The following is a 61,541-nucleotide window of genomic DNA, read 5'->3' as shown; positions in this document are numbered from 1 at the left end:
CGGAACTGTAATTCTTTGTCGCAGTTATTTTATTTTGGATAGGCTAGCGTTGTCAGTTTAAGTTATGTCAAGTAACACTAAAAAGAGAAGATTTAGCACAAAAAAAAACAAACTATATTGTAACAATAAAAATAACAGTACACAACGTATGGAAATACCTAAGTTACCGAACCTGGCCAGGTGCTTTAAAACTAGTTAAAAACCTTACTGCAGGTCTGGTGAACTTATTCTAAGCAATGAGGAAATTATAATTAAAGCTACATTCACTTGCTTTGATAACAAAACTTATCACTCGCACACTGAAGTAAACTCGGGTAAAACAGATTGATAACCAAATGGGCCAATTCGCGCACTGAATGTCTTTGACTAGTTGGTTATCAGCAAAGGTAAATTAAATCTATGTACATTTATTTACAACAACAATCCTGAGTGGCGCAGTATGAGCTTAGGCATGAATATGACATTTACTTAGTCAACAGTAAAAATTATAATAATATTTCTGGTGCGAATAAATGAGCTTTATCACGCAGACACCATAAGCTAAATATCACGAGTGTTTGTACAAAAAAAAACACGATGAGAAAAAACACAATTGATCCGTCTTTTTAGACTGATTGCCTGAAAACTGGCCAAACACGGGACTGGCAGTCAGTTTTCTCACATTAAAATAGTATTTACACTGGCTTTAGTCCGATAAAAATCTCTGACAAGGGTTTGTAATATTTGTAAATAGTACACACAGTAACTTCAAGGGCAAGAACCACTCTTGTTTAGTTTTTTCTGTCCAAAAAGAGTACTTAGACTCACGAAAGTCGAACGAATTTCATAGACTTAACGCCAGCTTCCCACAGTCCTCCAAAATGAGGAGAAGCTGGGGGAATGAAGTGCCATTGGGTTCCACCTGCAACTAAGGTATCTTGGATCTCTGACTTCTGTATTGTATTGTAAATTTCGTCATGGAGTATCTTACTGGCTCCTATGAAGTTGGTGCCGTTGTCACTATAGAGATGCGCACATCGTCCTCGTCTGGAGGTAAATCGCCGGAATGCTGCCAGAAACATGTCTGATGACATATCACTGACAACTTCTATGTGAATTGCCTTTGTAGCAAGACAGACAAAAATCGAGATATATCCTTTATAAGATCTGTATCCTCTGCCTTCTGTAGTTTTGATCTGAATAGGTCCTGCGTAATCGACGCCGGAATGCAGAAATGGGTGTGACGGTGTAATCCTGGGAACTGGAAGATTTCCCATCTGTTGCTCGATTGTTTGACCTTTGAATCGCATGCATCTTACACAGTGGCCAATAATCGTCTTCACTCGGCGTTTTCCATTTATTATCCAAAAACGGCTTCTTGTATAAGATAATGTCAGCTTATTTCCTCCATGTAGTGTATTGGCGTGAGCGTTCAGTATTACTAACTTTGTCAGGTGACTCGCATATGGTAAGATCATTGGATGTTTGCTATCGTAGCTTAACATTGAGTTTTGTAATCTTCCTCCAACTCGTAAGACTCCATTGTCGTCCAGCCATGGAGTAAGATTGAGTATTTTGCTACTAGTGTCTAGTTGAGAGTTCTTTTTTAGTTTTTGTATTTCTGGTTGGAAATTTTGGATCTGATCAATCTTGACTAGGTGTGTTAGGGTATCTCCCAATTCATCAACTGTGAGTAGTGTATGCGAATTCGTTTGTTTCCTGCATTTTTGAATAAATCGTCTGCAGTATGCTATAACTCGAGTCATGTGGTTTAATGAAGAAAATCGCTCTATAAGTTCATTTTTTGTTTTACCGTTTTGAGTTGCGATTGTAACATGGTGACACATTCTGGCCTCCTCTGTGGTGACTTCTATTTGGTTCGTCGGCGTTACGATGGTCGATTTTAACCACGATGGACCAGACCACCACATTGCATGGTTTTTTAATAGAGTTGGGCTTATTCCTCTTGATATAATATCAGCTGGATTGTCGTCAGTTCGTACATGGTGCCAATGTTGGTTTGGAACTAGTTTGGTGATTTCTGCTACTCGGTTGGCTACAAAATTCTTCCACCTGGACGGGTCCCCTTTTATCCACGATAGTGCTATTGTTGAGTCTGTCCAAGCGTGTACGGGGGTATCTTCTAGTGATAGGGTTGTAGCAGTCTTTTCTATTAGATGTGAAAGAAGCACGGCAGCACATAATTCTAGTCTTGGTAACGTAACTTTCATTCTTGCCGGTGCAACTTTGGATTTGGCAATTAGCAGAATTATTTCTGCTTTATCCTGAGAATTCTTTACTTTCATGTAGACTACGGCTCCATATGCCTTTTCGGAAGCATCACAGAACCCATGTAGTTCCACCTGACTGCTTTTGACTTGGTGGGTCCACCTGGATATAGTAATTTTTTCGACATTTTTTAACTCTGTTCGAAACATTTCCCATTTGCTTTTAATGACGAGTGGCACAGGATCATCCCAATTCAGTTTCTGCAGCCATAATTCTTGGATAAGGAGCTTCGCTCGGATGATTATTGGAGCTAACCATCCTAGGGGGTCGAATAACTTGGCAACTTCTGAGAGGATGCTTCTCTTAGTGATGGTATCACTGGTCGATATTTCGGTTTTGAATCTAAATGTGTCATCATACGGAGCCCAGTGTATACCTAGCGATTTCCTTATGTCATCTTCAGTTATTTCCAACGCTGAATGATCCTTAAGTTCATCCGGAAGATTTTGTAGTAACTCTGGTTTGTTGCTGGACCATTTCCGCAACGTAAATCCTCCTCGTTGAAACATTTTGATAAGTTCATCTTGTAGTGACAGAGCTTCCTTTATGGTATCAGCACCTGATAACAAGTCGTCGACATAAAAATCTCTCATTGCTGCTTTGGATGCATTTGGAAAATTGTGTCTCTCATCGTGGGCAAGCTTTTGTAACGTTTTAATAGCTAAGTACGGTGCTGCTGTTGTCCCATAAGTTACAGTCGTTAAGCAATATTCATTTATTGGTGTGTCACTATCAAATCTCCATAGGATTTTCTGATATTTCAGGTCGTCGGCGTGAATCTTTATCTGCCTGTACATTTTTTCAATGTCAGCTGTGATCACTACTTTCTGTGATCTCCAGCGTAGTACTATGTCTGATAGTTCTGGTTGTAATCTGGGACCTGCATACATGGTATTGTTGAGGCTCAATCCTGATGAAGTTTTACTGGAAGCATCAAAAACCACCCTTAATTTTGTTGTAGTGCTGGATTCCTTGAATACCGGTTGATGTGGGATAATATATCGATGCTGCAGCTCTGTATGTGGAAGCATTTTCATGTGACCAAGATTTAGATATTCCTGCATGAATTGCTTATAGGCGATTTCCAGTTCTTTGTTACTGCTCATTCTTTTTTCTAACTGGAACAGTCGTGCAGTAGCTCGTGATTTTGACATTCCTAATAGACTCTCTTTTCCGTTAAATGGGATTCTAACGGTGTATGTTCCATCGCTATTTCTTGTAGTGTTGGCTTCGTAATGTTGTTCGCAATAGTCATCATCTTCTGATAACGGACGTGTTTGTGAGACCTCTTCGACTTCCCAAAATTTGGTTAATTGTCTATCTTCATCAATGCATGTTATCATGCTAAGAACTTGTAATTTGTTGTCTGAATTTGTTGGCAAGTTTCCGGAAAGAATCCATCCTAATTCTGTTTGTTGGCCAAGGAGACCATCTTCAGTCTTTCGTATGCCTTCCAAGATTAACTGGGCATATTCTCGGGCTCCAAGAAGTATATCTACTGGGCCAGGTTTGTAGAATGTTGGATCAGCAAGGATGTCGTTCTTCCATTGTAATATGTCTACGTCAAGGTCTACTCCAGGAAGCGTTCGTGTTAGTTTAGGCAGAACAATTCCAACAACATCAAGCTGGAAACTGCTGGAAAATCTCGGCTTAATTAGTAGCTGTAACTGGGATTTTGACACTTGTGGTTCTCCTGCGCCAAGTCCTGTAACTTGTGCTTGAATTTTCTGTCTGGGCAGGCCGAGTAGGCTTGCAGCCTCTTCGGTTATGAATGCTGATTGGGAGCCAGGGTCGATGAGAACTCTTAGATTTTCATAGCTTCCATAAACATTTCTAACTCTAATGAGTGCTGTTGCCAAAAAAACCATCTCATCTTGTCGGCTAACATGGCTTGTTGTTTCGTTTTTGAACGCTGGTCTTCTGTTCTGTGGTGGTTTCCATGAATCGATGTGTAAGTATGTATGATGGTGATTGTTGCAAATGCGGCATTTCATTGATGAATTGCATTTGGATTTGTAGTCATGGTTTAAACAGTTCAAACATAGCTTTTTGTCCTTGGCAGCTTTTAGTCGAAGTTCTGATGATAAGGCTTTGAATTTTGTGCAGTGGTAAATCAAGTGGGCTTCATTGCAGTACTTGCAGGCATCAGTACTTCTGGGTTTGTTATTGTCATTATTGTTGTTTGAGTTGTATGGATTTTTCCTTTGTGCATCTGACATTGCTTCTAATGATTGGAATCTTGCTTGAAGAAATCTTCTAATCTCAACAAAGTCCTGTATTTCATGGGGCTTGCTTAGCGATTGTTCATAAAGCTTGTTGGTTTCATGATCCCATTTTCGGCAGATGATGCGACTGATAATAGGTCCCCAATTAGAAGTATCAATTTTTAGATTATTGATGGCTTCAAGACATTCCACAACTGTATCGTAAAGCTGCTTTATCTTGGATGGTGACTCATGTTGAATTACTGGAAGATCTAAGATCCTATCTATTAGTTTGGAGACTATGAGTCTATCATTGCTGTATCTGTCATTCAGAATATTCCAAGCAGGATTATAGTTGGTTTCTGCTATGGACAAGTGCTGGATCAGTCCTCCAGCTTCCCCTCTGACATGCGTTTTAAGATACTGCATTTTCTCTATTGTTGTAATTGTTGGATTTTCATGAACCACTTTGATGAAAATATCTCGAAATGTGACCCATTCTTCGTATAGGCCATCAAAATTTGGCAATTTGATTTGAGGTAAGACTATATTGCATTGTCTCACAGTTTGTTGTACTCCTTGAATCTTGTCTTGTAGGTTTTGTACTGTTTCTTCGTACTGCTTTTCAAGGTCTTGTATGGGATTCTTGATGGTATGGTCAATTTCCTGAACTTGAAGCTCGATGTATATTTCAGAAATAACGTCCCATTGCTTGGCTAACTTCTCTAGTAGGAACTGATATCGGCTTCGAGACTGCTCATTGATTAGTTCCGTTGATATGTCTCTTAAGGTTTGACTCATCTGGTGTACTCGGACCTCTTCTTGACTACTATATGAGATATCATCAGACCGAGTAATTCTCCGTGGTCCTCACCTATTTGGGTAGTACCAAAAAAGTTAGACGCTTCGGGAACACAAAAATGGAGAGTTGTTGTTGATTACCGCGGTTTAAATCAGAAAACCATTGATGATAAGTATCCCCTACCTAACATCAATGATCTTCTCGATAAGCTCGGAAAATGTCAATATTTTTCGACACTTGATTTGGCGAGTGGTTTTCACCAAATCGAGATGGATCAAGACGATATTGAAAAAACAGCCTTCAGCACTGATCAAGGTCATTATGAATATACGCGCATGCCATTTGGTTTGAAGAATGCCCCCGCTACCTTCCAGCGAGTAATGGACAACATACTTCGTGGTCTCCAGAATGAAAAATGTGCCGTATATCTAGATGATATAATTATTTATTCTACATCCTTACAAGAACACATCGAAAAATTAAAATCAGTTTTCGATCGTTTACGCGAATCCAATTTTAAAATCCAACTAGACAAATCAGAGTTTCTGAAAAAGGAAGTCGCCTATCTAGGACACATCGTTACCCCAGAAGGAGTGAAACCTAACCCAAACAAAGTAGAAGCTATCAAAAAATATCCCATACCAAAAACTACAAAACAAATAAAAGCATTTCTCGGACTTTTAGGATATTACAGACGTTTTATAAATAATTTTGCTAAATTAACAAAGCCTTTGACAAAGTGTTTAAAAAAGGGTGCAAAAATCGAGCATAACACCGAATTTATAGAATGTTTTGAAAAATGTAAATCCTTGTTGACCAATGAACCTATACTAAAATACCCTGATTTTACTAAAACATTTAACTTGACCACCGACGCAAGTAACGTTGCAATTGGCGCTGTTCTATCACAAGGCAAGATAGGGCAAGATCTCCCTGTAGCTTATGCGTCGCGCACGCTCAATGATTCGGAACAAAATTATTCTGTTATAGAAAAGGAATTGTTAGCCATTGTATGGGCTACGAAATATTTTAGACCTTACATTTTCGGACGTAAATTTAATATCATCACTGACCATAAACCGCTTCAGTGGCTTTTTTCTCTAAAAGATCCAAATTCTAAACTTCTTCGTTGGAGAATCAAATTGGAAGAGTACGACTATAATATTATGTACAAAAAAGGTAAACTTAATAGTAATGCCGATGCTCTTTCAAGAATAGAAATCCACGCCAATGAAACTCATCATTTATTAGATAACACTGATACTAATAATTTGGATAAAGACCAACCGCAACAAAATAATTCTGAAATAGATCAAATCATTCAAGACGCTTTAAAAACACATTTTCCAGACGAGACTGACAACGTATCACTTATCGTACATACGGACAACGACAGTATAGAATCCCGAGTTAATGAACCCACAGTACCTTCAGTTACGCAAGAAAATGAACAACCAGCTGATGACGATGACGTCACGGTGCATTCAAACCTTGAAAATCCTGTAGTAGGTATACCCGTGAGTAACACTGCAGTTAACTTTGGTCAAAATCAAATTATTTTCAGTTTAGTATCACATTCTCCAGCAAATCCCAAAATTACAATTTTGTTTGAAAAGAAAAAGAGAATACATGTTCAATTATCGGAAAACAACTTTGAAATTGATGTTGTAAATTTTGTCAAGGAATATGTATTACCAGATGTTCAATATTACATTTATTTTGAAAACCCTGATATATACGAGAAATTTTCAGCCACAATTCAAAAATATTTTAAATGGCCGTCCATTAAACTTTTAAGATGTCTTAAAAAACTAATTGATGTAACCGATAAAACGAGTATTAAGGAAATAATTAAAAATTACCACGAAGGAAAAACGAACCACCGAGGTATTGATGAAACATACCAACGTGTTAAAACAAAATATTATTGGCCCAATACCAAAGACGCTATACAAAGTTTCATTAATGATTGCGATATTTGCCAACAAAGCAAATATGAGCGTAATCCAATAAAAATAAAAATGAATTTAACACCAACAGCCAGTAAACCCTTCGAAATTGTTCATCTTGACACTTTTACTTTGGAACAATCTAAATTTTTGACAATCATTGATAGTTTTTCCAAATATGCGCAAGCCTATTTCCTAAATTCGCTTTCAACCACAGAAATAACGGACAACTTGATTCAATTTTTCTCTCATCATGGCATTCCAAAACAAATCATCATAGATAATGGAACCGAGTTTAAAAATTCGAGAGTTACACAAAATCAAAATCCATTTTATTTCACCATACCACCCTCAGTCAAATGGACAAATAGAAAGATTTCATAGTACTATTATCGAACATATCCGTTTACTTAACACTCAAGGTTTTGCTAAAACACCAGTTAGAATGAAAATGCTTTACGCTATTTTAGCATATAATCATTCAATACATTCTTCAACGCAATTAAAACCTATCGACGTTGTAAATGGTCATATTTGTAATGACGACCCATTTAATCTTGAAATTGATAAAATTCTAGTAAACGATTACATTAATGACCATAAAGAGAAAACAAAATTATTGTATTCAAAATTGAATTCAGATCTCATGAATAATAAACAAAAACTCATTGAGAAAAGGAATGAAAAACGAGACGAGACTAATATTTTTCAACCTGATCAAAAGGTATACATTAAGAAACACATAAGACAAAAAAGTGCTAATAAATATTCTAAACCTGTTAAATTAACTGGAACCAACCCTGTAAGAAAGGTAGTTTCTACCGAACGACAACCAAAGGTTCACATGGATAATTTAAGACGACCTCTGCAAAAAACATACTCATTCGACTAATTCTTGGTATTCAATTTCAGATTAACTGGAATTCTCGGATTTGAAGAAAAAATTGCCATCAAGAAACTTGATAACAATCCTGGAATAATTCCACTAAAACTAGGATTAGCAAGAGTAGAAAAGTATTCCCACGAACTCATACATTTTTACGACTTGAATCCAATCATTAAAGAAATTAATAAACTTAAAAATGAATCACTAATACTTCAACAACTTGTAGAAACAAATGAAGATTATCAATTTGAGATTTCTAATTATCTAAAAATTCTTAAATTTGCTGAAAATAGCAAGTCGACACAAAACTTTCTGAAATTTTGCCTCAACCTCAAAGAACCAAACGAAGACTAATCAATGCACTGGGATCGATTTTCAAATCAATCACAGGTAATTTAGATTATACTGATGGCGAACGATATGATAAATTGATTAACCAAGTTCAAACAAATCAAATTAAATTATCAAAAACAATACGTACGCAAAATTCTCTAACCGTGGCCTTAATAGATAAATTCAACGAAACGGTTCAGCAGATAAGGCATAACGAGAAATTACTTGAAACACGACTTCGTCAGATTTTATTATTTGTGGAAACGCAAACTCAACGTGAGAACGCGAATATGATAACCGACGTTGCTAAATATTCATATCAATTTTGCAAGACATAGAAAACTCTATCTCATTTTCTATGCTACAACAAATGCATCCGTCTATAATTAACACAGCTGACTTATATGTCGAATTGCTCAAAATAAAGCAGTTCTTAGAAAAGGATGAATTTCCTTTGAAATTAAATAAAAATACTATGCATTTATTTATTAAATACATCAGTATTAAAAGCTTTATCTACGGAAACAAAGTTGTATATGTACTTCGAATACCAATCTCATTTTCTGAAAGTTTTAAATATTATCACTTATACCCAGTTCCTATACTAACTGAGAGTCAGTTTCAAGTTATAGTACCGCGTAATAAGTACTTAATAAAAAACCAATTGTACTTTGCATATTCAAACAATCCCTGCAAAGAAATATATCCTGAGCATTTCTTTTGCGCAAATCTGGACATCGAACCTTTAAAGGCAAACAATCCCTGTGAAATCCAACTGTTAAAGATACTTCAAATTGCCAAAAAATGCCAATCAATCTATCTGGCACAATGATCACACGATTAGAAAACTCTAACCAATGGATTATAACGGTACCTAATGAAGAAACGTTCAAATTGAAATGCAATTCACAAAATGAAGTTCAACGACTTATCATGGGAACTTACTTGTTCGAAGTACCTGTAAGCTGCCGATTTAGTTCATCCAAAGGCACGGTAACCAACATCAAGTTTTTTGTTAACCAAACTCAACCCATGTTGTTTCCTGACCTGGTCAACAAACCATCTAATCCACACAAAGTGCCCAAAAACTTCATGGAAATTCAACTCACCGAAGACATGACCTAAGATCAATAAAAACTCAAATGTTGAATAATCAGCCGTTTCTATCTACAGAAACAATATCATATGTACCCAGTGTATGGACCATCGCCTGTTCCTGCCTTATGATCATAGTGGTAGCGTACCTCATTTATAAGAAGATGGAACGATCCCGTTGTTTGCCAAAAAGCAGAAGTAAACCAGCGGACAAAGAAGCTAAGGATCGTTTTAAAATAGAGCTAGCTGATGTCCAACTACCTCGCTAACCCTCGTCGTTGGATCTCAGGGGGGAGGAATTATCTCACCGCTCAGTACGCTAACCCTAATGAAGATTCACCGAGTCAGCACTGTCAGCAGATCCCCTCCACAGTCAGTGCGGACATTGGTCATTTCCATATTTTTTCTAGTTAGTCGGTAAAATTTATTAATCTAGTTAAGACATATTCTTTAACTGTATCTTTTGGTATTATTAAAGTTTTTTAAAAAGAAGTCTTCTGGTGCGTGACAGTTATTTCATGTTAATTTTTCGACACACTAAAACAAAAACAAAAGCAAAGTGACAAGTTGGCATTTGACATCACGACAGATCCAAGATGGCCGATCAGCGGAACTTGTTTACGTAAAGTCATCCGCCGGGTGACGTCACAGTGGATGCTCGGGGACACAATATGCCCTATAACCGAAAGAATCACTGGCGTGGTCTGTGGTTATGTATTACTCTTTGATTCTCTCTCTACATTAAAGTAGTCCATCTTCACAGAGTGGAGACATTACTTTCCTTTTGAGATAGGTAAGTTCGAATAATCAAAATATCTAAAAATTTAGATTCATTACTCATTGTTTAAAAAAAACATGGCAGCAGCACAAAGATGTTTTCTTTACAATCATAGTACTTGATAGATGTTGTCTCATACAAGTGGTTTGTAGAACTAGTACAACAGGTGTCCAGGAGCACCGTGGACATAGGAGATTAACATGGGAAAATGGTTTTGATTTTTGTTCAAGTTTTGTTTTCAAGTCATTGTTGCTGATACGGTTGCTCGACAACCGCTTAAGCTGGATTTATAAACTCTGTTGTTCCCGTTGCTCGTAATTCGTTGTTCGTGATTGGCGCTGTTCCGAAAATAACACATGGGGATTCGCACGCATACATTTATAAACCTCGGTTATCGCGTTGCTCGTAGTTTCCATTGTTGCTGGCCGTTATTCTCTGTTGTTCCCATTTAACCAAATTTTATTTCTGTTGCTCGTGATTCGCGATTCAACCAATGAGAGTGTTGAAACAGATCAGATGATATTGACATTTCTAACGTCAACACAAAATTATTAAAAGGCACGTTCCAGTCATTCGAGCGTTTTCTTGGCTTGGCTTCGTTATCTGTGCGTTTTTTTGTTGTGTTGCGTCGTTTTGTGTTGTGTTTGAGATGGACATGGAGGAATCGCAAGGAGAAAGTGAAGTAGGAGTAGGGTTGTCTGTAGAGACGGAGGAACTGCTTATAGACCTGATTCAAAACTATGAATACCTGTACAACTTGGCCCACAAGGACTACAAAAATAATATAAAAAAGGAAGCCGCATGGGCTGACATGGCGGCTGCCTTAAAAATATCAGGTATCTTGTTTGAGATGCGTTTTTATTATCCAATTATTACCATAATACCGTTCTTTTTTAAGTAAAAGACTGCCAAAAGATGTGGAAGACTCTACGAAACAAGTTTACCCGCGAGAAACGCGAAGGGCCTAAGTCGGGAGCTTCGGCAGAAGTGAGGTGGCCATTATATAAAAAAATGATGTTTTTTGAAAAGTGCCACCGACCAAGAAAGTAAGTTTAGATAATGATGTTGCATGATTCAATGAAGTACATGGCACTACATGGGTATGTCATTCAAACAGAACTCATACGACTACCCCACTCCCAACTACGTCAATGACAAGACCGCTTTCGGCAGCGTCATCAATTGCCTCAGTATCGTCGCCAGGGTCCATATGGGACACTATGGAGGTGCTGTTGTCGCCTGAGGCTTCCACTAGCAAACATTTAGAAGAAGAGACAGTTACAACACATGATCCAATAATAGATCCTGTAGAAACACTTCGATCTGGTAATAAATGATTAGTATTTTTTAAATATTTTCGACGACGACCTTAATCTGTCCCCTTTTTCAGAAAAAAAAAGGAAAAAATCTAGTCAACAACCCATTGTTGAGGCCACAGAGTTGCTCTCCGTTGCCTGAACTATATCGGAGCAGATGAAGGTTCCGCACAGCGAGAATAAATCATGTACTGACCACATCTGCGCTGTTTTGAATAATTTGCCACCAGAAGTTGCAAAAGAAAAAAGGAAAAAACTCTTAATGATTTTGTATGAAGACTAGAATAAGTTAGTTTAAGTTTTTTAGTCAAAAATTATTAACAGCTTAGTTATGAAACTGTCTATATAGTATTTATTTCACAATGTATTGTAAAGTCAAACCCAAACGGGTTTATAATAATGGTTATTTTTAACCTCAATGTTTTTTTAGGAACTTCACAAGTTAACCAAAATATAGAAGTCATAGATGTAGAAGTTTCCAACACTCAAATTATGGACAAATTAATTAGCATTGAGAACACATTAAAATTCGTATTAATGCGTTTAAACGCATTAGAAATTTCTAATAAGCAGGTTCCAGAAAATAACATAATGGAGTTGTCGCTGCCAATAAAACTACCTGTATCTTCAATAACTCTCCTTTTAGAAGCAGAAAATGAGATAATAAAAACGGAAGAGAATAAAAAGCAAATGGTAGGTAACATCGAATTTACAATGAAAGTTTGTGGCAGTATGTTATCACTTGTAAACATTTCAGATGCAAGTTCCTGCAAGTATCGGGAAAAAACGCTGCCGATTTCACTAGAAGAGGATTAGCGACAATTTTTACCAATGAATTGGCGGTTCAGTGTTCTTGGACAGGCCAAAAAAATAATTTCAGAGTAAAAGACTCTGAATTTGTTCGGATATTAAAAGGCAATTTTTTTTTGTATAAATGTATTATGTTTTACATTTATTATGTATCTACTTCACAGAAGCCGTACAGCACGTATTCAAGTCAGCCACGGATAAAGAGATTGAAACGTATTTGATGGATTGGTTCCGACATGGAAACCAAAGATTGAAAAGGTCCTTAAATTAATTTCATCGCGTTCAGAGCAGTCATAAATAAGAAATCGAAATTGATTTCAAATTGATATTTTTAAATGGATGGAAAATATATGTTAAACTTTCAGGTGAACAAGATTTATCATTAGGTTAGGCGTAGTTATTTTTTATTATTATACTCATAAGATATATGATATACTAAATATAAGTTAAGTATACAGGGTGTCCCGTGACTCGACCGACAATACCTTTGCCATGTCTAGGTGTTCTATGAGTCATTCTGATGACAAAAGGTCAGAGCCACTATACATATAATTAAATTCTTTTTTGCTTTGGAAAAATTAGATATGCAACAAATAACTTTTACTATTCATTATTAGGCTTTTCATATTTTCTTGAATATCTCTGATACAAAAACGAATTGACCTATGGTTGCTATAATTCTGTTAATCAGAATAACTCTTTAGAACCCTTTGTCCTGGTATACCTTTGTCTGTCGAGTCACGGGACACCCTGTATATTTGTAGTGAGTAAAAGTTAAGATTTGTTTTTATTTAGAATCTGTTCATTAATTTATTTTAGATGTATTTTTTAAATACATATTTTTTTCCCTGCATTTTATATGCAAATAATTTGAAATACTAAAAGATCTGTTTTAACAGGAATATGTTTTATTATACCATAAATAATAATTTAAAATTAGTGGTTTAATAATATTTTTTATACCTTTACTGCTACGGCACTAAGTCGTATTCGTAAGGCAGAACCATTTTGTTGAACGCTCTCGACAAGGATTTTGATGAATCAAAACTTTTTACTTTACGTTTAACTTAAGGTTATTTACCTGAAAGTAACTTTTATTTGGTTGGTTTGGATTTTCATAAAAGACTTATTTTTAAACTTTAAGATCTGTTATAGGTATATGCCAGTGCAGAAAGGAGATTTATTTATTCATGTGCAGCGTTACTTTTCATAATGTGACAAGCTGTGGTGCCTTTATTTTTGAGTTTAGAATAAAATTTCTTATATGAAAGTTTATAGGTATTTTGTATACATGCTGTCTGAGAAAAACACCAAGAACAATGAAATTAACAAAATCTACATTTTTAATGACACTGGAACATGTTATTACATAAATAAACCGCTTTCCTGCATTTCTTCCGTTTCAAAGACGAAAATGTCAGTGCTCTACCTATGTATTTTTGAAGTGACAAAATACAGCCAATTTATTTATGTAAAATATATGCAGAGTGTTCGTTTGGAAAAACGTATATTCAGGCGAATTTCTTGATTTGCCATCTACGTTTATTTTTTTATTGACAGCACGTATAAAATATTTATGCAAATATCTTAACTTTTGTATAAGGTTTTTTTCTAAATTGAAAAATAAATAATAAACAACCTCAGCTTGTCACATTATAGAAACTAACCCTGTAGAAATGGAAACGATTCTGGAACGATTTTTACACCAGCATGTGTCGATACTGGTTAGACACAGTTTCGGATTAATGTCGTAGCCAAAACGAAAATGTTCTATAAAGAAACGTTAGGAAAACGTCCTAGATCAAACATAACCGATTAATAGTCGGTTGTACGTTTGTAAGTTGACACAGGTTTGTTGCAGATTCGTAACGGAGTCAAAACTAAAAAGGAACATTTTTAACGTAACAGGGAGAATGTTGAGTTGCGGGACATATAACGAACGTTTAAACTTAAAAAAGATGTAAATGTGTCAAATAAATAACGAAACAAAGAAACATAGAAACTAAATTGTATTGAAACAACGACGTTATTTTGTTTAGTGGGTAATCTAATAATAAATATTGATAAAAAAGTGGAATCAGCTGGGTTTACTTGACCCTGCCGGCTGCCCCCCTGAACGGTGTTATTCAATTTATTATTATTGTAACATTTGTTCCTGTATAGCTGTGATTAATAATTTATTGATGGGTAACCAAATTAAAGTCTGACAAATGGGTAAGAAAATCTACTTTTACGTTAATTTAATGTTATAATGTGTTATGTTTATAGATTTAAAAACTAAAAGTTCTCCGATGACGGAAGAACAAAAGTGAATTATGATGGAATTTATAAAGAAAACCCCAATTTTACAAACCGGAAAATGGAGTGTCTTACAAAGACGTGTCAAAACTATGGTGTGAATTAACAGATATTCTGAGTTCTGTCCCAGTGAAACGTAAGGAATGGAAAGATTGGAGAAAAGCAAGTAAAAATTTATATAATTTTTCTAAAAAAGCCATAAAAATCAAATACAACTTTTTGTTGTGCTTAATCAAATTACCCACCACAGCAGGGTACTACGTTGTGATACAAGGTGTTTTATATTCAACATATGTTTATGTCATAATTAAAAAACGAAAGATTTCAGCAAAAAATAAACTACGTCACTGGATTCTACGGAAAAATATCTATAAGAATTCGTTTTCACCTCTTCAAAAAGTTTAAAGATATCTGAGATACGGCGGGTGTACCTCAACAATAATATTTTTCAATTATCCCCTGTATCTTAACGACGAAATGGGTTATGACAATTCTGCTGACGCCATGTTAAATTTCACAAAAAAGTAACACACTGTCGCAAAAACCGCAACCCCGTATCTTTAAAAATAAGTGAGATACCTTACAAAAGTGTCGAAAATGGGACACCCTGTACACCAACATTCCTTTAGTTATGCGATTAATCGATTCAGATATTCACTTAGTAGGTACGGTATGGAAAAAACGATGTGGTTTGCCAAAAGCAGTTGTATTAAAGAAACTTCAAAAAAGTCAAATATTTGCGCAGCAGAGTAGGGAGGGTCTAATTTTTATAAATTGGAAAGACAACATAAATGTTTTTATGTTGTCAAGTAAACATACTGACAAAATGATCGAGGTGAGGGGCACAATAGGGGTAAAACTAAAACCTGAAGCTGTTTGGGATTATATCAGGGCTAACGAATCTGTCGATCTATCTGATAAGATAGTCGCCTTCGAGTTACTTTTGATCACATCTATGGCGAACGCATACATATATGTTGTACAAACAAAATGAACAAGAAACCATCTCGATCACAGATTTCAAAAAATCCGTCATACAATATTTGACATCTAATAAACTTCAAACTGAAATTTTATAAAAAGGCGTAGTAGCAAAGAAAAGAAGTTTTACTCAAAGAGATTAATCGCAAGGAAGGTACAAAATAAAACAAGGTGTAAACTTTTAAGTGTAAAAAAGTGTTTCAAGCGCGTTCTAAGTTTGTATACACATTAAAAGACGCGGTTTTTTTGAAGTTCTAATAATAAACATTCTGGCTCGTTCTTAGAAAACCCACCTGATAAAAGGTTGATTCTTCGATGTAAATCGAAGCTGAGCAAACACAAAAAGTTAATTTTGCTGTAGGATGTTGATCAGTCAGGAAAATAAATTGTACGTTTGATAGATATTAATGACTGATTGCTGGTGTGGTTCAATTCCAATGTCAACTTCTGCACAGTTACTCAGTTCGCCATGCGTAGATTGACATTTAAAGGAATGATAATTCTTGTGATACATCCCCATTTAGTCGGACATTAAATAAAAATTATGCGGCCAAATATTGTGGATAGGAAAATGTTGCATATGACATAACAGCAAATCGAAATAGCAAATAAAACTACACACAACCCGCGCCCCAATCTTTAGTATATTAGTAAAATAAATAAGAATTCCAGCGTTCCCCTGTACGACTTTTTATACATCTCGCTTCACCGGGAGAATATCTGAAACAAAGAAAATAATAGTTGTGTGCAACATCTGGTGACATCTGTACTCAACTCTATGAGTTAGAAAGTACAGATGGCGTTCCAAAATCTAGGAACAGCACCATTAATGCCGCATCATTCGGTAAACACCGATCTGATTGGTTGAAAATGGTGAGGTTTTGTTTTTTGTTTATCAATCCCAATCCTCTGACCGGTTTCGCCGTATTACGGCTCATCAGAGAGGCTATAGGGCTTGATAACCAAAGAACAAAACCTTCGTTCCAGTATAGTCAACTGGCTGCCAGAAATGATAGTTGTGTGCAACATCTGGTGACATCTGTACTCAACTCTATGAGTTAGAAAGTACAGATGGCGTTCCAAAATCTAGGAACAGCACCATTAATGCCGCATCATTCGGTAAACACCGATCTGATTGGTTGAAAATGGTGAGGTTTTGTTTTTTGTTTATCAATCCCAATCCTCTGACCGGTTTCGCCGTATTACGGCTCATCAGAGAGGCTATAGGGCTTGATAACCAAAGAACAAAACCTTCGTTCCAGTATAGTCAACTGGATGCCAGAAATGATAGTTGTGTGCAACATCTGGTGACATCTGTACTCAACTCTATGAGTTAGAAAGTACAGATGGCGTTCCAAAATCTAGGAACAGCACCATTAATGCCGCATCATTCGGTAAACACCGATCTGATTGGTTGAAAATGGTGAGGTTTTGTTTTTTGTTTATCAATCCCAATCCTCTGACCGGTTTCGCCGTATTACGGCTCATCAGAGAGGCTATAGGGCTTGATAACCAAAGAACAAAACCTTCGTTCCAGTATAGTCAACTGGATGCCAGAAATGATAGTTGTGTGCAACATCTGGTGACATCTGTACTCAACTCTATGAGTTAGAAAGTACAGATGGCGTTCCAAAATCTAGGAACAGCACCATTAATGCCGCATCATTCGGTAAACACCGATCTGATTGGTTGAAAATGGTGAGGTTTTGTTTTTTGTTTATCAATCCCAATCCTCTGACCGGTTTCGCCGTATTACGGCTCATCAGAGAGGCTATAGGGCTTGATAACCAAAGAACAAAACCTTCGTTCCAGTATAGTCAACTGGATGCCAGAAATGATAGTTGTGTGCAACATCTGGTGACATCTGTACTCAACTCTATGAGTTAGAAAGTACAGATGGCGTTCCAAAATCTAGGAACAGCACCATTAATGCCGCATCATTCGGTAAACACCGATCTGATTGGTTGAAAATGGTGAGGTTTTGTTTTTTGTTTATCAATCCCAATCCTCTGACCGGTTTCGCCGTATTACGGCTCATCAGAGAGGCTATAGGGCTTGATAACCAAAGAACAAAACCTTCGTTCCAGTATAGTCAACTGGATGCCAGAAATGATAGTTGTGTGCAACATCTGGTGACATCTGTACTCAACTCTATGAGTTAGAAAGTACAGATGGCGTTCCAAAATCTAGGAACAGCACCATTAATGCCGCATCATTCGGTAAACACCGATCTGATTGGTTGAAAATGGTGAGGTTTTGTTTTTTGTTTATCAATCCCAATCCTCTGACCGGTTTCGCCGTATTACGGCTCATCAGAGAGGCTATAGGGCTTGATAACCAAAGAACAAAACCTTCGTTCCAGTATAGTCAACTGGATGCCAGAAATGATAGTTGTGTGCAACATCTGGTGACATCTGTACTCAACTCTATGAGTTAGAAAGTACAGATGGCGTTCCAAAATCTAGGAACAGCACCATTAATGCCGCATCATTCGGTAAACACCGATCTGATTGGTTGAAAATGGTGAGGTTTTGTTTTTTGTTTATCAATCCCAATCCTCTGACCGGTTTCGCCGTATTACGGCTCATCAGAGAGGCTATAGGGCTTGATAACCAAAGAACAAAACCTTCGTTCCAGTATAGTCAACTGGATGCCAGAAATGATAGTTGTGTGCAACATCTGGTGACATCTGTACTCAACTCTATGAGTTAGAAAGTACAGATGGCGTTCCAAAATCTAGGAACAGCACCATTAATGCCGCATCATTCGGTAAACACCGATCTGATTGGTTGAAAATGGTGAGGTTTTGTTTTTTGTTTATCAATCCCAATCCTCTGACCGGTTTCGCCGTATTACGGCTCATCAGAGAGGCTATAGGGCTTGATAACCAAAGAACAAAACCTTCGTTCCAGTATAGTCAACTGGATGCCAGAAATGATAGTTGTGTGCAACATCTGGTGACATCTGTACTCAACTCTATGAGTTAGAAAGTACAGATGGCGTTCCAAAATCTAGGAACAGCACCATTAATGCCGCATCATTCGGTAAACACCGATCTGATTGGTTGAAAATGGTGAGGTTTTGTTTTTTGTTTATCAATCCCAATCCTCTGACCGGTTTCGCCGTATTACGGCTCATCAGAGAGGCTATAGGGCTTGATAACCAAAGAACAAAACCTTCGTTCCAGTATAGTCAACTGGATGCCAGAAATGATAGTTGTGTGCAACATCTGGTGACATCTGTACTCAACTCTATGAGTTAGAAAGTACAGATGGCGTTCCAAAATCTAGGAACAGCACCATTAATGCCGCATCATTCGGTAAACACCGATCTGATTGGTTGAAAATGGTGAGGTTTTGTTTTTTGTTTATCAATCCCAATCCTCTGACCGGTTTCGCCGTATTACGGCTCATCAGAGAGGCTATAGGGCTTGATAACCAAAGAACAAAACCTTCGTTCCAGTATAGTCAACTGGATGCCAGAAATGATAGTTGTGTGCAACATCTGGTGACATCTGTACTCAACTCTATGAGTTAGAAAGTACAGATGGCGTTCCAAAATCTAGGAACAGCACCATTAATGCCGCATCATTCGGTAAACACCGATCTGATTGGTTGAAAATGGTGAGGTTTTGTTTTTTGTTTATCAATCCCAATCCTCTGACCGGTTTCGCCGTATTACGGCTCATCAGAGAGGCTATAGGGCTTGATAACCAAAGAACAAAACCTTCGTTCCAGTATAGTCAACTGGATGCCAGAAATGATAGTTGTGTGCAACATCTGGTGACATCTGTACTCAACTCTATGAGTTAGAAAGTACAGATGGCGTTCCAAAATCTAGGAACAGCACCATTAATGCCGCATCATTCGGTAAACACCGATCTGATTGGTTGAAAATGGTGAGGTTTTGTTTTTTGTTTATCAATCCCAATCCTCTGACCGGTTTCGCCGTATTACGGCTCATCAGAGAGGCTATAGGGCTTGATAACCAAAGAACAAAACCTTCGTTCCAGTATAGTCAACTGGATGCCAGAAATGATAGTTGTGTGCAACATCTGGTGACATCTGTACTCAACTCTATGAGTTAGAAAGTACAGATGGCGTTCCAAAATCTAGGAACAGCACCATTAATGCCGCATCATTCGGTAAACACCGATCTGATTGGTTGAAAATGGTGAGGTTTTGTTTTTTGTTTATCAATCCCAATCCTCTGACCGGTTTCGCCGTATTACGGCTCATCAGAGAGGCTATAGGGCTTGATAACCAAAGAACAAAACCTTCGTTCCAGTATAGTCAACTGGATGCCAGAAATGATAGTTGTGTGCAACATCTGGTGACATCTGTACTCAACTCTATGAGTTAGAAAGTACAGATGGCGTTCCAAAATCTAGGAACAGCACCATTAATGCCGCATCATTCGGTAAACACCGATCTGATTGGTTGAAAATGGTGAGGTTTTGTTTTTTGTTTATCAATCCCAATCCTCTGACCGGTTTCGCCGTATTACGGCTCATCAGAGAGGCTATAGGGCTTGATAACCAAAGAACAAAACCTTCGTTCCAGTATAGTCAACTGGATGCCAGAAATGATAGTTGTGTGCAACATCTGGTGACATCTGTACTCAACTCTATGAGTTAGAAAGTACAGATGGCGTTCCAAAATCTAGGAACAGCACCATTAATGCCGCATCATTCGGTAAACACCGATCTGATTGGTTGAAAATGGTGAGGTTTTGTTTTTTGTTTATCAATCCCAATCCTCTGACCGGTTTCGCCGTATTACGGCTCATCAGAGAGGCTATAGGGCTTGATAACCAAAGAACAAAACCTTCGTTCCAGTATAGTCAACTGGATGCCAGAAATGATAGTTGTGTGCAACATCTGGTGACATCTGTACTCAACTCTATGAGTTAGAAAGTACAGATGGCGTTCCAAAATCTAGGAACAGCACCATTAATGCCGCATCATTCGGTAAACACCGATCTGATTGGTTGAAAATGGTGAGGTTTTGTTTTTTGTTTATCAATCCCAATCCTCTGACCGGTTTCGCCGTATTACGGCTCATCAGAGAGGCTATAGGGCTTGATAACCAAAGAACAAAACCTTCGTTCCAGTATAGTCAACTGGATGCCAGAAATGATAGTTGTGTGCAACATCTGGTGACATCTGTACTCAACTCTATGAGTTAGAAAGTACAGATGGCGTTCCAAAATCTAGGAACAGCACCATTAATGCCGCATCATTCGGTAAACACCGATCTGATTGGTTGAAAATGGTGAGGTTTTGTTTTTTGTTTATCAATCCCAATCCTCTGACCGGTTTCGCCGTATTACGGCTCATCAGAGAGGCTATAGGGCTTGATAACCAAAGAACAAAACCTTCGTTCCAGTATAGTCAACTGGATGCCAGAAATGATAGTTGTGTGCAACATCTGGTGACATCTGTACTCAACTCTATGAGTTAGAAAGTACAGATGGCGTTCCAAAATCTAGGAACAGCACCATTAATGCCGCATCATTCGGTAAACACCGATCTGATTGGTTGAAAATGGTGAGGTTTTGTTTTTTGTTTATCAATCCCAATCCTCTGACCGGTTTCGCCGTATTACGGCTCATCAGAGAGGCTATAGGGCTTGATAACCAAAGAACAAAACCTTCGTTCCAGTATAGTCAACTGGATGCCAGAAATGATAGTTGTGTGCAACATCTGGTGACATCTGTACTCAACTCTATGAGTTAGAAAGTACAGATGGCGTTCCAAAATCTAGGAACAGCACCATTAATGCCGCATCATTCGGTAAACACCGATCTGATTGGTTGAAAATGGTGAGGTTTTGTTTTTTGTTTATCAATCCCAATCCTCTGACCGGTTTCGCCGTATTACGGCTCATCAGAGAGGCTATAGGGCTTGATAACCAAAGAACAAAACCTTCGTTCCAGTATAGTCAACTGGATGCCAGAAATGATAGTTGTGTGCAACATCTGGTGACATCTGTACTCAACTCTATGAGTTAGAAAGTACAGATGGCGTTCCAAAATCTAGGAACAGCACCATTAATGCCGCATCATTCGGTAAACACCGATCTGATTGGTTGAAAATGGTGAGGTTTTGTTTTTTGTTTATCAATCCCAATCCTCTGACCGGTTTCGCCGTATTACGGCTCATCAGAGAGGCTATAGGGCTTGATAACCAAAGAACAAAACCTTCGTTCCAGTATAGTCAACTGGATGCCAGAAATGATAGTTGTGTGCAACATCTGGTGACATCTGTACTCAACTCTATGAGTTAGAAAGTACAGATGGCGTTCCAAAATCTAGGAACAGCACCATTAATGCCGCATCATTCGGTAAACACCGATCTGATTGGTTGAAAATGGTGAGGTTTTGTTTTTTGTTTATCAATCCCAATCCTCTGACCGGTTTCGCCGTATTACGGCTCATCAGAGAGGCTATAGGGCTTGATAACCAAAGAACAAAACCTTCGTTCCAGTATAGTCAACTGGATGCCAGAAATGATAGTTGTGTGCAACATCTGGTGACATCTGTACTCAACTCTATGAGTTAGAAAGTACAGATGGCGTTCCAAAATCTAGGAACAGCACCATTAATGCCGCATCATTCGGTAAACACCGATCTGATTGGTTGAAAATGGTGAGGTTTTGTTTTTTGTTTATCAATCCCAATCCTCTGACCGGTTTCGCCGTATTACGGCTCATCAGAGAGGCTATAGGGCTTGATAACCAAAGAACAAAACCTTCGTTCCAGTATAGTCAACTGGATGCCAGAAATGATAGTTGTGTGCAACATCTGGTGACATCTGTACTCAACTCTATGAGTTAGAAAGTACAGATGGCGTTCCAAAATCTAGGAACAGCACCATTAATGCCGCATCATTCGGTAAACACCGATCTGATTGGTTGAAAATGGTGAGGTTTTGTTTTTTGTTTATCAATCCCAATCCTCTGACCGGTTTCGCCGTATTACGGCTCATCAGAGAGGCTATAGGGCTTGATAACCAAAGAACAAAACCTTCGTTCCAGTATAGTCAACTGGATGCCAGAAATGATAGTTGTGTGCAACATCTGGTGACATCTGTACTCAACTCTATGAGTTAGAAAGTACAGATGGCGTTCCAAAATCTAGGAACAGCACCATTAATGCCGCATCATTCGGTAAACACCGATCTGATTGGTTGAAAATGGTGAGGTTTTGTTTTTTGTTTATCAATCCCAATCCTCTGACCGGTTTCGCCGTATTACGGCTCATCAGAGAGGCTATAGGGCTTGATAACCAAAGAACAAAACCTTCGTTCCAGTATAGTCAACTGGATGCCAGAAATGATAGTTGTGTGCAACATCTGGTGACATCTGTACTCAACTCTATGAGTTAGAAAGTACAGATGGCGTTCCAAAATCTAGGAACAGCACCATTAATGCCGCATCATTCGGTAAACACCGATCTGATTGGTTGAAAATGGTGAGGTTTTGTTTTTTGTTTATCAATCCCAATCCTCTGACCGGTTTCGCCGTATTACGGCTCATCAGAGAGGCTATAGGGCTTGATAACCAAAGAACAAAACCTTCGTTCCAGTATAGTCAACTGGATGCCAGAAATGATAGTTGTGTGCAACATCTGGTGACATCTGTACTCAACTCTATGAGTTAGAAAGTACAGATGGCGTTCCAAAATCTAGGAACAGCACCATTAATGCCGCATCATTCGGTAAACACCGATCTGATTGGTTGAAAATGGTGAGGTTTTGTTTTTTGTTTATCAATCCCAATCCTCTGACCGGTTTCGCCGTATTACGGCTCATCAGAGAGGCTATAGGGCTTGATAACCAAAGAACAAAACCTTCGTTCCAGTATAGTCAACTGGATGCCAGAAATGATAGTTGTGTGCAACATCTGGTGACATCTGTACTCAACTCTATGAGTTAGAAAGTACAGATGGCGTTCCAAAATCTAGGAACAGCACCATTAATGCCGCATCATTCGGTAAACACCGATCTGATTGGTTGAAAATGGTGAGGTTTTGTTTTTTGTTTATCAATCCCAATCCTCTGACCGGTTTCGCCGTATTACGGCTCATCAGAGAGGCTATAGGGCTTGATAACCAAAGAACAAAACCTTCGTTCCAGTATAGTCAACTGGATGCCAGAAATGATAGTTGTGTGCAACATCTGGTGACATCTGTACTCAACTCTATGAGTTAGAAAGTACAGATGGCGTTCCAAAATCTAGGAACAGCACCATTAATGCCGCATCATTCGGTAAACACCGATCTGATTGGTTGAAAATGGTGATGTTTTGTTTTTTGTTTATCAATCCCAATCCTCTGACCGGTTTCGCCGTATTACGGCTCATCAGAGAGGCTATAGGGCTTGATAACCAAAGAACAAAACCTTCGTTCCAGTATAGTCAACTGGATGCCAGAAATGATAGTTGTGTGCAACATCTGGTGACATCTGTACTCAACTCTATGAGTTAGAAAGTACAGATGGCGTTCCAAAATCTAGGAACAGCACCATTAATGCCGCATCATTCGGTAAACACCGATCTGATTGGTTGAAAATGGTGAGGTTTTGTTTTTTGTTTATCAATCCCAATCCTCTGACCGGTTTCGCCGTATTACGGCTCATCAGAGAGGCTATAGGGCTTGATAACCAAAGAACAAAACCTTCGTTCCAGTATAGTCAACTGGATGCCAGAAATGATAGTTGTGTGCAACATCTGGTGACATCTGTACTCAACTCTATGAGTTAGAAAGTACAGATGGCGTTCCAAAATCTAGGAACAGCACCATTAATGCCGCATCATTCGGTAAACACCGATCTGATTGGTTGAAAATGGTGAGGTTTTGTTTTTTGTTTATCAATCCCAATCCTCTGACCGGTTTCGCCGTATTACGGCTCATCAGAGAGGCTATAGGGCTTGATAACCAAAGAACAAAACCTTCGTTCCAGTATAGTCAACTGGATGCCAGAAATGATAGTTGTGTGCAACATCTGGTGACATCTGTACTCAACTCTATGAGTTAGAAAGTACAGATGGCGTTCCAAAATCTAGGAACAGCACAATTAATGCCGCATCATTCGGTAAACACCGATCTGATTGGTTGAAAATGGTGAGGTTTTGTTTTTTGTTTATCAATCCCAATCCTCTGACCGGTTTCGCCGTATTACGGCTCATCAGAGAGGCTATAGGGCTTGATAACCAAAGAACAAAACCTTCGTTCCAGTATAGTCAACTGGATGCCAGAAATGATAGTTGTGTGCAACATCTGGTGACATCTGTACTCAACTCTATGAGTTAGAAAGTACAGATGGCGTTCCAAAATCTAGGAACAGCACCATTAATGCCGCATCATTCGGTAAACACCGATCTGATTGGTTGAAAATGGTGAGGTTTTGTTTTTTGTTTATCAATCCCAATCCTCTGACCGGTTTCGCCGTATTACGGCTCATCAGAGAGGCTATAGGGCTTGATAACCAAAGAACAAAACCTTCGTTCCAGTATAGTCAACTGGATGCCAGAAATGATAGTTGTGTGCAACATCTGGTGACATCTGTACTCAACTCTATGAGTTAGAAAGTACAGATGGCGTTCCAAAATCTAGGAACAGCACCATTAATGCCGCATCATTCGGTAAACACCGATCTGATTGGTTGAAAATGGTGAGGTTTTGTTTTTTGTTTATCAATCCCAATCCTCTGACCGGTTTCGCCGTATTACGGCTCATCAGAGAGGCTATAGGGCTTGATAACCAAAGAACAAAACCTTCGTTCCAGTATAGTCAACTGGATGCCAGAAATGATAGTTGTGTGCAACATCTGGTGACATCTGTACTCAACTCTATGAGTTAGAAAGTACAGATGGCGTTCCAAAATCTAGGAACAGCACCATTAATGCCGCATCATTCGGTAAACACCGATCTGATTGGTTGAAAATGGTGAGGTTTTGTTTTTTGTTTATCAATCCCAATCCTCTGACCGGTTTCGCCGTATTACGGCTCATCAGAGAGGCTATAGGGCTTGATAACCAAAGAACAAAACCTTCGTTCCAGTATAGTCAACTGGATGCCAGAAATGATAGTTGTGTGCAACATCTGGTGACATCTGTACTCAACTCTATGAGTTAGAAAGTACAGATGGCGTTCCAAAATCTAGGAACAGCACCATTAATGCCGCATCATTCGGTAAACACCGATCTGATTGGTTGAAAATGGTGAGGTTTTGTTTTTTGTTTATCAATCCCAATCCTCTGACCGGTTTCGCCGTATTACGGCTCATCAGAGAGGCTATAGGGCTTGATAACCAAAGAACAAAACCTTCGTTCCAGTATAGTCAACTGGATGCCAGAAATGATAGTTGTGTGCAACATCTGGTGACATCTGTACTCAACTCTATGAGTTAGAAAGTACAGATGGCGTTCCAAAATCTAGGAACAGCACCATTAATGCCGCATCATTCGGTAAACACCGATCTGATTGGTTGAAAATGGTGAGGTTTTGTTTTTTGTTTATCAATCCCAATCCTCTGACCGGTTTCGCCGTATTACGGCTCATCAGAGAGGCTATAGGGCTTGATAACCAAAGAACAAAACCTTCGTTCCAGTATAGTCAACTGGATGCCAGAAATGATAGTTGTGTGCAACATCTGGTGACATCTGTACTCAGTCAACGAGGGTTCCAGTATAGTCAACGAAGGTTTTGTTCTTTGGTTATCAAGCCCTATAGCCTCTCTGATGAGCCGTAATACGGCGAAACCGGTCAGAGGATTGGGATTGATAAACAAAAAACAAAACCTCACCATTTTCAACCAATCAGATCGGTGTTTACCGAATGATGCGGCATTAATGGTGCTGTTCCTAGATTTTGGAACGCCATCTGTACTTTCTAACTCATAGAGTTGAGTACAGATGTCACCAGATGTTGCACACAACTATCATTTCTGGCATCCAGTTGACTATACTGGAACGAAGGTTTTGTTCTTTGGTTATCAAGCCCTATAGCCTCTCTGATGAGCCGTAATACGGCGAAACCGGTCAGAGGATTGGGATTGATAAACAAAAAACAAAACCTCACCATTTTCAAAGAAAATAATATTACGACAAGAACATAAAAAACGTCAACGTGTTTTAACCGATTTCAGCTGAATACCTAAAAAAAATTTTAAATGAACTTTTTATAACATCCGGAGATTTCCGACAAAAACCGAAAAGGTCAAATTTCTATTTGGTTTTTACCACTTTATTAATGATTATTTTGGAATTTACTCCGCATGTAATAAAATGTTTTGAATTTTTTTTACCAAATTATTTAGCAATAAAATACGCAACTTCTCCATTGAACTAAAGCTCTTACCACAATAGTTTCTGAGATAGCAATACTAATGCATCGAATTTGTAACACCCTGTATATAAAGTAAAAGTTTAAGAATTAAGTGTAGAATGTAAAATGTATTAAAAAATGTGGTTCTATTTAAAAATACCCATATTTTATCTGCCACAAATTTATGCTCCACCCTGCATAGTCAAAACAAAAAGAAAACATTTCTAATTTTTGTTTTAAAAAAAATTGCCCAGACTAAATTAAAACTGATATATACTATCACATAGCTTATAAAAAACACAAATCACAAAACGGTGCCACCTAGATGTAACAAGTCTTCCTGATCAATCAATCAATAAATTCAAAAATTCAATAATACACAGGATGTTACATTATAAAACATAGAAAATTTGGACTGTCACAGTTTTACAAGATACTTTTTGTAGCTTCCCAAATAGTTTACTCTGATTAAAATAATCAAATCAACCTTAATGTTAATTCCTGTCTATCTGAGATATTATTTATAGAAAGGGAATATCTTGAATAATCAAATTATCTAAAAAATCAAAAGAATTTACTTGGTTTTATTGTCTAATTTTCAACTATTATTGAAATATTGTATTAAAATTACAAATATAACTATTTTAGCTGCATGGGAATCTATTTGACATAACATAAATAATAAAAACAAAAGCAAAGTGACAAATTCGAACTTTAGTTGACATAACAACAAAATTGAACTTAAGTATTGGATTGTTAAAAAAAAACATTGCAGCTGCACAAATACAGGGTGTTACAAATTAGATGCATTAGCATTGCTATCTCAGAAAATTTTTGTGAAAAGTTAGTCTTTTTAATTTTATTGAACTTAGGCAGCATGCATGACTTAAGATTTGTGATTGAACGAAGCCGTTTTTAAAAACTAAGTTTTATTACAAAAATTGTAATTACAAATTAAAGGATTAAAATACGTCTTAACAATTAGAAGGCTAGACTCTGACTGACTTAATACAAAATACAATAAAATGAATTAAACCGAATTATGGCGGATTCCCAGGTCTAGTCAGCAATATAATGGCTAGCTAGCATTATTCCCGGAATAGGTGGCCTCATAACTCCTCCCCCTGTAGATTCAGCTACACGGTCCGACTGGGTAGTTGAATATCTTGGTCTTGAAGAGATTCCCTAGGGATGCTTTCACCTTGTCTTCTAGGATTGTGCTTTCTTCTGAGATTTATCTTTTTCAAGATAAAGTACACCAGCGCTATTATTAGTGATACGTAAATGAATACAATTATATCGTCAAGATACACAAGACATTTTTCATTTTGTATTCCACGCAGTATGGAATCCATGATTTGCTGAAAGGTTGCGGGCGCGTTTTTTAACCCGAAGGGCATTCTCAAAAACTCATAATGCCCATTTTCTGTATTGAACGCGGTTTTTTGAATATCACTTCCTTCCATTTCGATCTGATGGAAACCAGACGCAAGATCAATTGTGGAGAAATACTGACATTTGCCAAGCTTGTCTAAAATATCAGTAATTTGTGGTAAAGGATATTTTTTGTCAATTGTCTTTTCGTTTAACTTGCGGTAATCAATAACCACTCGCCATTTTTGCTTTCCGGTAGCATCCAACTTCTTTGGTACCACCCAAATTGGTGATGACCAAGGCGAATCCGAAGGCCTAATGATCTTTTGATCTAACATTTTCTTTATTTGGTTACTGACTTCCTGTCTGTGAACAAAAGGGTATCGGTATGTTTTTGTGTAAACCGGTAACTCGTCCGTTGTTTTAATAGAGTGTTTAATCTTATTGGTGAAGGTTAAGGGTGAATTCTCGTTATAAAAAATATCAGAATATTCTTTGCATAATTTTACAATGTGATATTTTTCTTCCGAATTTAGATGATCGAGTCGAAGTTTTGATGTGTCCAATTTAGGTTCTGATGCCATATTATACTCAAAATTGTTTAAAACTATATTTTCAATTTTTGAGTTATCGAAACTTTCTACTGTAATAGGTTCAGAGAAATCAATTGTCACTGGTGAAATGCCGCTGTTTAAAACTGTGGTTAACGCATAACCATCTTTTGCAACTGTCAGCGATTCTGGAATTTCACAGCTGTTAATTTTTTGGTAAGGAACTATCACATTACCATTTGCAACCGTAGTTTTTATCTTAATTACTTGCTCCATGCGGGGACTTACAGTAATAAGACAATTTACAGAATTTGTTTGATGAAATTGAATTTGGATACTTGCAAAAGGGGTGACTAAACGTTTAGTATTATAGTTAATATTAGCTTGCAAATATTTTAAGTTATCTAATCCTAACAAACCGTCGAACGCATGATGAAATTTAAAAAGGTAGAACTTTAAGTCTTGGTTATTTGGTAAATTAAATATTTTTGAAGTTGGCAACAATGCACTAAACTCGTGGTTTGATTTTTGGAAAACTGTACTTACTACAAACGGGTCGTAAGATATTCGATCAGGATGAATTGTCTTTACTACGTCAGGATTCATGAAAGATCTAGTTGATCCTGAGTCAATGAGTATCTTTAAGTTATGTTCAGGGAATATTATATATGATAACTCGCTGTTAGAATCTAGGTTAAAGGATATAATTTGGGGTTTAGTTGGTGGTGTTATTAAGTGTTGTTGTCGTTTTCGAAAAGTTGGTGAAAATTTTCTTCTTGCTGAAGGGACTGTTGAACAGATTCCTCAGGCATTGTTTCTTGGAAAAATTCATTTTGGGTTTGTTCATTGACGGTTCCGTCAAGATAATATGTACTTGGATTTTCACATTGGTAATTAGATGGACATTGGTCGTATGTGGGGTCTAATTCGGTATTGTATACTTCTTCAATGACTGGCATATTCCGGGGACGGAAGTTTGAAGAAGAAGGACCTAGTCTTGAACCGTAACTAGATCTGTTTGCATTGGAACCAAAGGTTCGTTGTGTACATACGGACATAGGCGTTGGTTTAGGTAATTGTTTCGAAGGGTCAGGTCTAAAAACATTTGTTGGCTTATTACCAAAAACTTGTGAATTTGTAAAGAATCTTTGAGGTCGTGTGTTAGGGTTAGGTGTAATATTAATTGGTTGAGACGGAAAAGATTGTCGGAATTGATTTTGTGAATTAAATCCGTTCGAAAAATTTGGGAAAAATGGTCTGACATTTTGTTGTGGGTAGTATTGTCCAAAAGGTTGCGATTGTCGGGGTTTCATCTGTTGCTGATGTGAATTTTGCATTTTAACATTGTTTGCGGGATTACTTTGAAAATATCGTACATTACTTTCCTGTGTAACGTATTGAATAGCTTGCGCAAGGTCAATAGGCTTCATGCAACGGATGGTATTACCTAAGGGTTCTTTTAACCCAGATAAAAAGGTTGTTAAAGCCAATTTTTGGTACATACTACGTTTTACATTGGCTGTAACATTATCGTCATGCGCATCTACATAACTAACAAGTAAATTTAAAAGTTCTAAGACTCTATCATAGAAAATTTTTGGCGATTCATTGTTGTTCTGTTTCAACATTACCAAATCTCTATTCAGACAAGTTTCGTCTCGAGTATCTGCAAAATTACGGTTTAGGGTATCTTTTAATTCTTCCCAAGTAGTAACGTTTTGAACGTTTACTACAACTCGGGCATTACCAGAAAGTTTACCAAGTAGACAATTCAACAAATAGATATTTTGAAAATTATTTCTATTGGTAACATCATAAAAATGATCTATTAGAGACTTACAAGTTGCTAAAAACCTGTTTAACTCACTCGGGTTACCATCAAATTGTGGTACGCAATTCAAATACTCGGGTTTAAACTGAGCCATATCTGTGATTAAATTATCTGTATTAGAAATTGGTAATACAACTGTTCCCGTTTCAAGAACTTTTTTAAGATTGTCTTCGAAAACTTTAATATTAAAATTAGATTGCGTATTACTATTAATTCTTTCTTGCACTTTCCGATCTTGAAAAGCGGAGTCAGAGTCACTTGAAGGTTCGATATTATTAATAGATAAATTATTTAGTAAATCAGATAAAGCGTTTTCACTTTCTGTCATTGAGAAAAAATTGCACTTACATAACTAGTGTATTCTTCATGCTGGTTATAGGCGGCAAGAATTTCTTGTAGCGATGTCGTCCACTTCCAAATTCCTGTCTACCTGCAAACTCGATCAAGCCTTTGATCGAACTCCAAATTTTAGCGGTATGGGATCCAGTCGTCAATGGCGATTTTGGTCCAATGTCGATGCTAGGAGCCCGCGAAATCGATGGGTAGATTTCCACGATAACGACTTATTGACCGTTCACTTCACTGGTAGGTCCTTTTCGCGATGAAAGTACCTGATTTTGCGATTGCCAATTAACCGGAACTCGGAAAATCAATACACGATGTACTGAATTTTGGCAATCCTACCGACTGCGCCACTTAAGATTTGTGATTGAACGAAGCCGTTTTTAAAAACTAAGTTTTATTACAAAAATTGTAATTACAAATTAAAGGATTAAAATACGTCTTAACAATTAGAAGGCTAGACTCTGACTGACTTAATACAAAATACAATAAAATGAATTAAACCGAATTATGGCGGATTCCCAGGTCTAGTCAGCAATATAATGGCTAGCTAGCAGTATTCCCGGAATAGGTGGCCTCATAACTCATGTTACAAAAGCACTGTATGTAGTGTTATCTAAATGCATGTTTGAATAATAACTAACAAAAAACATATTTTTTTTTTTAAATAAATGAAAAGTACCATAAGAAACTCTCGCTCTTTTTTGAAGGAGCCATGAACCTATTTATTAAATTATATAAAACTAAATTATCTACTCATTATGACAACATATCAATTTCAATTGCTTATTTTTTTAAAAAATCTTAAAATACCAAGTACATAATACGAGTACACTAGGTATATTTTTTGACAAGTGTGACACATCATTAGTTTCAGAAGGTCTGTGGCTACTAAAAAATGAAATAAAAAGTTTAGGTCGGTATTTGAAAATTTGAAGTTGACGTTGGTATCTAAAAAAGTAATGTTTGAGCTGAAAACTAAAACTATTTTCTTGAAGAAAATGTGTCTCCAGAAGGTGCCATTGATTAAAGTGGTAAAAAAATAAAATAGAAATTTGACTTTTCCGGTTTTTGTCGGATATCTCCGGATGTAATGAAACTTTTTTGAATTTTTTTTTTTACCAAGTTATTTAGCAATAAAATGCGCAACTTTGCCTCCATTTAACTAAAGCTCAATCAACTATACTTTCTGAGATAGCAATGCTAATGCATCGAATTTGTAACACCCTGTATGTTTGGTTTAAAATCATGGTACTAGATAAGCAAATGTTGTATCATCTAAGTAATTTCGTAGACATCATTTGATCTGAAGAATTGACACGTATATGAATTAGATTATTACTGTTCCTTCAAACATGCATTTAGATAACACTACATAGAGTGCTTTTGTAACATGCATGCTGCCTAAGTTCAATAAAATTAAAAAGACTAACTTTTCACAAAAATTTTCGAACCCTCATGTTTTTAATTTTATTAACCTCTGCTTGTGTTATATGAAATGGAATTATACAGTGCCGAAAAACTGGGTGGTATTTAGAATATTTTTGATCTTTTAAATGGCAACACCTTTATTATTGTATAATTTGGATTCTAGAAACAAACAATTCTAAGTATTGTTCTATGCAATTTGTACCACAATTGTCCTGGAAATATTGATAATTTGACACCAATAATTTTCCAATAAATCAGATTAACATCCCCAAAAATTATTGATGACATTTTTGAAAAAAATGTAAAAAGATAATAAACTGTCTTGGTTATTGTAACAGTACATAGAGTTCATTTTGAACAGCTGATTTTAATTTTTTTCAATTTTTTTAAGTAAAAGTTGTAGGACCTATAATTTTGAAATGTGTATTTGACATTTATTTGAAAACAATTGAATATCAGTATGGAGTATGTTGCATGAAATATGTTAAGGATTGTTTGTAGAATCCAAAACTTCCTATAAAAATAAGGTTCCAAGTGTTTTTGCAAAAAGTAAAGCCCACCTTAAAATTTAGTTTAAGTATTAGTAGGTATTAGTACTCACTGTAAAAATTGAAGGTGATTATAAATGATAAGTTTATGGAGGTTATTACATGACATATAGACTGACAAGTGACAGTACATAAATAGTAAATATTTCATAAAAAGTTGTAGCTTGTAGCTGCAATCCTTTTTCTTTAAGCCGGAACCCAAAACAAAAATGAAAAAGTTAATAAAATCATGTACCTAAAAACTATAACTTTTGTGATAATATTCATGTCAATGCCAGGTTAACCATACTGCAGGTGCAAAAAAGGCAAAAAGATTTAATTTTAGTATTAGACATAAAAAATTTTGATTTTTAAGTGAATTCAATTATTACTGATACTAAATTTAAATTATTTTTTTTATAAACTCCTTTGGTCATAAGCATTAATTCTATTCTTAGTCCTAATATTAATAATATAACTAAAATTTTGCTTTATAAACTAGGCTTAAGTCCCTTCCATTTCATCACATTCAAGACATTGTATAATACATATTAACTCAATGTTGAGCAATGCCGATTACTAAAGTGTACAATGATAATTATTAAACATAAAGCAATAATGAAAAATGCATTAGTTTTCATTTGAATATTAATTTAAATAAAATCAATATACTGACCTTAAACCTTGCTTTTTTATTCACGGTTCTAATGTAAGTAGTTGATCCCATTGCACACAATTTCACTCTTCAACTTGATTGATATGTTGCAATCTTCTTAGTGGGTAATTTGTTCTTTGCTTAGGTCGATTTCTTCATAAAAGTTATATTTTCTCATCCACATGGAAAAGTAGTGAAGTATTCAGCATATACAGGATACAGATCTGTGAAAGAGGCCCAATTTGTTAGTTGAACCACCCTTAAAAAATTGTCAGACTAGACAAATTTTTAGTAATGTATACAAAAAATGCATCAGCAGTTTTTTCAGGTTAGGTACGAAATTGCGATTGTAATCTTACCTGGGCTAGCAGGCGTTGTATGCATTATCACCATTGAAAAATATACATTTACTTGAATTTAGTGAATAATCTTCGCCAAGTATTGGATTATTGTAATAAAAATACAATAATTATTTCAGCTGCATGTATTGTAAACTTTTTTGACACAACAAAAAAAACCAAACAACAGCAAAGTGACAAGTTGGCATTTGACATCATAACAGATCCCAGATGGTCTATCAGCAGAACTTCTTTTCTCAATGCGTTACGCCGGGTGACGTCACAGTGGATGCTCGAATGCACAATATGCACCCAAGGGATTACAGGCGTTGTCCGTGGTTTGGTATTACTATTTGATTCTCTCTCTTCATTAAAGTAGTCCATCTTCACAGAGTGGAGGCATTACATTCTTCTGAGATGATATTTATAGAAAGGGGTAAGTTCTACGAAACGAAATATCTAAAAATTTAGATTCATTAAGTATTGGATTTATTGTTTAAAAAAAACATAGCAGCAGCACAAAGATGTTTTCTTTACAATCATAGTACTTGATACGTAGATATTCAGCCTTATGCCGTAAATCCATTGACTTAATATCAATATTGAAATAATTTCAATGAAAATTGACCACTATTTAAATTTTTGGTCACATAGATATGCACTAAGGACAATTGATTAAAAAAACTGTAGGTAACAATTGATTGATAAAATTTCAAGCTTTACTATGTGTTGTGTATTCATGGCAACACTGCGCGGGCAATTGTCATGTCACTCATATTAGTTAGTTGTTGTTAGGTTCAGCGTTGCCACAGCTCGCTCGATCGAGCGAGATCTCGCTCGTTTCACACGTAAAAAACTCTCACGCTCCTCTTTGTAAAATCTCGCTGGTTTTCATAATTCTTCCAAATTTTTTGTTTTTTCTACCTAGTTTTCTACTTTGAGCTATCAGGAAAAGAAAAATTCTATTAAAGTCTCAGTCAAAACAAAATTTGTGTTTTTATCTAGCTCACCGTGTTTCAGACTAATCGACCGTATGACGTAAATTAAAAATTGTAGCAAAGAAGATCATAAAATTTGCTATTTATCTTAACCTCAAATCGAAAAAATAGCTTCAACGTCAAAGTCATCAAAGTAACAAGTAACCATAACCGATAACCAAAAAACCAAATTCAAATTCAAAGTATCCAGTAATCAAGTAGTTATCCATACTATCAGTATCAAGTAGTCAAAACAAAAAGCGACACTATTTTTGAAGTTTTATTTTAAGAAGTAAGCCCTAAGGTTTACTGTAAACATATATTTCTTAAAAACTAAGAAATAAAAAACAAAAAAACGACGAAACGACGTAGGAATCCTCAAGTACATAATAAGCAAGTGATCAGAAAGAAGTGCATAGAAACTTAAGGCATATCAGGCATCCGGTTTTGAAGAAGAGAAGCCGGTTTTGAGACGTAAGAATACAATTTGGCACAGATTGACAACGAACGAGTGAAATCCAGCCACCAAAGTAGTCCCAACAGACGTAGAATAGCTCAAAAGTATCAAATATGCAGACTAGAACATCTGCCGAATCGATCTAAGCCGGTTTTGAGACGAAAGAATACAATTTGGCACAGATTGACAACGAACGAGTGAAATCCAGCCACCAATGTAGTCCCAACAGACGTAGAATAGCTCAAAAGTATCAAATATGCAGACTAGAACATCAGCGGAATTGATCTAAGCCGGTTTTGAGACGAAAGAATACAATTGGCACAGATTGACAACAAACGAGTGAAATCCAGCCACCAAAGTTTTCCCAACAGACGTAGAAGAGCTCAAAAGTATCAAATATGCAGACTAGAACATCAGCGGAATCGATCTATGCCGGTTTTGAGGCGGAATAATACAATTTGGCACAGATTGACAACGAACGAGTGAAATCCAGCCACCAATGGAGTCCCAACAGACGTAGAATAGCTCAAAAGTATCAAATATGCAGACTAGAACATCAGCGGAATCGATCTAAGCCGGTTTTGAGACGAAAGAATACAATTGGCACATTGACAACGAACGAGTGAAATCCAGCCAAAAAACAGACGTAGAATAGCTCAAAAGTATCAAATATGCGGACTAGAACATCAGCGGAATCGATCTATGCCGGTTTTGAGGCGGAATCGATCTATGCCGGTTTTGAGACGAAATAATACAATTTGGCACAGATTGACAACGAACGAGTGAAATCCAGCCACCAAAGTAGTCCCAACAGACGTAGGTATCAAAAGTATCAAATATGCAGACTAGAACATCAGCGGAATCGATCTATGCCGGTTTTGAGGCGGAATCGATCTATGCCGGTTTTGAGACGAAATAATACAATTTGGCACAGATTGACAACGAACGAGTGAAATCCAGCTACCAAAGTAGTCACAACAGACGTAGAACAAAAAAAAAAGTAAACAAAACCCAAGTAGTCCCAACAGACGTAGAATAGCTCAAAAGTATCAAATATGCAGACTAGAACGTCAGCCGAACCGATCTAAGCCGGTTTTGAGGCGAAAGAATACAAATTGGCACAGATTGACAACGAACGAGTGAAATCCAGCCACCAATGGAGTCCCAACAGACGTAGAATAGCTCAAAAGTATCAAATATGCAGACTAGAACATCAGCGGAATCGATCTAAGCCGGTTTTGAGACGAAAGAATACAATTGGCACATTGACAACGAACGAGTGAAATCCAGCCAAAAAACAGACGTAGAATAGCTCAAAAGTATCAAATATGCGGACTAGAACATCAGCGGAATCGATCTATGCCGGTTTTGAGGCGGAATCGATCTATGCCGGTTTTGAGACGAAAGAATACAAATTGGCACAGATTGACAACGAACGAGTGAAATCCAGCCACCAATGTAGTCCCAACAGACGTAGAATAGCTCAAAAGTATCAAATATGCAGACTAGAACATCAGCGGAATTGATCTAAGCCGGTTTTGAGACGAAAGAATACAATTGGCACAGATTGACAACAAACGAGTGAAATCCAGCCACCAAAGTATTCCCAACAGACGTAGAAGAGCTCAAAAGTATCAAATATGCAGACTAGAACATTAGCGGAATTGATCTATGCCGGTTTTGAGGCGGAATCGATCTATGCCGGTTTTGAGACGAAAGAATACAAATTGGCACAGATTGACAACGAACGAATGAAATCCAGCCACCAAAGTAGTCCCAACAGACGTAGAATAGCTCAAAAGTATCAAATATGCAGACTAGAACATCAGCGGAATCGATCTATGCTGGTTTTGAGACGAAAGAATACAATTGGCACATTGACAACGAACGAGTGAAATCCAGCCAAAAAACAGACGTAGAATAGCTCAAAAGTATCAAATATGCGGACTAGAACATCAGCGGAATCGATCTATGCCGGTTTTGAGACGAAATAATACAATTTGGAACAGATTGACAACGAACGAGTGAAATCCAGCGACCAAAGTAGTCACAACAGACGTAGAACAAAAAAAAAAGTAAACAAAACCCAAGTAGTCCCAACAGACGTATAATAGCTCAAAAGTAACAAATATGCAGACTAGAACATTAGCGGAATCGATCTATGCCGGTTTTGAAGCGGAATCGATCTATGCAGGTTTTGAGACGAAATAATACAATTTGGCACAGATTGACAACGAACAAGTATCCAGTAATCAAGTAGTTATCCATACTATCAGTATCAAGTAGTCAAAACAAAAAGCGACACTATTTTTGAAGTTTTATTTTAAGAAGTAAGCCCTAAGGTTTACTGTAAACATATATTTCTTAAAAACTAAGAAATAAAAAACAAAAAAACGACGAAACGACGTAGGAATCCTCAAGTACATAATAAGCAAGTGATCAGAAAGAAGTGCATAGAAACTTAAGGCATACCAAAGTATTCCCAACAGACGTAGAAGAGCTCAAAAGTATCAAATATGCAGACTAGAACATTAGCGGAATTGATCTATGCCGGTTTTGAGGCGGAATCGATCTATGCCGGTTTTGAGACGAAAGAATACAAATTGGCACAGATTGACAACGAACGAATGAAATCCAGCCACCAAAGTAGTCCCAACAGACGTAGAATAGCTCAAAAGTATCAAATATGCAGACTAGAACATCAGCGGAATTGATCTAAGCCGGTTTTGAGACGAAAGAATACAATTGGCACAGATTGACAACAAACGAGTGAAATCCAGCCACCAAAGTTTTCCCAACAGACGTAGAAGAGCTCAAAAGTATCAAATATGCAGACTAGAACATCAGCGGAATCGATCTATGCCGGTTTTGAGGCGGAATAATACAATTTGGCACAGATTGACAACGAACGAGTGAAATCCAGCCACCAATGGAGTCCCAACAGACGTAGAATAGCTCAAAAGTATCAAATATGCAGACTAGAACATCAGCGGAATCGATCTAAGCCGGTTTTGAGACGAAAGAATACAATTGGCACATTGACAACGAACGAGTGAAATCCAGCCAAAAAACAGACGTAGAATAGCTCAAAAGTATCAAATATGCGGACTAGAACATCAGCGGAATCGATCTATGCCGGTTTTGAGGCGGAATCGATCTATGCCGGTTTTGAGACGAAATAATACAATTTGGCACAGATTGACAACGAACGAATGAAATCCAGCCACCAAAGTAGTCCCAACAGACGTAGGTATCAAAAGTATCAAATATGCAGACTAGAACATCAGCGGAATCGATCTATGCCGGTTTTGAGGCGGAATCGATCTATGCCGGTTTTGAGACGAAATAATACAATTTGGCACAGATTGACAACGAACGAGTGAAATCCAGCTACCAAAGTAGTCACAACAGACGTAGAACAAAAAAAAAAGTAAACAAAACCCAAGTAGTCCCAACAGACGTAGAATAGCTCAAAAGTATCAAATATGCAGACTAGAACGTCAGCCGAACCGATCTAAGCCGGTTTTGAGGCGAAAGAATACAAATTGGCACAGATTGACAACGAACGAGTGAAATCCAGCCACCAATGGAGTCCCAACAGACGTAGAATAGCTCAAAAGTATCAAATATGCAGACTAGAACATCAGCGGAATCGATCTAAGCCGGTTTTGAGACGAAAGAATACAATTGGCACATTGACAACGAACGAGTGAAATCCAGCCAAAAAACAGACGTAGAATAGCTCAAAAGTATCAAATATGCGGACTAGAACATCAGCGGAATCGATCTATGCCGGTTTTGAGGCGGAATCGATCTATGCCGGTTTTGAGACGAAAGAATACAAATTGGCACAGATTGACAACGAACGAGTGAAATCCAGCCACCAATGTAGTCCCAACAGACGTAGAATAGCTCAAAAGTATCAAATATGCAGACTAGAACATCAGCGGAATTGATCTAAGCCGGTTTTGAGACGAAAGAATACAATTGGCACAGATTGACAACAAACGAGTGAAATCCAGCCACCAAAGTATTCCCAACAGACGTAGAAGAGCTCAAAAGTATCAAATATGCAGACTAGAACATTAGCGGAATTGATCTATGCCGGTTTTGAGGCGGAATCGATCTATGCCGGTTTTGAGACGAAAGAATACAAATTGGCACAGATTGACAACGAACGAATGAAATCCAGCCACCAAAGTAGTCCCAACAGACGTAGAATAGCTCAAAAGTATCAAATATGCAGACTAGAACATCAGCGGAATCGATCTATGCCGGTTTTGAGACGAAAGAATACAATTGGCACATTGACAACGAACGAGTGAAATCCAGCCAAAAAACAGACGTAGAATAGCTCAAAAGTATCAAATATGCGGACTAGAACATCAGCGGAATCGATCTATGCCGGTTTTGAGACGAAATAATACAATTTGGAACAGATTGACAACGAACGAGTGAAATCCAGCGACCAAAGTAGTCACAACAGACGTAGAACAAAAAAAAAAGTAAACAAAACCCAAGTAGTCCCAACAGACGTATAATAGCTCAAAAGTAACAAATATGCAGACTAGAACATTAGCGGAATCGATCTATGCCGGTTTTGAAGCGGAATCGATCTATGCAGGTTTTGAGACGAAATAATACAATTTGGCACAGATTGACAACGAACGAGTGAAATCCAGCCACCAAAGTAGTCCCAACAGACGTAGAATAGCTCAAAAGTATCAAATATGCGGACTAGAACACTAGCGGAAACGATCTATGCCGGTTTTGAGACGAAAGAATACAAATTGGCACAGATTGACAACGAACGAGTGAAATCCAGCCACCAAAGTAGTCCCAACAGACGTAGAATAGCTCAAAAGTATCAAATATGCAGACTAGAACGTCAGCCGAACCGGTCTAAGCCGGTTTTGAGGCGAAAGAATACAAATTGGCACAGATTGACAACGAACGAGTGAAATCCAGCGATCAAAGTAGTCACAACAGACGTAGAACAAAAAAAAAAGTAAACAAAACCCAAGTAGTCCCAACAGACGTATAATAGCTCAAAAGTAACAAATATGCAGACTAGAACATTAGCGGAATCGATCTATGCCGGTTTTGAAGCGGAATCGATCTATGCAGGTTTTGAGACGAAATAATACAATTTGGCACAGATTGACAACGAACGAGTGAAATCCAGCCACCAAAGTAGTCCCAACAGACGTAGAATAGCTCAAAAGTATCAAATATGCGGACTAGAACATTAGCGGAAACGATCTATGCCGGTTTTGAGACGAATGAATACAAATTGGCACAGAATGACAACGAACGAGTGAAATCCAGCCACCAAAGTAGTCCCAACAGACGTAGAATAGCTCAAAAGTATCAAATATGCAGACTAGAACGTCAGCCGAACCGATCTAAGCCGGTTTTGAGGCGAAAGAATACAAATTGGCACAGATTGACAACGAACGAGTGAAATCCAGCCACCAATAGAGTCCCAACAGACGTAGAATAGCTCAAAAGTATCAAATATGCAGACTAGAACATCAGCGGAATCGATCTAAGCCGGTTTTGAGACGAAAGAATACAATTGGCACATTGACAACGAACGAGTGAAATCCAGCCAAAAAACAGACGTAGAATAGCTCAAAAGTATCAAATATGCGGACTAGAACATCAGCGGAATCGATCTATGCCGGTTTTGAGGCGGAATCGATCTATGCCGGTTTTGAGACGAAATAATACAATTTGGCACAGATTGACAACAAACGAGTGAAATCCAGCCACCAAAGTAGTCCCAACAGACGTAGGTATCAAAAGTATCAAATATGCAGACTAGAACATCAGCGGAATCGATCTATGCCGGTTTTGAGGCGGAATCGATCTATGCCGGTTTTGAGACGAAATAATACAATTTGGCACAGATTGACAACGAACGAGTGAAATCCAGCTACCAAAGTAGTCACAACAGACGTAGAACAAAAAAAAAAGTAAACAAAACCCAAGTAGTCCCAACAGACGTAGAATAGCTCAAAAGTATCAAATATGCAGACTAGAACGTCAGCCGAACCGATCTAAGCCGGTTTTGAGGCGAAAGAATACAAATTGGCACAGATTGACAACGAACGAGTGAAATCCAGCCACCAATGGAGTCCCAACAGACGTAGAATAGCTCAAAAGTATCAAATATGCAGACTAGAACATCAGCGGAATCGATCTAAGCCGGTTTTGAGACGAAAGAATACAATTGGCACATTGACAACGAACGAGTGAAATCCAGCCAAAAAACAGACGTAGAATAGCTCAAAAGTATCAAATATGCGGACTAGAACATCAGCGGAATCGATCTATGCCGGTTTTGAGGCGGAATCGATCTATGCCGGTTTTGAGACGAAAGAATACAAATTGGCACAGATTGACAACGAACGAGTGAAATCCAGCCACCAATGTAGTCCCAACAGACGTAGAATAGCTCAAAAGTATCAAATATGCAGACTAGAACATCAGCGGAATTGATCTAAGCCGGTTTTGAGACGAAAGAATACAATTGGCACAGATTGACAACAAACGAGTGAAATCCAGCCACCAAAGTATTCCCAACAGACGTAGAAGAGCTCAAAAGTATCAAATATGCAGACTAGAACATTAGCGGAATTGATCTATGCCGGTTTTGAGGCGGAATCGATCTATGCCGGTTTTGAGACGAAAGAATACAAATTGGCACAGATTGACAACGAACGAATGAAATCCAGCCACCAAAGTAGTCCCAACAGACGTAGAATAGCTCAAAAGTATCAAATATGCAGACTAGAACATCAGCGGAATCGATCTATGCCGGTTTTGAGACGAAAGAATACAATTGGCACATTGACAACGAACGAGTGAAATCCAGCCAAAAAACAGACGTAGAATAGCTCAAAAGTATCAAATATGCGGACTAGAACATCAGCGGAATCGATCTATGCCGGTTTTGAGACGAAATAATACAATTTGGAACAGATTGACAACGAACGAGTGAAATCCAGCGACCAAAGTAGTCACAACAGACGTAGAACAAAAAAAAAAGTAAACAAAACCCAAGTAGTCCCAACAGACGTATAATAGCTCAAAAGTAACAAATATGCAGACTAGAACATTAGCGGAATCGATCTATGCCGGTTTTGAAGCGGAATCGATCTATGCAGGTTTTGAGACAAAATAATACAATTTGGCACAGATTGACAACGAACGAGTGAAATCCAGCCACCAAAGTAGTCCCAACAGACGTAGAATAGCTCAAAAGTATCAAATATGCGGACTAGAACACTAGCGGAAACGATCTATGCCGGTTTTGAGACGAAAGAATACAAATTGGCACAGATTGACAACGAACGAGTGAAATCCAGCCACCAAAGTAGTCCCAACAGACGTAGAATAGCTCAAAAGTATCAAATATGCAGACTAGAACGTCAGCCGAACCGGTCTAAGCCGGTTTTGAGGCGAAAGAATACAAATTGGCACAGATTGACAACGAACGAGTGAAATCCAGCGACCAAAGTAGTCCCAACAGACGTATAATACCTTAAAAGTATCAAATATGCAGACTAGAACATTAGAGGAATCGATCTATGCCGGTTTTGAGACGAAAGAATACAAATTGGCACAGATTGACAACGAACGAGTGAAATCCAGCCACCAAAGTAGTCCCAACAGACGTATAATAGCTCAAAAGTAACAAATATGCAGACTAGAACATTAGCGTAATCGATCTATGCCGGTTTTGAAGCGGAATCGATCTATGCAGGTTTTGAGACGAAATAATACAATTTGGCACAGATTGACAACGAACGAGTGAAATCCAGCCACCAAAGTAGTCCCAACAGACGTAGAATAGCTCAAAAGTATCAAATATGCGGACTAGAACATTAGCGGAAACGATCTATGCCGGTTTTGAGACGAAAGAATACAAATTGGCACAGATTGACAACGAACGAGTGAAATCCAGCCACCAAAGTAGTCCCAACAGACGTAGAATAGCTCAAAAGTATCAAATATGCAGACTAGAACGTCAGCCGAACCGATCTAAGCCGGTTTTGAGGCGAAAGAATACAAATTGGCACAGATTGACAACGAACGAGTGAAATCCAGCCACCAATGGAGTCCCAACAGACGTAGAATAGCTCAAAAGTATCAAATATGCAGACTAGAACATCAGCGGAATCGATCTAAGCCGGTTTTGAGACGAAAGAATACAATTGGCACATTGACAACGAACGAGTGAAATCCAGCCAAAAAACAGACGTAGAATAGCTCAAAAGTATCAAATATGCGGACTAGAACATCAGCGGAATCGATCTATGCCGGTTTTGAGGCGGAATCGATCTATGCCGGTTTTGAGACGAAATAATACAATTTGGCACAGATTGACAACAAACGAGTGAAATCCAGCCACCAAAGTAGTCCCAACAGACGTAGGTATCAAAAGTATCAAATATGCAGACTAGAACATCAGCGGAATCGATCTATGCCGGTTTTGAGGCGGAATCGATCTATGCCGGTTTTGAGACGAAATAATACAATTTGGCACAGATTGACAACGAACGAGTGAAATCCAGCTACCAAAGTAGTCACAACAGACGTAGAACAAAAAAAAAAGTAAACAAAACCCAAGTAGTCCCAACAGACGTAGAATAGCTCAAAAGTATCAAATATGCAGACTAGAACGTCAGCCGAACCGATCTAAGCCGGTTTTGAGGCGAAAGAATACAAATTGGCACAGATTGACAACGAACGAGTGAAATCCAGCCACCAATGGAGTCCCAACAGACGTAGAATAGCTCAAAAGTATCAAATATGCAGACTAGAACATCAGCGGAATCGATCTAAGCCGGTTTTGAGACGAAAGAATACAAATTGGCACAGATTGACAACGAACGAGTGAAATCCAGCCACCAATGGAGTCCCAACAGACGTAGAATAGCTCAAAAGTATCAAATATGCAGACTAGAACATCAGCGGAATCGATCTAAGCCGGTTTTGAGACGAAAGAATACAATTGGCACAGATTGACAACAAACGAGTGAAATCCAGCCACCAAAGTATTCCCAACAGACGTAGAAGAGCTCAAAAGTATCAAATATGCAGACTAGAACATTAGCGGAATTGATCTATGCCGGTTTTGAGGCGGAATCGATCTATGCCGGTTTTGAGACGAAAGAATACAAATTGGCACAGATTGACAACGAACGAATGAAATCCAGCCACCAAAGTAGTCCCAACAGACGTATAATAGCTCAAAAGTATCAAATATGCAGACTGGAACATCAGCCGAATCGATCTAAGCCGGTTTTGAGACAAAAGAATACAAATTGGCACAGATTGACCACAAACGAGCCAAATTCAGCGTCCAATGTGGTCCCAACAGACGTAGAATAGCTCAAAAGTATCAAATATGCAGACTAGAACATCAGCGGAATCGATCTATGCCGGTTTTGAGGCGGAATAATACAATTTGGCACAGATTGACAACGAACGAGTGAAATCCAGCCACCAAAGTAGTCCCAACAGACGTAGAATAGCTCAAAAGTGTCAAATATGCAGACTAGAACATCAGCGGAATCGATCTAAGCCGGTTTTGAGACGTAAGAATACAATTTGGCACAGATTGACAACGAACGAGTGAAATCCAGCCACCAAAGTAGTCCCAACAGACGTAGAATAGCTCAAAAGTATCAAATATGCAGACTAGAACATCTGCCGAATCGATCTAAGCCGGTTTTGAGACGAAAGAATACAATTTGGCACAGATTGACAACGAACGAGTGAAATCCAGCCACCAATGTAGTCCCAACAGACGTAGAATAGCTCAAAAGTATCAAATATGCAGACTAGAACATCAGCGGAATTGATCTAAGCCGGTTTTGAGACGAAAGAATACAATTGGCACAGATTGACAACAAACGAGTGAAATCCAGCCACCAAAGTTTTCCCAACAGACGTAGAAGAGCTCAAAAGTATCAAATATGCAGACTAGAACATCAGCGGAATCGATCTATGCCGGTTTTGAGGCGGAATAATACAATTTGGCACAGATTGACAACGAACGAGTGAAATCCAGCCACCAAAGTAGTCCCAACAGACGTAGAATAGCTCAAAAGTGTCAAATATGCAGACTAGAACATCAGCGGAATCGATCTAAGCCGGTTTTGAGACGTAAGAATACAATTTGGCACAGATTGACAACGAACGAGTGAAATCCAGCCACCAAAGTAGTCCCAACAGACGTAGAATAGCTCAAAAGTATCAAATATGCAGACTAGAACATCTGCCGAATCGATCTAAGCCGGTTTTGAGACGAAAGAATACAATTTGGCACAGATTGACAACAAACGAGTGAAATCCAGCCACCAATGTAGTCCCAACAGACGTAGAATAGCTCAAAAGTATCAAATATGCAGACTAGAACATCAGCGGAATTGATCTAAGCCGGTTTTGAGACGAAAGAATACAATTGGCACAGATTGACAACAAACGAGTGAAATCCAGCCACCAAAGTTTTCCCAACAGACGTAGAATAGCTCAAAAGTATCAAATATGCAGACTAGAACATCTGCCGAATCGATCTAAGCCGGTTTTGAGACGAAAGAATACAAATTGGCACAGATTGACAACGAACGAGTGAAATCCAGCCACCAATGTAGTCCCAACAGACGTAGAATAGCTCAAAAGTATCAAATATGCAGACTAGAACATCTGCCGAATCGATCTAAGCCGGTTTTGAGACGAAAGAATACAATTTGGCACAGATTGACAACGAACGAGTGAAATCCAGCCACCAATGTAGTCCCAACAGACGTAGAATAGCTCAAAAGTATCAAATATGCAGACTAGAACGTCAGCCGAACCGATCTAAGCCGGTTTTGAGGCGAAAGAATACAAATTGGCACAGATTGACAACGAACGAGTGAAATCCACCGACCAAAGTAGTCCCAACAGACGTATAATAGCTCAAAAGTATCAAATATGCAGACTATAACATTAGCGGAATCGATCTATTCCGGTTTTGAGACGAAAGAATACAATTTGGCACAGATTGACAACGAACGAGTGAAATCCAGCCACCAATGGAGTCCCAACAGACGTAGAATAGCTCAAAAGTATCAAATATGCAGACTAGAACATCAGCGGAATCGATCTATGCCGGTTTTGTGACGAAAGAATACAATTGGCACAGATTGACAACGAACGAGTGAAATCCAGCCACCAATGTAGTCCCAACAGACGTAGAATAGCTCAAAAGTATCAAATATGCAGACTAGAACATCAGCGGAATTGATCTAAGCCGGTTTTGAGACGAAAGAATACAATTGGCACAGATTGACAACAAACGAGTGAAATCCAGCCACCAAAGTATTCCCAACAGACGTAGAAGAGCTCAAAAGTATCAAATATGCAGACTAGAACATTAGCGGAATTGATCTATGCCGGTTTTGAGGCGGAATCGATCTATGCCGGTTTTGAGACGAAAGAATACAAATTGGCACAGATTGACAACGAACGAATGAAATCCAGCCACCAAAGTAGTCCCAACAGACGTAGAATAGCTCAAAAGTATCAAATATGCAGACTAGAACATCAGCGGAATCGATCTATGCCGGTTTTGAGACGAAAGAATACAATTGGCACATTGACAACGAACGAGTGAAATCCAGCCAAAAAACAGACGTAGAATAGCTCAAAAGTATCAAATATGCGGACTAGAACATCAGCGGAATCGATCTATGCCGGTTTTGAGACGAAATAATACAATTTGGAACAGATTGACAACGAACGAGTGAAATCCAGCGACCAAAGTAGTCACAACAGACGTAGAACAAAAAAAAAAGTAAACAAAACCCAAGTAGTCCCAACAGACGTATAATAGCTCAAAAGTAACAAATATGCAGACTAGAACATTAGCGGAATCGATCTATGCCGGTTTTGAAGCGGAATCGATCTATGCAGGTTTTGAGACAAAATAATACAATTTGGCACAGATTGACAACGAACGAGTGAAATCCAGCCACCAAAGTAGTCCCAACAGACGTAGAATAGCTCAAAAGTATCAAATATGCGGACTAGAACACTAGCGGAAACGATCTATGCCGGTTTTGAGACGAAAGAATACAAATTGGCACAGATTGACAACGAACGAGTGAAATCCAGCCACCAAAGTAGTCCCAACAGACGTAGAATAGCTCAAAAGTATCAAATATGCAGACTAGAACGTCAGCCGAACCGGTCTAAGCCGGTTTTGAGGCGAAAGAATACAAATTGGCACAGATTGACAACGAACGAGTGAAATCCAGCGACCAAAGTAGTCCCAACAGACGTATAATACCTTAAAAGTATCAAATATGCAGACTAGAACATTAGAGGAATCGATCTATGCCGGTTTTGAGACGAAAGAATACAAATTGGCACAGATTGACAACGAACGAGTGAAATCCAGCCACCAAAGTAGTCCCAACAGACGTATAATAGCTCAAAAGTAACAAATATGCAGACTAGAACATTAGCGTAATCGATCTATGCCGGTTTTGAAGCGGAATCGATCTATGCAGGTTTTGAGACGAAATAATACAATTTGGCACAGATTGACAACGAACGAGTGAAATCCAGCCACCAAAGTAGTCCCAACAGACGTAGAATAGCTCAAAAGTATCAAATATGCGGACTAGAACATTAGCGGAAACGATCTATGCCGGTTTTGAGACGAAAGAATACAAATTGGCACAGATTGACAACGAACGAGTGAAATCCAGCCACCAAAGTAGTCCCAACAGACGTAGAATAGCTCAAAAGTATCAAATATGCAGACTAGAACGTCAGCCGAACCGATCTAAGCCGGTTTTGAGGCGAAAGAATACAAATTGGCACAGATTGACAACGAACGAGTGAAATCCAGCCACCAATGGAGTCCCAACAGACGTAGAATAGCTCAAAAGTATCAAATATGCAGACTAGAACATCAGCGGAATCGATCTAAGCCGGTTTTGAGACGAAAGAATACAATTGGCACATTGACAACGAACGAGTGAAATCCAGCCAAAAAACAGACGTAGAATAGCTCAAAAGTATCAAATATGCGGACTAGAACATCAGCGGAATCGATCTATGCCGGTTTTGAGGCGGAATCGATCTATGCCGGTTTTGAGACGAAATAATACAATTTGGCACAGATTGACAACAAACGAGTGAAATCCAGCCACCAAAGTAGTCCCAACAGACGTAGGTATCAAAAGTATCAAATATGCAGACTAGAACATCAGCGGAATCGATCTATGCCGGTTTTGAGGCGGAATCGATCTATGCCGGTTTTGAGACGAAATAATACAATTTGGCACAGATTGACAACGAACGAGTGAAATCCAGCTACCAAAGTAGTCACAACAGACGTAGAACAAAAAAAAAAGTAAACAAAACCCAAGTAGTCCCAACAGACGTAGAATAGCTCAAAAGTATCAAATATGCAGACTAGAACGTCAGCCGAACCGATCTAAGCCGGTTTTGAGGCGAAAGAATACAAATTGGCACAGATTGACAACGAACGAGTGAAATCCAGCCACCAATGGAGTCCCAACAGACGTAGAATAGCTCAAAAGTATCAAATATGCAGACTAGAACATCAGCGGAATCGATCTAAGCCGGTTTTGAGACGAAAGAATACAAATTGGCACAGATTGACAACGAACGAGTGAAATCCAGCCACCAATGGAGTCCCAACAGACGTAGAATAGCTCAAAAGTATCAAATATGCAGACTAGAACATCAGCGGAATCGATCTAAGCCGGTTTTGAGACGAAAGAATACAATTGGCACAGATTGACAACAAACGAGTGAAATCCAGCCACCAAAGTATTCCCAACAGACGTAGAAGAGCTCAAAAGTATCAAATATGCAGACTAGAACATTAGCGGAATTGATCTATGCCGGTTTTGAGGCGGAATCGATCTATGCCGGTTTTGAGACGAAAGAATACAAATTGGCACAGATTGACAACGAACGAATGAAATCCAGCCACCAAAGTAGTCCCAACAGACGTATAATAGCTCAAAAGTATCAAATATGCAGACTGGAACATCAGCCGAATCGATCTAAGCCGGTTTTGAGACAAAAGAATACAAATTGGCACAGATTGACCACAAACGAGCCAAATTCAGCGTCCAATGTGGTCCCAACAGACGTAGAATAGCTCAAAAGTATCAAATATGCAGACTAGAACATCAGCGGAATCGATCTATGCCGGTTTTGAGGCGGAATAATACAATTTGGCACAGATTGACAACGAACGAGTGAAATCCAGCCACCAAAGTAGTCCCAACAGACGTAGAATAGCTCAAAAGTGTCAAATATGCAGACTAGAACATCAGCGGAATCGATCTAAGCCGGTTTTGAGACGTAAGAATACAATTTGGCACAGATTGACAACGAACGAGTGAAATCCAGCCACCAAAGTAGTCCCAACAGACGTAGAATAGCTCAAAAGTATCAAATATGCAGACTAGAACATCTGCCGAATCGATCTAAGCCGGTTTTGAGACGAAAGAATACAATTTGGCACAGATTGACAACGAACGAGTGAAATCCAGCCACCAATGTAGTCCCAACAGACGTAGAATAGCTCAAAAGTATCAAATATGCAGACTAGAACATCAGCGGAATTGATCTAAGCCGGTTTTGAGACGAAAGAATACAATTGGCACAGATTGACAACAAACGAGTGAAATCCAGCCACCAAAGTTTTCCCAACAGACGTAGAAGAGCTCAAAAGTATCAAATATGCAGACTAGAACATCAGCGGAATCGATCTATGCCGGTTTTGAGGCGGAATAATACAATTTGGCACAGATTGACAACGAACGAGTGAAATCCAGCCACCAAAGTAGTCCCAACAGACGTAGAATAGCTCAAAAGTGTCAAATATGCAGACTAGAACATCAGCGGAATCGATCTAAGCCGGTTTTGAGACGTAAGAATACAATTTGGCACAGATTGACAACGAACGAGTGAAATCCAGCCACCAAAGTAGTCCCAACAGACGTAGAATAGCTCAAAAGTATCAAATATGCAGACTAGAACATCTGCCGAATCGATCTAAGCCGGTTTTGAGACGAAAGAATACAATTTGGCACAGATTGACAACGAACGAGTGAAATCCAGCCACCAATGTAGTCCCAACAGACGTAGAATAGCTCAAAAGTATCAAATATGCAGACTAGAACATCAGCGGAATTGATCTAAGCCGGTTTTGAGACGAAAGAATACAATTGGCACAGATTGACAACAAACGAGTGAAATCCAGCCACCAAAGTTTTCCCAACAGACGTAGAAGAGCTCAAAAGTATCAAATATGCAGACTAGAACATCAGCGGAATCGATCTATGCCGGTTTTGAGGCGGAATAATACAATTTGGCACAGATTGACAACGAACGAGTGAAATCCAGCCACCAAAGTAGTCCCAACAGACGTAGAATAGCTCAAAAGTGTCAAATATGCAGACTAGAACATCAGCGGAATCGATCTAAGCCGGTTTTGAGACGTAAGAATACAATTTGGCACAGATTGACAACGAACGAGTGAAATCCAGCCACCAAAGTAGTCCCAACAGACGTAGAATAGCTCAAAAGTATCAAATATGCAGACTAGAACATCTGCCGAATCGATCTAAGCCGGTTTTGAGACGAAAGAATACAATTTGGCACAGATTGACAACGAACGAGTGAAATCCAGCCACCAATGTAGTCCCAACAGACGTAGAATAGCTCAAAAGTATCAAATATGCAGACTAGAACATCAGCGGAATTGATCTAAGCCGGTTTTGAGACGAAAGAATACAATTGGCACAGATTGACAACAAACGAGTGAAATCCAGCCACCAAAGTTTTCCCAACAGACGTAGAATAGCTCAAAAGTATCAAATATGCAGACTAGAACATCTGCCGAATCGATCTAAGCCGGTTTTGAGACGAAAGAATACAAATTGGCACAGATTGACAACGAACGAGTGAAATCCAGCCACCAATGTAGTCCCAACAGACGTAGAATAGCTCAAAAGTATCAAATATGCAGACTAGAACATCTGCCGAATCGATCTAAGCCGGTTTTGAGACGAAAGAATACAATTTGGCACAGATTGACAACGAACGAGTGAAATCCACCGACCAAAGTAGTCCCAACAGACGTATAATAGCTCAAAAGTATCAAATATGCAGACTATAACATTAGCGGAATCGATCTATTCCGGTTTTGAGACGAAAGAATACAATTTGGCACAGATTGACAACGAACGAGTGAAATCCAGCCACCAATGGAGTCCCAACAGACGTAGAATAGCTCAAAAGTATCAAATATGCAGACTAGAACATCAGCGGAATCGATCTATGCCGGTTTTGTGACGAAAGAATACAATTGGCACATTGACAACGAACGAGTGAAATCCAGCCAAAAAACAGACGTAGAATAGCTCAAAAGTATCAAATATGCGGACTAGAACATCAGCGGAATCGATCTATGCCGGTTTTGAGGAGGAATCGATCTATGCCGGTTTTGAGACGAAATAATACAATTTGGCACAGATTGACAACGAACGAGTGAAATCCAGCCACCAAAGTAGTCCCAACAGACGTAGAATAGCTCAAAAGTATCAAATATGCGGACTAGAACATTAGCGGAAACGATCTATGCCGGTTTTGAGACGAAAGAATACAAATTGGCACAGATTGACAACGAATGAGTGAAATCCAGCCACCAAAGTAGTCCCAACAGACGTAGAATAGCTCAAAAGTATCAAATATGCGGACTAGAACATTAGCGGAAACAATCTATGCCGGTTTTGAGACGAAAGAATACAAATTGGCACAGATTGACAACGAACGAGTGAAATCCAGCCACCAAAGTAGTCCCAACAGACGTAGAATAGCTCAAAAGTATCAAATATGCAGACTAGAACGTCAGCCGAACCGGTCTAAGCCGGTTTTGAGGCGAAAGAATACAAATTGGCACAGATTGACCACTAACGAGCAAAATTCAGCGTCCAATATGGTCCCGACAGACGTAGAATAGCTCAAAAGTATCAAATATGCAAACTAGAACATTAGCGGAATAGATCTATGCCGGTTTTGAGACGAAAGAATACAAATTGGCACAGATTGACAACGAACGAGTGAATTCCAGCCACCAAAGTAGTCCCGACAGACGTAGAATAGCTCAAAAGTATCAAATATGCAAACTAGAACATTAGCGGAATAGATCTATGCCGGTTTTGAGGCGGAATCGATCTATGCAGCTTTGAGGCGAAATAATACAATTTGCACAGATTGACAACGAACGAGTGAAATCCACCGACCAAAGTAGTCCCAACAGACGTATAATAGCTCAAAAGTGTCAAATATGCAGACTAGAACATTAGCGGAATAGATCTATGCCGGTTTTGAGGCGGAATCGATCTATGCAGCTTTGAGACGAAATAATACAATTTGGCACAGACAGACAACGAACGAGTGAAATCCAGCGACCAAAGTAGTCCCAACAGACGTAGAATAGCTCAAAAGTATCAAATATGCAAACTAGAACATTAGCGGAATAGATCTATGCCGGTTTTGAGGCGGAATCGATCTATGCAGCTTTGAGGCGAAATAATACAATTTGGCACAGATTGACAACGAACGAGTGAAATCCAGCCACCAATGGAGTCCCAACAGACGTAGAATAGCTCAAAAGTATCAAATATGCAGACTAGAACATCAGCGGAATCGATCTATGCCGGTTTTGTGACGAAAGAATACAATTGGCACAGATTGACAACGAACGAGTGAAATCCAGCCACCAATGTAGTCCCAACAGACGTAGAATAGCTCAAAAGTATCAAATATGCAGACTAGAACATCAGCGGAATTGATCTAAGCCGGTTTTGAGACGAAAGAATACAATTGGCACAGATTGACAACAAACGAGTGAAATCCAGCCACCAAAGTATTCCCAACAGACGTAGAAGAGCTCAAAAGTATCAAATATGCAGACTAGAACATTAGCGGAATTGATCTATGCCGGTTTTGAGGCGGAATCGATCTATGCCGGTTTTGAGACGAAAGAATACAAATTGGCACAGATTGACAACGAACGAATGAAATCCAGCCACCAAAGTAGTCCCAACAGACGTAGAATAGCTCAAAAGTATCAAATATGCAGACTAGAACATCAGCGGAATCGATCTATGCCGGTTTTGAGACGAAAGAATACAATTGGCACATTGACAACGAACGAGTGAAATCCAGCCAAAAAACAGACGTAGAATAGCTCAAAAGTATCAAATATGCGGACTAGAACATCAGCGGAATCGATCTATGCCGGTTTTGAGACGAAATAATACAATTTGGAACAGATTGACAACGAACGAGTGAAATCCAGCGACCAAAGTAGTCACAACAGACGTAGAACAAAAAAAAAAGTAAACAAAACCCAAGTAGTCCCAACAGACGTATAATAGCTCAAAAGTAACAAATATGCAGACTAGAACATTAGCGGAATCGATCTATGCCGGTTTTGAAGCGGAATCGATCTATGCAGGTTTTGAGACAAAATAATACAATTTGGCACAGATTGACAACGAACGAGTGAAATCCAGCCACCAAAGTAGTCCCAACAGACGTAGAATAGCTCAAAAGTATCAAATATGCGGACTAGAACACTAGCGGAAACGATCTATGCCGGTTTTGAGACGAAAGAATACAAATTGGCACAGATTGACAACGAACGAGTGAAATCCAGCCACCAAAGTAGTCCCAACAGACGTAGAATAGCTCAAAAGTATCAAATATGCAGACTAGAACGTCAGCCGAACCGGTCTAAGCCGGTTTTGAGGCGAAAGAATACAAATTGGCACAGATTGACAACGAACGAGTGAAATCCAGCGACCAAAGTAGTCCCAACAGACGTATAATACCTTAAAAGTATCAAATATGCAGACTAGAACATTAGAGGAATCGATCTATGCCGGTTTTGAGACGAAAGAATACAAATTGGCACAGATTGACAACGAACGAGTGAAATCCAGCCACCAAAGTAGTCCCAACAGACGTATAATAGCTCAAAAGTAACAAATATGCAGACTAGAACATTAGCGTAATCGATCTATGCCGGTTTTGAAGCGGAATCGATCTATGCAGGTTTTGAGACGAAATAATACAATTTGGCACAGATTGACAACGAACGAGTGAAATCCAGCCACCAAAGTAGTCCCAACAGACGTAGAATAGCTCAAAAGTATCAAATATGCGGACTAGAACATTAGCGGAAACGATCTATGCCGGTTTTGAGACGAAAGAATACAAATTGGCACAGATTGACAACGAACGAGTGAAATCCAGCCACCAAAGTAGTCCCAACAGACGTAGAATAGCTCAAAAGTATCAAATATGCAGACTAGAACGTCAGCCGAACCGATCTAAGCCGGTTTTGAGGCGAAAGAATACAAATTGGCACAGATTGACAACGAACGAGTGAAATCCAGCCACCAATGGAGTCCCAACAGACGTAGAATAGCTCAAAAGTATCAAATATGCAGACTAGAACATCAGCGGAATCGATCTAAGCCGGTTTTGAGACGAAAGAATACAATTGGCACATTGACAACGAACGAGTGAAATCCAGCCAAAAAACAGACGTAGAATAGCTCAAAAGTATCAAATATGCGGACTAGAACATCAGCGGAATCGATCTATGCCGGTTTTGAGGCGGAATCGATCTATGCCGGTTTTGAGACGAAATAATACAATTTGGCACAGATTGACAACAAACGAGTGAAATCCAGCCACCAAAGTAGTCCCAACAGACGTAGGTATCAAAAGTATCAAATATGCAGACTAGAACATCAGCGGAATCGATCTATGCCGGTTTTGAGGCGGAATCGATCTATGCCGGTTTTGAGACGAAATAATACAATTTGGCACAGATTGACAACGAACGAGTGAAATCCAGCTACCAAAGTAGTCACAACAGACGTAGAACAAAAAAAAAAGTAAACAAAACCCAAGTAGTCCCAACAGACGTAGAATAGCTCAAAAGTATCAAATATGCAGACTAGAACGTCAGCCGAACCGATCTAAGCCGGTTTTGAGGCGAAAGAATACAAATTGGCACAGATTGACAACGAACGAGTGAAATCCAGCCACCAATGGAGTCCCAACAGACGTAGAATAGCTCAAAAGTATCAAATATGCAGACTAGAACATCAGCGGAATCGATCTAAGCCGGTTTTGAGACGAAAGAATACAATTGGCACAGATTGACAACAAACGAGTGAAATCCAGCCACCAAAGTATTCCCAACAGACGTAGAAGAGCTCAAAAGTATCAAATATGCAGACTAGAACATTAGCGGAATTGATCTATGCCGGTTTTGAGGCGGAATCGATCTATGCCGGTTTTGAGACGAAAGAATACAAATTGGCACAGATTGACAACGAACGAATGAAATCCAGCCACCAAAGTAGTCCCAACAGACGTATAATAGCTCAAAAGTATCAAATATGCAGACTGGAACATCAGCCGAATCGATCTAAGCCGGTTTTGAGACAAAAGAATACAAATTGGCACAGATTGACCACAAACGAGCCAAATTCAGCGTCCAATGTGGTCCCAACAGACGTAGAATAGCTCAAAAGTATCAAATATGCAGACTAGAACATCAGCGGAATCGATCTATGCCGGTTTTGAGGCGGAATAATACAATTTGGCACAGATTGACAACGAACGAGTGAAATCCAGCCACCAAAGTAGTCCCAACAGACGTAGAATAGCTCAAAAGTGTCAAATATGCAGACTAGAACATCAGCGGAATCGATCTAAGCCGGTTTTGAGACGTAAGAATACAATTTGGCACAGATTGACAACGAACGAGTGAAATCCAGCCACCAAAGTAGTCCCAACAGACGTAGAATAGCTCAAAAGTATCAAATATGCAGACTAGAACATCTGCCGAATCGATCTAAGCCGGTTTTGAGACGAAAGAATACAATTTGGCACAGATTGACAACGAACGAGTGAAATCCAGCCACCAATGTAGTCCCAACAGACGTAGAATAGCTCAAAAGTATCAAATATGCAGACTAGAACATCAGCGGAATTGATCTAAGCCGGTTTTGAGACGAAAGAATACAATTGGCACAGATTGACAACAAACGAGTGAAATCCAGCCACCAAAGTTTTCCCAACACACGTAGAAGAGCTCAAAAGTATCAAATATGCAGACTAGAACATCAGCGGAATCGATCTATGCCGGTTTTGAGGCGGAATAATACAATTTGGCACAGATTGACAACGAACGAGTGAAATCCAGCCACCAAAGTAGTCCCAACAGACGTAGAATAGCTCAAAAGTGTCAAATATGCAGACTAGAACATCAGCGGAATCGATCTAAGCCGGTTTTGAGACGTAAGAATACAATTTGGCACAGATTGACAACGAACGAGTGAAATCCAGCCACCAAAGTAGTCCCAACAGACGTAGAATAGCTCAAAAGTATCAAATATGCAGACTAGAACATCTGCCGAATCGATCTAAGCCGGTTTTGAGACGAAAGAATACAATTTGGCACAGATTGACAACGAACGAGTGAAATCCAGCCACCAATGTAGTCCCAACAGACGTAGAATAGCTCAAAAGTATCAAATATGCAGACTAGAACATCAGCGGAATTGATCTAAGCCGGTTTTGAGACGAAAGAATACAATTGGCACAGATTGACAACAAACGAGTGAAATCCAGCCACCAAAGTTTTCCCAACAGACGTAGAATAGCTCAAAAGTATCAAATATGCAGACTAGAACATCTGCCGAATCGATCTAAGCCGGTTTTGAGACGAAAGAATACAAATTGGCACAGATTGACAACGAACGAGTGAAATCCAGCCACCAATGTAGTCCCAACAGACGTAGAATAGCTCAAAAGTATCAAATATGCAGACTAGAACGTCAGCCGAACCGATCTAAGCCGGTTTTGAGGCGAAAGAATACAAATTGGCACAGATTGACAACGAACGAGTGAAATCCACCGACCAAAGTAGTCCCAACAGACGTATAATAGCTCAAAAGTATCAAATATGCAGACTATAACATTAGCGGAATCGATCTATTCCGGTTTTGAGACGAAAGAATACAATTTGGCACAGATTGACAACGAACGAGTGAAATCCAGCCACCAATGGAGTCCCAACAGACGTAGAATAGCTCAAAAGTATCAAATATGCAGACTAGAACATCAGCGGAATCGATCTATGCCGGTTTTGTGACGAAAGAATACAATTGGCACATTGACAACGAACGAGTGAAATCCAGCCAAAAAACAGACGTAGAATAGCTCAAAAGTATCAAATATGCGGACTAGAACATCAGCGGAATCGATCTATGCCGGTTTTGAGGAGGAATCGATCTATGCCGGTTTTGAGACGAAATAATACAATTTGGCACAGATTGACAACGAACGAGTGAAATCCAGCCACCAAAGTAGTCCCAACAGACGTAGAATAGCTCAAAAGTATCAAATATGCGGACTAGAACATTAGCGGAAACGATCTATGCCGGTTTTGAGACGAAAGAATACAAATTGGCACAGATTGACAACGAATGAGTGAAATCCAGCCACCAAAGTAGTCCCAACAGACGTAGAATAGCTCAAAAGTATCAAATATGCAGACTGGAACATCAGCCGAATCGATCTAAGCCGGTTTTGAGACAAAGGAATACAAATTGGCACAGATTGACCACAAACAAGCCAAATTCAGCGTCCAATGTGGTCCCAACAGACGTAGAATAGCTCAAAAGTATCAAATATGCAGACTAGAACATCAGCGGAATCGATCTATGCCGGTTTTGAAGCGGAATCGATCTATGCAGGTTTTGAGACGAAATAATACAATTTGGCACAGATTGACAACGAACGAGTGAAATCCAGCCACCAAAGTAGTCCCAACAGACGTAGAATAGCTCAAAAGTATCAAATATGCGGACTAGAACATTAGCGGAAACAATCTATGCCGGTTTTGAGACGAAAGAATACAAATTGGCACAGATTGACAACGAACGAGTGAAATCCAGCCACCAAAGTAGTCCCAACAGACGTAGAATAGCTCAAAAGTATCAAATATGCAGACTAGAACGTCAGCCGAACCGGTCTAAGCCGGTTTTGAGGCGAAAGAATACAAATTGGCACAGATTGACCACAAACGAGCAAAATTCAGCGTCCAATATGGTCCCGACAGACGTAGAATAGCTCAAAAGTATCAAATATGCAAACTAGAACATTAGCGGAATAGATCTATGCCGGTTTTGAGACGAAAGAATACAAATTGGCACAGATTGACAACGAACGAGTGAATTCCAGCCACCAAAGTAGTCCCGACAGACGTAGAATAGCTCAAAAGTATCAAATATGCAAACTAGAACATTAGCGGAATAGATCTATGCCGGTTTTGAGGCGGAATCGATCTATGCAGCTTTGAGGCGAAATAATACAATTTGCACAGATTGACAACGAACGAGTGAAATCCACCGACCAAAGTAGTCCCAACAGACGTATAATAGCTCAAAAGTGTCAAATATGCAGACTAGAACATTAGCGGAATAGATCTATGCCGGTTTTGAGGCGGAATCGATCTATGCAGCTTTGAGACGAAATAATACAATTTGGCACAGACAGACAACGAACGAGTGAAATCCAGCGACCAAAGTAGTCCCAACAGACGTATAATACCTTAAAAGTATCAAATATGCAGACTAGAACATTAGCGGAATCGATCTATTCCGGTTTTGAGACGAAAGTCAAATTGGCACATTGACAACGAACGAGTGAAATCCAGCCACCAAAGTAGTCCCAACAGACGTAGAATAGCTCAAAAGTATCAAATATGCAAACTAGAACATTAGCGGAATAGATCTATGCCGGTTTTGAGGCGGAATCGATCTATGCAGCTTTGAGGCGAAATAATACAATTTGGCACAGATTGACAACGAACGAGTGAAATCCAGCCACCAATGGAGTCCCAACAGACGTAGAATAGCTCAAAAGTATCAAATATGCAGACTAGAACATCAGCGGAATCGATCTATGCCGGTTTTGTGACGAAAGAATACAATTGGCACAGATTGACAACGAACGAGTGAAATCCAGCCACCAATGTAGTCCCAACAGACGTAGAATAGCTCAAAAGTATCAAATATGCAGACTAGAACATCAGCGGAATTGATCTAAGCCGGTTTTGAGACGAAAGAATACAATTGGCACAGATTGACAACAAACGAGTGAAATCCAGCCACCAAAGTATTCCCAACAGACGTAGAAGAGCTCAAAAGTATCAAATATGCAGACTAGAACATTAGCGGAATTGATCTATGCCGGTTTTGAGGCGGAATCGATCTATGCCGGTTTTGAGACGAAAGAATACAAATTGGCACAGATTGACAACGAACGAATGAAATCCAGCCACCAAAGTAGTCCCAACAGACGTAGAATAGCTCAAAAGTATCAAATATGCAGACTAGAACATCAGCGGAATCGATCTATGCCGGTTTTGAAACGAAAGAATACAATTGGCACATTGACAACGAACGAGTGAAATCCAGCCAAAAAACAGACGTAGAATAGCTCAAAAGTATCAAATATGCGGACTAGAACATCAGCGGAATCGATCTATGCCGGTTTTGAGACGAAATAATACAATTTGGAACAGATTGACAACGAACGAGTGAAATCCAGCGACCAAAGTAGTCACAACAGACGTAGAACAAAAAAAAAAGTAAACAAAACCCAAGTAGTCCCAACAGACGTATAATAGCTCAAAAGTAACAAATATGCAGACTAGAACATTAGCGGAATCGATCTATGCCGGTTTTGAAGCGGAATCGATCTATGCAGGTTTTGAGACAAAATAATACAATTTGGCACAGATTGACAACGAACGAGTGAAATCCAGCCACCAAAGTAGTCCCAACAGACGTAGAATAGCTCAAAAGTATCAAATATGCGGACTAGAACACTAGCGGAAACGATCTATGCCGGTTTTGAGACGAAAGAATACAAATTGGCACAGATTGACAACGAACGAGTGAAATCCAGCCACCAAAGTAGTCCCAACAGACGTAGAATAGCTCAAAAGTATCAAATATGCAGACTAGAACGTCAGCCGAACCGGTCTAAGCCGGTTTTGAGGCGAAAGAATACAAATTGGCACAGATTGACAACGAACGAGTGAAATCCAGCGACCAAAGTAGTCCCAACAGACGTATAATACCTTAAAAGTATCAAATATGCAGACTAGAACATTAGAGGAATCGATCTATGCCGGTTTTGAGACGAAAGAATACAAATTGGCACAGATTGACAACGAACGAGTGAAATCCAGCCACCAAAGTAGTCCCAACAGACGTATAATAGCTCAAAAGTAACAAATATGCAGACTAGAACATTAGCGTAATCGATCTATGCCGGTTTTGAAGCGGAATCGATCTATGCAGGTTTTGAGACGAAATAATACAATTTGGCACAGATTGACAACGAACGAGTGAAATCCAGCCACCAAAGTAGTCCCAACAGACGTAGAATAGCTCAAAAGTATCAAATATGCGGACTAGAACATTAGCGGAAACGATCTATGCCGGTTTTGAGACGAAAGAATACAAATTGGCACAGATTGACAACGAACGAGTGAAATCCAGCCACCAAAGTAGTCCCAACAGACGTAGAATAGCTCAAAAGTATCAAATATGCAGACTAGAACGTCAGCCGAACCGATCTAAGCCGGTTTTGAGGCGAAAGAATACAAATTGGCACAGATTGACAACGAACGAGTGAAATCCAGCCACCAATGGAGTCCCAACAGACGTAGAATAGCTCAAAAGTATCAAATATGCAGACTAGAACATCAGCGGAATCGATCTAAGCAGGTTTTGAGACGAAAGAATACAATTGGCACATTGACAACGAACGAGTGAAATCCAGCCAAAAAACAGA

The 61,541-nt window shown here is 38.7% G+C and overlaps 2 protein-coding genes and 1 long non-coding RNA gene across 3 annotated transcripts; 1 reads left to right on the top strand and 2 right to left on the bottom strand.

The window, feature by feature from the left end:
• Positions 1 to 803: 803 nt before the first annotated feature.
• LOC145738427 (uncharacterized) lies at positions 804 to 5,273 on the bottom strand. The gene has a single exon (XM_081993244.1). It carries the CDS (start codon positions 5,271 to 5,273, stop codon positions 804 to 806), a length of 4,470 nt encoding a protein of 1,489 aa, XP_081849370.1.
• Positions 5,274 to 10,599: 5,326 nt separating this feature from the next.
• Positions 10,600 to 11,652, top strand: LOC145738426 (uncharacterized). The gene is made up of 3 exons (XM_081993243.1): positions 10,600 to 11,151; positions 11,214 to 11,361; positions 11,433 to 11,652. Exons 1-3 carry the CDS (start codon positions 10,965 to 10,967, stop codon positions 11,650 to 11,652), a joined length of 555 nt encoding a protein of 184 aa, XP_081849369.1. The 5' UTR covers positions 10,600 to 10,964.
• A 4,258-nt stretch (positions 11,653 to 15,910) lies between these two features.
• On the bottom strand, positions 15,911 to 35,310 carry LOC145738275 (uncharacterized). Its single transcript, XR_014180678.1, has 3 exons — positions 34,119 to 35,310; positions 33,781 to 33,983; positions 15,911 to 16,440 (listed from the first exon to the last, which is right to left on the bottom strand). It is a non-coding gene; the product is annotated as an uncharacterized LOC145738275 (long non-coding RNA).
• Between the last annotated feature and the right edge of the window lie 26,231 nt (positions 35,311 to 61,541).

Source organism: Ips typographus, linkage group LG15 (assembly GCF_016097725.1).
Source record: "Ips typographus isolate SLU linkage group LG15, UJ_Ityp_2.0, whole genome shotgun sequence".
Taxonomy (NCBI): Eukaryota; Metazoa; Arthropoda; class Insecta; order Coleoptera; family Curculionidae; genus Ips; species Ips typographus.
Note: the sequence above shows the minus strand (reverse complement) of the source record. Positions and strands in the feature narration are given on the sequence as shown.

Coding starts and splice junctions, on each gene's coding strand:
- LOC145738427 (XM_081993244.1), bottom strand. CDS start 5,273: ATGAGTCAAACCTTAAGAGACATATCAACGGAACTAATCAATGAGCAG.
- LOC145738426 (XM_081993243.1), top strand. CDS start 10,965: ATGGACATGGAGGAATCGCAAGGAGAAAGTGAAGTAGGAGTAGGGTTG. Junction 11,152..11,213: donor GGCTGCCTTAAAAATATCAG/GTATCTTGTTTG, acceptor TTCTTTTTTAAG/TAAAAGACTGCCAAAAGATG. Junction 11,362..11,432: donor AAGTGCCACCGACCAAGAAA/GTAAGTTTAGAT, acceptor TCATTCAAACAG/AACTCATACGACTACCCCAC.